This window comes from Nicotiana attenuata, chromosome 6 (genome assembly GCF_001879085.1).
Source record: "Nicotiana attenuata strain UT chromosome 6, NIATTr2, whole genome shotgun sequence".
NCBI lineage: Eukaryota > Viridiplantae > Streptophyta > Magnoliopsida > Solanales > Solanaceae > Nicotiana > Nicotiana attenuata.
Genome location: NC_031994.1, coordinates 69,081,818 through 69,153,906, shown reverse-complemented (window position 1 = coordinate 69,153,906; position 72,089 = coordinate 69,081,818). Strand labels below are relative to the sequence as shown.

General features: G+C 39.9%; 3 protein-coding genes across 6 annotated transcripts; 2 read left to right on the top strand and 1 right to left on the bottom strand.

Moving 5' to 3' along the window:
- LOC109227151 (protein cornichon homolog 4-like) lies at positions 20,851 to 25,283 on the top strand. Its single transcript, XM_019392198.1, has 4 exons — positions 20,851 to 21,140; positions 21,882 to 22,063; positions 24,642 to 24,764; positions 24,847 to 25,283. The coding sequence occupies exons 1-4, from the start codon at positions 21,069 to 21,071 to the stop codon at positions 24,887 to 24,889; spliced, it is 420 nt and encodes a 139-aa protein (XP_019247743.1). The 5' UTR covers positions 20,851 to 21,068; the 3' UTR covers positions 24,890 to 25,283.
- LOC109227150 (RNA polymerase II transcription factor B subunit 5-like) lies at positions 48,114 to 50,617 on the top strand. Of its 3 annotated transcripts, none has more exons than XM_019392196.1 (4): positions 48,114 to 48,281; positions 48,856 to 48,929; positions 49,755 to 49,808; positions 50,068 to 50,617. In XM_019392196.1, the coding sequence occupies exons 3-4, from the start codon at positions 49,774 to 49,776 to the stop codon at positions 50,243 to 50,245; spliced, it is 213 nt and encodes a 70-aa protein (XP_019247741.1). In that variant the 5' UTR covers positions 48,114 to 48,281; positions 48,856 to 48,929; positions 49,755 to 49,773; the 3' UTR covers positions 50,246 to 50,617. The 3 variants fall into 3 exon arrangements, with proteins under 3 accessions (XP_019247741.1, XP_019247740.1, XP_019247742.1); XM_019392195.1 differs by having other exon boundaries at positions 48,115 to 48,281; positions 48,856 to 48,936; XM_019392197.1 differs by lacking the exon at positions 48,114 to 48,281 and adding an exon at positions 48,288 to 48,379 and having other exon boundaries at positions 48,856 to 48,936.
- On the bottom strand, positions 51,405 to 56,591 carry LOC109227149 (AT-hook motif nuclear-localized protein 1-like). 2 transcript variants are annotated; one of them, XM_019392193.1, is made up of 6 exons: positions 56,180 to 56,591; positions 55,591 to 56,068; positions 53,949 to 54,016; positions 53,404 to 53,535; positions 52,202 to 52,363; positions 51,405 to 52,032 (listed from the first exon to the last, which is right to left on the bottom strand). In XM_019392193.1, exons 2-6 carry the CDS (start codon positions 56,015 to 56,017, stop codon positions 51,796 to 51,798), a joined length of 1,026 nt encoding a protein of 341 aa, XP_019247738.1. In that variant the 5' UTR covers positions 56,018 to 56,068; positions 56,180 to 56,591; the 3' UTR covers positions 51,405 to 51,795. The 2 variants fall into 2 exon arrangements, with proteins under 2 accessions (XP_019247738.1, XP_019247739.1); XM_019392194.1 differs by having other exon boundaries at positions 55,591 to 56,065.

The window sequence follows — 72,089 nt, the reverse complement described above, 5'->3', positions numbered from 1 at the left end:
ATTTTTGCTTCTCTTTCACTTGTATATCTTTTTTGTGTTTGACATTGTTATGCTATAGTAGTGAAATAAAATCTCATTAGTTCTTAGTAAGATATAACCAGTGCATACTATTTATTTGTTTCTTTCTAATTTTTAATTTCATTTTGAATGTGTAGGAAATTACAGGTGATGCAAGGCAATGGTGGCCACAAATCAATTTGATTCATTAAAGTGAATGGTGAAGACCTTTGAACAATTGTGACGTTTATTTTAATTTTATATTGATACTACAAATATGAATACATTTGATTTTGTAGAGGTCTTTGCTTGTGAACTTCTTGAACCAACAGTGCTTTATTACTATAGATAGTACGCAAAGTATGTTTCTTTGTTGAAGTTTATTTCAAATATAGGTATTTGAATTATTTTTATTCTGTTACTAATTATGTCACGACCCAAAATCCACTATGGGTCGTGGTGGCGCCGGACACCATTATCAGGCAAGCCAACCATAAATACTTAATTAAATTCTCATTTAAATAATTGTGAAAACTCTAATTTTTCTTCAATTTTACTAGTAAAAGATACTCATTTCAAATTAAATATGAAAGTCAAGAGATCAATACGAAATACCCCATAATCATCCCAGAACCCGGTGTCACAAGTGCATGAGCATTTACTAGGGAATAAAATAAAATGCAGTAACTGTCCGGAATACAAGATGAACAGAAATGAAAATATAGCACAATACTCTGAAGGAGACTCTACGGGCTGCGGGCCGTCTCGATAAATGCAGCTCACCTAGTTCTCCGTACCAACCATGCCGCTATGCCACTAAGCTGCTAGCCACACCTGAACCTGTGCAACAAAAATGCATAGCAAGTGTAGTATGAGTACGAAACAACGTGTACTCAGTAAGTATCCCGCCTAATCTCGAAGAAGTAGAGACGAGAGGTCGACTTCGACACTTACTAGTGGTCCAATAATGATACACAATTAATATAATAAAATCCAGGATTTTTATAAAGCATGGTCGTAACTCAACAGAATGAAACAAGTAATCAATTCCTTTATTCAAAGGGAAATTTCCAAATTTCGTTTTCATCAATTATACATCTATTCTGAAGTCAGGGAGTGACAATATCAACTTCAATGAATTTCAAGGCAAGCAATACAAGCATGCGCAACTCATGCTGAGGTCGTACGGCCCGATCAAACAATATTTAAAATGTGCACTGCCAGAGGGTCGAATGGCGCGAACCATAGATGCATCTATTACCCCGCTCGCAAATCATACATGTGACGCGGTCAAACACAAATAAACAATCACCCTGCTCGCGAATCATACATGCGACGCAGGTACACATAGAAACACATATTCAAACAGTCGATCAGGACTTCATCTAGGAAACAATTGTTCAAGGAGGTGTACATTTCTCTTTTACAAGTCAAGAAAATGAAGTTTAACTCTTTTAGAAAATCATTTGCCACTTCGATATGATTTAAGCAAATTAAACCATCAATGTAGTTACAATTATTACAAGTAAGCATGCTTTTGGGTCCTATACCACCCGAACATAGGCATAATAGTAGCTACGCACGGACTCTCGTCACCTCGTGCGTACGTAGCCCCCACAAATAGCAGCACATATGTTCAATTAATTCACCTATGGGGACAATTCCCTCTTACAAGGTTAGAAAGGAGACTCACCTCGCTCCGAAGTTCCATAACCGGCAATCCACGCCCTACCGAAGACTCAAATCGATGCAAAATGCTCCAACACTAGCCAATAATTACGTAAATCCATTAATATGAGATCAACAACTCATTATAATCCAATTTATAACAAATTCCTAACCCCGATCGAAAAGTTGACAAAATCGCCCTCGGGCCCACGTGCCCGGATTCCGAAATTTTTCGAAGAAAAAGTTTACCCATGACCTCACGAACTCAAATATATAATTTACTCTCAATTTCATGACCAAAATTGTGGTCAATCCCATGAATACAACTTTTTCTAGGTTTTCCCTCAGACCCCAAGTTTTTCACTAATTTACATGCTAAAATCCATATATAATCAATATATTCAACTCAGGATAGGTGGGGTTAGCTTACCTTGTCGTTGATGATGAAAAATCCCCACTTGAAGCTCTCCAAAGTTGCCTACACCAAATGAAAATGGAAGAAAAATGACCATCTCCCGATTTTAAAAGAACACACTGCCTCCAGTCTTTCCGCACCTGCGGTGCACAAGCCACACCTGCGGTAATCGCTTCTGCGGCTCACGTGCCGCTTCTGCGGTCTCAGGCTCAGGGCCTACAACTGCTTCTGCGGTCAGTCCCACGCTTCTGCGCTTGCGCAGATGCGACAAAAGCCCCACATCTGCGGTCCTTCCTTTGGCTGCCCATTCCGCACCTGCGACCCCCAGGTCGCTTCTGCGGCTCCGCACCTGCGGCCACACCCTCGCAGGTGCGGTTACACCAGATACCAGCTGTTGAGATCCTTCCTCAAGTTTCCAAATTTGATCCGTTAACCATCCGGAATCCACCCGAGGCCCCCGGAACCCCGTCCAATCACACCATCTAGTCCCAAAACACATTACGGACTTGCTCGAGGCCTCAAATCATATCAAACAACGCTAAAATTACGAATCACAACCCAAATCAGACTTGATGAACTTGCGAAATTCAAACTTCGACATTCGATGCCGAAACCTATCAAATCACATCCGATTGACCTCAAATTTTGCACACAAGTCATATTCGACATTACGGACCTACTCCAACTTCCGAAATTAGAATCCGACCCCGATATCAAAAAGTCCACTTCCAGTCAAACTTCTCAAAACCTTCAAACTTCTATCTTTAGCCAAATGACTCCAAAATGACCCACGGACCTCCGAATTCACTTCCGATCGTGCTCCCAACACCAGAATCACCATACGGAGCTATTCCCAGACTCGGAATCCCAAACGGACATTGATAACACTGAAATGCACCTCAACCCAAACTTATGAAATTCTTCCAAAAATGCTAACTTCCACAATAGGTGCCAAAACGTTCCCGGGTCTCCCAAAACCCGTTCCAGGCATACGCCCAAGTCCGAAATCATCATACGAACTTGATGGAACCTTCGAATCCCGATTCCGAGGTCGTTTACTTAAAAATCCAATCTTAGTCAATTCTTTCAACTTTAAGCTTCCGAAATGAGAATTCTTTTTCCACATCAACTTTGAACTTCCCGGAAATCAATTCCGACCATGCGTACAAGTCATAATACCTGAAATGAAGCTGCTCCTGGCCTCAATCTGCTGAACAACGCGCAAGAGCTCAAAACGACCGGTCGGGTCGTTACATTCTCTCCCACTTAAACATACGTTCGTCCTCGAACGTGCTAAGGACTGCGCTGGAGTTATTGAAATCACAGTTAAACACCTTGTGCACCTACCCATGCCACAACAATTCAATTGATCACATTAGCTTGAGCAATTCCGAAGATATTCTCTTTTATACAAACAAATGAGACTTAGAGCTTAGTTTCAACATCCGAAATTCTCAGCCATGCCTGCTTTCAACATATGAACACCGTATCAATCACCACATGATGCACCGATACAAGATTACATTCCTTTGCTGAATTCACACTATGCACTACGTCATTCACGGGACCATAATAACATTCCCTGGCCATAATAGCCGACTTTCCCCAAATCTGATGCTCACAATGCACCTCATGATACATTTAAGTCTTGTTCCAACTCTTTCAATACTGCCACGACGGAAGAGACACGTAGAGATTCATAACCAATTGACGGGTCAACAAATCATTAAGGCTTCACTCCTGACAAGGACATTACCTCATTTTGAGCCAAATAATGATCTTTGCTCTTTAATATACTTCATACAATCCGATTGAACTGATCCTAGATCCAATAACCTTGTCTCACCCAGTACGAACTGCTCAGGCAACAAGTCACCCCTGACATGACTAGAAGTCTCACATGATGCCGCAACGTGCCAATAGGCTACCAACTTAAACGTGATACATAAGAAAATGAACTCTGGAAGGGACTACTCAAATCACGCAACTAATATGAATTTTCCTCAGAAAATGGGGAAAAAACACACAGAATAGAATATAAGGGACCATAATTATCATTACACTGTTGCGGCGTGCAACCCGATCCAAACAACATACCCATGGCGGCGTGCCACCCGATCCACACATAAGATTCACATAAGGAGATACATATCGAGCTAAATTGCTCATTACAACAACATACCGAATATCGGTCACAAGCACACTAAGTGCATAATACCATCCCTGAGGGGACATATAGCGCCATAAGCTAACAAACTCAAGCACAACTGAGGTGCGATATATGTTCTGAAACTAAAGAGCCATACTGCTCACATAACACCATCGCTACGCGGAACCTCAACACATAAGAAATTACCAAGCCGTTTCGCAACTCACACGGCACAAAATAGCATTATATGAAATAGCCAACGATGAATTAACATCCAACGTCCGAATACTCCTCCATAAGGAGAGCTATGCTGAAATGAACATATTCGGTCTGATATAGAGCCCATATTCATATATAAATCCATCCACAGACCTCAAGCCGATTCTGATCGTACCGAACTAGGCCAATAATCCTTTCTGGGTCCATAATAACCCCTTCCTCCCATAACACACAAGAATAACCATCATAACTGAAGAAATCCTCCACGGTCCACAACCCAATAAACCGAGTGCCCTCCAGGCATAAATTCTCAAATCAACCATATCACCACAATCTTCATACTTGGTTTCATTCTCCAATCAATCAAGTGACTACATGCCACACTTATACAATCTTCCCGTGGGACACGCTCCCACGATCTTCCGTAACAGATAATAAGCCTGCACATCCATGCCACCGTCCGCACTAATGCTGAAAAGCGATCAAAATCCATAACCAGGATGCAAAGCCTCTCTCACAAAACACCGATCCCAGGTGACGCTGAAGACAATGCCATCTTACTCTAATCATTCAAAAAACCCTTTCATGCTCATCCCAGCTCGTGATGTCAACACCAAACCGCAACCTTGATCCTCACTTTCAAATTTCATGCCGCTCACTGCACCTAACAAGCCAGCATGCGATTGTACAAGAATTCCACCACCACTCCTGAACCACTAATCATGGTAAACACTCCCTCACATGGAAGCTTTTTACTTAACTCATTCCAAGAGAACCATAGCAACACACGAGCGAATTCTCACAATCGTAGAAGATGCAATTCTTCAAGTAGTGGCCTAAGCCACCGATATGCCAATTCAATCATGGCTAACCAATCCAACCTTTTCCAATTTTTCCTTAATTGCCTTATAATAATAATAACTTCATTCAACACGTAATGCACTCAACCCGAGTGGACTTGTAACATGAGACCATGCTGTCCCAAATCCCACGAACCATCTCATACCTTCCTTGTGCGCATACTCGCATCTCGACTGGTACATCCATTCTGATAATTCCTCTACGAATCCGAAGTCTTTTTCTCCTTTTCCTCCCAATGCTACACTGTAATTCAAAACATCATAGAACATTCTGAGCCTCTTATCATAAGCTGCTTCACAGGCCCGATTCTTAAACACATTGCGGGCTCAATCCTTAGGCACCGCATTTTTAACCTGAGTTCACTAGGACCGTTATTGAGAGTCACCCACTCCGTCATGGTCCGGAATATAATCGACTACAAGGCTCCGCTAGCCCATGACCACCCTCTCAAGGAGACACCCGACCAAATCACCTTCCTTGCAACTCACTTCTACGCGAAGCATAATTCCTGAGTCTTCCCAAAGCTAGAACATGAGTCGATGATGCCAATTATAGAACACATTCTTCAATTCCTTTGCTCAAATTACTAATGATGTTCCCTTCCCTTAGCCGAAACAACTTACCAATACGCCAATAACCCGAACTTCACAAGAAGATAATCATACAACCCAATTGTAGGCGGTGGGACTCTCCCACTTAGCTTGAAGCCATTATTACACAACTTTGGAACCCACCAAGATTCCTTACGCCTTATTGACGTGACCTTGCATAATTAAACCGCCGGATTCCTCGAAATCTTTCCTTTAGCATTTCATGAACACCCTGAATCTCTAGCAACATTGACATATTAGACCTCTTACCGGATAGCCAGTAGGATTCCTCGCAGAAGCTTCGCCAACCACGCGACCGCTGATCTGCTCACAGGAGATAACCCACCTGTGGAGATTACATGCCGACATCTTTCACCGTCGCTACACGAGCCACGATCACTACGTCATTCATAACCCATCAAGAGCCTGTTCCCATTTACCAATTGCACAAGCCCATTCACTCCTCGTGGACATTAACTAAATGTGCGGCAATAACTTCCAATTCAAAATTATGTTGTATCCTCCTTCATATCAAGAAGCTCCTTTCCGTCATATCAAAGCCCCCGCCGAATAATAGCCCGTATTTCAAATTAAGTCCGTAGACCCAGCCACTGAATCCACATACTACTCTCCCACTTTGAGCAGACTCAATTCTTTAAGAAACTACTCGACCTCCACTTCTTACACTTGGCCTTCTAGAAGTTTAACCACCGCATGACACTTCCCACACGTCCTTCCTCATCCTTTGCTACTCTGCTGATGCCTTAGATCAAAATCTATCTCGGTAGCACTTGAACCAACAAACCGCTACTAACTTTTAAACCTTTCCGAAGATCATCTTTCTCGAGCCGTCAGCATTAGAAATACACATTCAATCCTGATCCACCGCACTCCGCGATCTCTCACAGCCGCTTCTCTAATACTATCTTACAATATCCTGCCCCAAGGGCGAATTGTATAAGGTCTTAACACCGGCGAACTTAGTACATTCAACAAGGACAACGGAACCTCATCACAGATGAAAATTCCACCACGCTCGCAAATACCAAGCCTCGTTACTCCATCAACCCAAATCTGAACATTCTTAGCCCGTTTGCCTTTCCCCCGCCGAGAATTAAATACCGAAGCTCTAATCATGCACTGAGTAAACCCCCCTTCAAGTTATTCACTGCCCCGACACGTAGGCAAGCATCCTACCATCACATCAATACTACGCGACAACCGTTCATAAGCATCATGGAAACTTATGCCTAGCCTCAGAGCTCTCAGAAATACAGCTACTGAGCTGAAATGACAGAGTATCCTTCCACAAGGCGACAACAATAGTCAAATCAACTACACCGGGAGAAGTATCCTGTACCACCTCTGTAGTACCTTTAAAATTTCTCAATTCCTGATTTATAATAAGCTCCACGTCGCATAAGATTGAATAGGAAGGAAATAAAGGCATAAGCCTCAAAGGAATCAAACCGCACGATGAGGAATCAAGAAGGGAAGTACTCCTAACAGCCCTGTAGCCTCTCGAAGATAAGTATAGACGTCTCCGTACCGATCCGCGAGACTCTACTAGACTTGCTCATGACTCGTGAGACCTAATGGAACCTAGCGCTCTGATACCATGTTGTCACGACCCAAAATCCACTATGGGTCGTGGTGGCGTCGGACACCGTTGTCAGGCAAGCAACCATAAATACTTAATTAAATTCTCATTTAAATAATTGTGAAAACTCTGATTTTCCTTCAATTTTACTAGTAAAAGATACTCATTTCAAATTAAATATGAAAGTCAAGAGATAAATACGAAATACCCCATAATCATCCCAGAACCCGGTGTCACAAGTGCATGAGCATTTACTAGGGAATAAAATAAAATATAGTAACTGTTCGAAATACAAGGTGGACAAAAATGAAAATATAGCACAATACTCTGAAGAAGACTCTACGGGCTGCGGGCCGTCTCGATAAATGCAGCTCACCTAAGTCTCCGTACCAACCATGCCGCTATGCCACTAAGCCGCTAGCCACACCTGAACCTGTGCAACAAAAATGCACAGCAAGTGTAGTATGAGTACGAAACAACGTGTACTCAGTAAGTCTCCCGCCTAATCTCGAATAAGTAGAGACGAGAGGTCGACTTCGACACTTACTAATGGTCCAATAATGATACACAATTAAAATAACAAAATCCAGGATTTTTATAAAGCATGGTCGTAACTCAACAGAATGAAACAAGTAATCAATTCCTTTATTCAAAGGGAAATTTCCAAATTTCGTTTTCATCAAGTATACATTTATTCTCAAGTCAGGGAGTGACAATATCAACTTCAATGAATTTCAAGGCAAGAAATACAAGCATGCGCAACTCATGCCGAGGTCGTACGGCCCGATCCAATAATATTTAAAATGTGCACTACCAGAGGGTCCAATGGCGCGAACCATAGATGCATCTATTACCCCGCTCGCGAATCATACATGCAACGCAGTCAAACACAAATAAATAATCACCCTGCTCGCGAATCATACATGCGATGCAGGTACACATAGAAACACATATTTAAACAGTCGATCAGGACTTCATCTAGGAAATAATTGTTCAAGGAGGTGTACATTTCTCTTTTACAAGTCAAGAAAATAAAGTTTAACTCTCTTAGAAAATTATTTGCCACTTCGATATGATTTAAGCAAATTAAACCATCAATATAGTTACAATTATTACAAGTAAGCATGCTTTTGGGTCCTAGACTACCTGGACATAGGCATAATAGTAGCTACGCACGGACTCTCGTCACCTCGTGCGTACGTAGCCCCCACAAATAGCAGCACATATGTTCAATTAATTCACCTATGGGGACAATTCCATCTTACAAGGTTAGAAAGGAGACTCACCTCGATCCGAAGTTCCATAACCGGCAATCCACGCCCTATCTAAGACTCAAATCGATGCAAAATGCTCCAACACTAGACAATAATTACGTAAATCCATTAATATGAGATCAACTACTCATTATAATCCAATTTATAACAAATTCCTAACCCCGGTCAAAAAGTTGACAAAATCGCCCTCGGGCCCACGTGCCCGGATTCTGAAATTTTTCGAAGATAAAGTTTACCCATGACCTCACGAACTCAAATATATAATTTCCTCTCAATTTCATGACCAAAATCGTGGTCAATCCCATGAATACAAATTTTTCTAGGTTTTCCCTCAAAAACCCAAGTTTTCCACTAATTTACATGCTAAAATCCATATATAATCAATATATTCAACTCGGGATAGGTGGGGTTAGCTTACCTTGTCGTTGATGATGAAAAATCCCCACTTGAATCTCTCCAAAGTTGCCCACACCAAATGAAAATGGAAGAAAAATGACCATCTCCCGATTTTAAAACAACACACTGCCTCCAGTCTTTCCGCACCTGCGGTGCACAAGACGCACCTGCGGCAATCGTTTCTGCGGCTCACGTGCCGCTTCTGCGGTCTCAGGCTCAGGGACTACAACCGCTTCTGCGGTCAGTCCCACGCTTTTGCGCTTGCGCAGATGCGACAAAAGCCCCGCATCTGCTGTTCTTCCCTTGGCTGCCCATTCCGCACCTGCGACCCCCAAGCCGCTTCTGCGGCTCCGCACCTGCGGCCACACCCACGCAGGTGCGGTTACACCAGATACCAGCTATTGAGATCCTTCTTCAAGTTTCAAAATTTGATCCGTTAACCATCCGGAATCCACCCGAGGCCCCCGGGACCCCGTCCAATCACACCATCCAGTCCCAAAATACATTACGGACTTGCTCGAGGCCTCAAATCATATCAAACAACGCTAAAATCATGAATCACAACCCAAATCAAACTTGATGAACTTGCGAAATTCAAACTTCGACATTCGATGCCGAAACCTATCAAATCACATCCGATTGACCTCAAATTTTGCACACAAGTCATATTCGACATTACGGACCTACTCCACTTCCGGAATCGGAATCCGACCCCGATATCAAAAAGTCCACTTCCGGTCAAACTTCTATCTTTAGCCAAATGACTCCAAAATGACCCACGGACCTCCGAATTCACTTCCGATCGCGCTCCCAACACCAGAATCACCATACGGAGCTATTCCCAGACTCGAAATCCCAAACGGACACTGATAACACTGAAATGCATCTCAACCCAAACTTATGAAATTCTTCCAAAAATGTTAACTTCCACAATAGGAGCCAAAATGTTCCTAGGTCTCCCAAAACGCTTTCCGGGCATACGCCCAAGTCCGAAATCATCATACAAACCTGCTGGAACCTTCGAATCCCAATTCCGAGGTCGTTTACTGAAAAATCCAATCTTAGTCAATTCTTTCAACTTTAAGCTTCTGAAATGAGAATTCACTTTCCACATCAACTCCGAACTTCCCGGAATTCAATTTCGACCATGCGTACAAGTCATAATACCTGAAATGAAGCTGCTCCTGGCCTCAATCTGCTGAACAACACGCTAGAGCTCAAAACGCCCGGTCACGTCGTTACATATTATCTAATCTAATGCTTGAGATCAATATTATATATATATATATATATATATATATATATATATATATATATATTGATACATACTGGAAATAAATGTGGATAGAATTTAATGTAAACAAACATAATTTTTTAACCCCAAAATTTTAGCTAATATAAATATTTAAAAAACTACTTCATAGTGTAGACAAAATTGCCACGCTTAGAAAGTGTGGCCATAGGGATTGTCAATCTGGTGTTGTTAATGATAAATGTTGCTCTAGAAGTCACACTTTAAAAGCGTAGTCTATAATGTGACAAAGATCACGCTTCAAATGTGTAGCCCTATGTCATAAAAGCGTGGCTATATGTGATGACCCAAAAGGTCATCACTCGTTTTGAAAGTAAATTCTGTGTTCCGAGGCCTCAAAAACCTCTTTTTGTATCACCTCGATTTGCGTGCGCAGTCTGGGCGCATTTTTGGAATGTTCTTATGTGAAAACTAAGTAAAATATGGAAATTCGCTTTTAAAATTTAATAAAGTTTACTTTGGTCAACATTCTTGGTAAACAAACCCGGACCCGTGATCCGACGGTCTCGTAGGGTCCGTAGAAAAATATGGGACTTGGGCATATGCCCGGAATCGGATTCTGAGGTCCCAAGCCCGAGAAATGAATTTTTAAAGAAAATAGTTTTTCGGANCAGACCTATAGTTGAGAAATAGTAATTTTGATGTTCTTGAGTGATTTCATGAATTTGAGGTTTAATTCATAGATGTTGATGTTATTTTGATGATTTGATCGCACGAGCAAGTCCGTATGATGTTTTTGGACTTGCGCGATGTTGGTTTGGAGCCCCGAGGGCTCGGGTGAGGTTTTGGATAGGCCGCGGAGTGAAATTGGACTTAGGAAAACTGTTGTGTGTTGCAGGTCTGCAGGCTTCGCAATTGCGAGCTCGCATTTGCGACTAACCATCGCATTGGCGATGAATGGGCAGGGGGGTGACCTTCGCATTTGCGAAATTCCAGTCGCATTTGCAACTCCAACAGTGTTCGCATTTGCAAACGGTTGTTCGCATTTGCGAGGTTGACAGGGCAGGCCTTACTTCGCAATTGCGAAGCCTTGGCCGCAATTGCGAGTTCGCATTTGCGAACATATCATCGCAAATGTGATATCTGCGCCTGTGTAAATAATAACTTAGCCGAAAATTCTTCATTTTTCAAACCTTCTCAAAACCTAAACTCTCTTGGGCGATTTTTTGAAGAAAAGTTCTTCTCCAAATTAATTGTAAGTCATGTCTAACTAGTTTTCTTCAATCCATAGCATCTTTTCACATGATTTCAACTCAAAATCAAGGGTTTTCATGGGGGAAATTGGGTGTTTTGGGTAGAACCTAGGATTTTCATATTTTGGGGATTTGGACCTCGATTTCAGGTCCGTTTTCAAAACAAATTATATATTTGAGTTCATGGGTAATGGGTAATCGGGTTTTGGTTCGAACCTCGGGTTTTGACCATGTGGGCCCGGGGTCGATTTTTGACTTTTTGGGAAAAATCTTTAGAAAACCTATTTTCATGCATTAGAATTGATTCATTTAGCAATTATTGATATTGTTAAGTAAATTGTGGCTAGATACAAGCGAATTGGTGGTGGAAACAAGAGGTAAAGCGGTAGTTGAGGCTTGAATTGTGTTCGTGGCATTGAGGTAAGTGTTTGGTCTAACATTAGCTTGAGGGATTAGGAGTTGTGTCTTATTTGCTATGTGTTAATTGTTAAGTACGACGTATAGGCATGGTGACGAGTATCTATACATCGGTGTCAAGAATGCCCGTGAGTCTTATACTATGATAAATGTGACCCCGTTTCGTATTGTTCATGCTTTATATGATGATTTTTATTGTTGAACAAGGATTGGGGAAGTATTATTGGTAATTGAACATTGTAGAGCGTTGGCTAAAGTTGTGAATTGAGTTGTGGAAGTATTATTGGCAATTGAACATTTTAGAGCGTTGGCTCAAGTTGTGAATTGAGTTGTGAAGTAATTGTGGAAAAGAGAAGAGGTTTTGATATTGTCTCCCTTGCCGGGATGTTATTGCTTTTGATATTATCTCCCTTGCCGGGATGTTATTGCTTTTGATATTATCTCCCTTGCCGGGATGTTATTGCTTTTGATATTGTTTCCCTTGCCAGGATATTGTTGTTATGCTATTGTTCCCTTGCCGGGATTCTATTATGATTTTATTGATTCCCTTGCCCGTATTGCTTTGCGATTGTTGTTTGGGTAAGCAAGAGTGTAAAAGCACGAAGGGTGATGCCGTGCATAATATTTGTGAGAGAGTGTTAATGCACGAAGGGTGATGCCGTGCCGCACGATGTAAAATGCCGTGCCATGATATGAGTGATAATGCACGAAGGATAATTCCGTGCCACGATTATGTGAGGTAAAAGCACGAAGGGTGATACCGTGCCGATTATATTGATTCTTATGGTGAGGACGAGAGTAAAAGCACGAAGGGTGATGCCGTGCACTTGTCTTTGAATTTCCTGATTCTTGCTGATAATTGAGTTATGGTGTTCTTTACGTTTATTTATTGGTTTTCTGTTATTACTTGATTTTACTGCGATGTTATTGATTCCCTTGCGCAAATTGCTTGTGATTGTTGCTTGGGTGAGGAAGAGTGTAAAGCACGAAGGGTGATGTCGTGCATGATTTTGAGAGTGTAAAAGCACGAAGGGTGATGCCGTGCACTTGTCTTTGATTTCCTGATTCTTGCTGATAATTTAGTTATAGTGTTCTTTAGTTTATCTATTGGTTTTTTGTTGTTACTTGATATTTCCCCGCAGCATGTTTCCCCTTCCCATCTTTAACTACTAGTTTCTGTCAATATTACTTGATGTATGTGATATAACTGCACAGGTTTAATTGGTAGTCTTTTCCTAGCCTCGTCACTACTTCGCCGAGGTTAGGCTAGACACTTACCAGCACATGGGGTCGGTTGTGCTGATACTACACTCTGCACTGTGTGCAGATCCCGGTGCTGTAGCTTTTGGACCACAGTGAGGTTGCTACTTCTAGTCCATCAGGCGACCTGAGGTAGTCCTGCAGGCGTCCGCAAGCCTTGGCATCTCCTTCTATCTTTCCATACTGTTTCTTTTATGTACTTCAGAAATGGCGTTGTATTTATCTTTCGGACCCCTATTTGTAGTACTCTTAGACAGTCTGTGAGATTGAGACACCAATTCTGGGTAGCTTATGTTTATGGGTTGGTATCGGTATTATTATTAAATTGTTACATTTCATTCTTTCGCTTTATTATTTCCGTTGTTTATGTAATGTTTATTCATAATTGTTAAGGGATTAAAAATGAAAAGGGTTAAATAATTGGAATAATTGGCTTGCCTAGCTTTCACTAGTAGGCGCCATCACAACTCCCAAGGGTGGAAAATCTGGGTCGTGACACTATATGACAAAATATAAGCGTGGCCTTTGTACCGTATCGGCCACACTTTTAAAGCGTGGCTTCTTGTAACGACCCGGCCAGTCATTTCATGAGTTACAGCCCCGTTTTCCCTATTTCTACTTCCTTATGTGTTGTTTGGTTGTATTTCATCATATCGTGTTGGTTGTTCTGTGTTCGGAATGGTCTTGGAGTGAAATGAGATACATAGTCTCTAATTTAGGAGCTTAAGTGGGAAAAAGTCAACCGGATGTTGACTTATGTGTAGAAGTTCTCAGATGTGAATTCTGATGGTTCGGATAGCTTCATTAGGAGATTTTGGACTTAGAGCATGTTCGGAATGTAATTTGGAGGTCCGTGGTAGATTTAGGCTTGAATTGGCGAAATTGAAAATTTGGAGTTTTCCGGTCGGCAGTGGAAATCTTGATATCGGGGTCGGAATGGAATTCCAGAAATTGGAGTAGGTTCATTGTGTTATTTGTGACGTGTGTGCAAAATTTCAGGTCATTCGGATGAGGTTTGATAGGTGTTTGCGTCGTTCGCGGAATTCGGAAGTTTGGAATCCTTGGGCTTGAATCCGAGGGTGATTTGGTGTTTTGATGTTGTTTTGAGTGTTCTGAAGGTTGCAATAAGTTTGAATGGTGATATGCGGCTTGTGGGTATGTTTGGTTGAGGTCCCGAGGGCCTCGGGATGGATTCGGATGGTTAACGGAAAGGTTGGACTTGGTTTTGAGCAGCTGAAGCTGCTGCTTCTGTCATATCCGCACCTGCGGATTGGGGATCGCAGGTGCGAGGCCGCTGGTGCTTGAGAGAGGCCGCTAGTGCGGAGGATTGGAAGCTGAGGCAAATCCGCAGATGCGTATAAAGGATCGCACCTGGGAGACCGCAGATGCGGGTGTTGACCGCAAAAGCAGAATTTCAAGAGTTAAGTGAAATCAGCACCTGCGATGGCTTTTCCACAGGTGCGGCGTTGCAGAAGCGACTTGGAGACCGCAGATGCGGAAATTGCTGGGCAGAAACTATAAAAGCCTCACTTCGCGAATTTCTGCCATTTTCTTCACTATTTTTGGACGAGTTGGAGCTTGGGGACTGTGATTTCAAGGGGGAATTAAGTGTTTTCAGTGAGGTAAGCTACTTGGACCTTGTATCTTGTGTTTATGGCAATTATTCCATTGTTTAATCATGTTATTAGTGGGAAAATTAGGGAAGAAATTGGGAGATTAGGGCTTGAAATTGGAGAGTTTAATTGGGGATTTGAGGGTCCATTTGAGGTCCGATTTTGATGATTTTGGTATGTATAGACTCGTGAAAGGATAAGGATTCTATTGTTGTGATTTTTATCAGATTTCGAGACGTGGGCCCGGGGGTCGAGTTTGGCCAAATTCGGGAATTTTGATTTAATTTGGTAATTTTTGTGTGGGCTTTGTTCCTTTGGCATGTATTGATGATATGGTTCTGATTTTGGATAGATTCGTGGCGAATCGAGGCCGAGTCGAGAGGCAAGGGCATTGTAGAGTAGATTTTTGTCCGGTTCGAGGTAAGTAACGATTGTAAATCTAGACCTGAGGGTATGAAACCCCGGAATTTCGTACTATTTTGATAAATGAGGTGACGCACATGCTAGGTGATGGGCGTGTGGGCGTGCACCCGTAGGGATTGTGACTTGGTCCGTCCCGTGGCAACTGTAGAGTTGCATATTTTGATAAACTCTATATATGATATCCATGTGTTTTAGAAATAATTCTGTTAACTTGGGCTGAATGCCATGTTTGGGGCCTTGTGCCGTACTGTTTGGATCTTTAGGGGTATTTTACTATTATCCTCAAATTGTTTTGATAGAAAGATTTATCCTTAGTCATGGATTATACCTGTTTACTGTTTAATCTTGTTCATTACTCTATTTTAATACTTATGAAAGTGTTTTAGCCTGAGTTCCCTGAGTTTGCACTGAAATGCCCGAGTGGCTTGTGAGACTGTTGAGTGAGTGAGGCCGAGGGCCGGATTGTGAGGATAGTTATGGATCGGGCTGCACGCCGCAGCGTTATATATATATATATACATATATATATATANNNNTATATATATATATATATATATATATATATATATATATATATATATATATATATATATATATATATATATATGGATCGGGCTGCACGCCGCAGCGTATAGCGCTTGGGCTGCAGGAGCCCCTCCCGAGTCTGCACACCCCCAGTGAGCGCAGTAGACTATATATTTATGGATCGGGTTGCACGCCGCGGCGGTTATTATAAAATATCTATTGAACCTGAGTGCTGAGTGTGAGTGTTGATTGATGAGAGTTGAGTCACGGGTGACTGAGAGGCTTGCTCGAGGGGCTACATGTATGAGTGATACTTTGCCCGAGGGGCTTGTTTTATGAAAATATTGTTTTCACTCTTCTTTATACTGAGCCTCTATTGAAAATGTTGAACAAATATTTTGACGACACTCATTGAAACTGGAGTTTTTACTAGATGTTCAGAATTTAATTACTGATTTGATCTTGTTATTCCCACTGAGGTTATTATGTTATGATATGTATATGATTTCAAATGCTCGTCCCTGCACTCGGCCTTTATTTATAATTGTTACTTACTGAGTTGGCGTACTCACGTTACTCCCTGCACCTTATGTGCAGATCCAAGTGCCAGAGCATCCAAGTGAGAGTTGTCTCTTTCTTTCAGAGCATTTCCGGAGATTGCAAGGTAGCTGCATGGCATCCGCAGCCCTGCCTTTCTCTTTCCTATGTTTTAGTATTTGTTTTTATCAGACTCATCTTGTATTGAGTAGACAGTATCAGATTGTATTTTAGTGGCTCATGATTAGTGACATCGGGATCGGGCAGTGTTTGATGTTTTGCATATTTATTTCCGCTTGTTTTGAAATGTTCAAACGAAAGATTTGTGATAATATCTGATTAGTAAATGAATTAAGAAAAAGACCTTTTATGTTATAAATGTCGAATCGGCTGGCCTAGTACTGCGATATGCGCCATCAAGATCGGGGTGTTTTGGGGTCGTGACACTTCTATATGGCAACACCTACAAAGCGTGGCCAATAGTCAAAGGTTACGGCACTTTAGGGCCCTCCCTCCCCCCCCCCCCCAAAAAAAAAAGCATTGCCTAAAGCCGTAAAGTGTTTCCTTTGACCAAACGCTACACTTCTTGGCATCTTAGGCCACACTTCTCAGGGGTGGTTGTAGGCCTAAAATATTGTAGTGGTCTATGAACTGTAGTTGTGTGAAAAAACTTTGTATTTGCTTTACCCTCATTTAGCCATTATACTCTAGATTTTAGCTTCCAAAAATCTTCCTCTTGTCATAGTATATTGTTATAATCATAAATAAGCTTTGTTTCAAGATTGTGGTGGAACATGTGTTTGTGATTCGAGTCCATCTTTGGAAGACATTCAATTTTAGCAACGTGATTCTTTTTTTTTTTTTTATAGTAAAAATATTATCAAAGCAAGTAGAGTTCCATTATTGTGCGTGTTTTTTAAAAATAGTTGTTGCATTGTTGTAATCAAGATTTGAATGCCAACAGGAAGAAACTATTTTTTTTAAAATCCGGGTGACGCAACCACATACTTTCAAATCAAAAGGTACTTTCAGGTTTGGTAGTCTATCGAGGAGTAAGGGGCAATGATCCGAATACGTACAAGATAGGTGAATTACTTTGGAATCTGGATATAGGTCTAGCCATTATGAGTTGCTCATAAATCTATCCAATCTTTCCAAAATAAGCTTACTATTGTTTTGACAGGTTGGTTTGTTTGTCCAAGTGTATCATAGGCCTACAAAACCTAGGTCTATCATATTCATAGTATTGATATAGACGATGAAAGCATAAACCTTTTTATTTTTGATCGGGTTGCCTCCAAGATTTTCAGAGGCTTTAGTTACTTCATTAAAATCTCCATAAATTAACCAAGGAAGAATTATAATATTAGCCATTTCTTTTAAGTTATTAAACAAAATATTCTTAAATTTGGCATTATTTTTTGCATAATATAAAAAGTAATCCATGCAGGAGAGGAGGTACTTACTCGCACAATTGCATGTATTTCCTATTCTGTGAGAATTATTGGTTCAACTATGACTTCGTGGTTGTTCCACAGTAGTGCTATTCTGCTAGAGAAACCTGAAGCTGGCACTTGGATTAAATCAGTGAAGGGTAATTATTGCAATAAAATCTCATGATCAGTCATATGTGTTTCCGTTAGAGTTAAAACAGATGGCATGTTTCCTTGTAGGATGACGTCTAGATTACGCCTAAAGGTGGGATTGTTTCCACCTCTACCGATCCATAGAAGAATCTTCATGGGTAAGATTGGTGGCATTGTTGAGTTCCCTCCTGGACCTAGGGTCATATCCAAGTTCGTTGCAAGAACTGGACATAGATTCACCACATATTGTTGTATTGGTGACCATGCACAAGACCTTATGTTTAGTGATACCTTGCATATGCTTGGTGGTGTATGAATTAGAATTCGTTCTTCTGCATTTTCGAGAAAGGTTAGTGTGAGTCATTCCTCCGTCAAGATGATTGGCTCCATCACCTGATCTTGAATGTTTTGTGGGTTTTCCACCAGTTCCAAGACCTGTGGAGGTGGGAAATTTCCTGGCGTTGAATGGAACGATTGACTTGTTGCTCCCATTTCCGGCACTATCTGCTTTAGTGTCAAGTTTTTCATTTGAGCTGCTGCAATTGGTGTGTGTAGTGCATGTAGGACCTGATCGAGCGACAATTCTGCAAAGCTGCTTAGTGAAAATGAGTGCAATTTGAAGTTCTGTTGGGGTGTTTGGTTGCTCGATTCCTGCAGCATGTTGCCCAAGGATAGCAGTTCCTCCTCCTGAACTGTGTGATTGTAAACTAAGGACTGGCAAGCTTAAAGTATCTCCAATGCGTTCATGGTGTATGGCTAGACGTCTGGAGTTAGAGGTGGAATTATGTGTATTAAGTTTTGGTCGTTCCAGTTGTTCATGGGTGGTAGTATTGAGGATTCCATTAGTTGATTTCCCTGTAATGGGTAGTAGTTGAGGGAGTGGAGTGGAGCCTGGTAGGGGATGATCATGTTGTTCCCTAGCGGCAGGGGAGCTAGCTGGAACATGCATGAGAGCGAAGGTAGTGTGCATGGAACAAAAGTGGGTGGGTTTGTTCTTGGAGGGTGTGGTTGTGAGTTCGTGTGGCGGGGTGGCTGGTTCTGAGAGTAGCGACGGTTGCGAGGCATTTTTGTTTTGTATTTGCAGCTATTGTAGTATTTGCTGATGATGGGGAAGTAGAAGCTGAGATTGGTTTTATAGAAGTAGAGTTATTTATTTGCAGGTGAGTACTATTATTTTTGGTTTTCAAATATCTTTTCCGTAGTATAGTTCATTAGTTTTTCGCATGGGGTGCATGGAATGAAGGAGATATTGTAGAAGTAGGGGTAGTGTTTTTAGCATCAACATTTTGAGTAATAGGATTTCCTTTGTTTTATCATTTAGATCACTCAATTTCGTTAGATACAAACTGAGTATTAGGCCTTATTTTTTTTTTTTTTTTTAAGATTAAGACATATGAATCTGAATACACATCTGAATATCAAGATGTGTATTAAGATTAATACATTTGAATCTAAATACACATCTGAATATTAAGGTGTGTATTAAAATCTGAATACTAAATGATTAAGACTGTTTGATTCTTAACATCTGAATGTATAAATTTTATTTTTATTTGAAAATTAATAAACATAAAATTTAAATGAAATACTAATTAATCTAATATTCTATCAATAAAATATATAATTTTATTAAAATATGGTAGTTGCTGGTGGTGATGGCTAACAGTGATGCTTGTGAATGCCGACTAGAGGCGGTGATTGGTGGTAGGTTTGGTTGATGATTGTGGTTCAGGGTAGTAGCTAGTGGTGATTAGTAATGGTGGCGATTATGATTGATGATTGATGATTGTGATGGTGAGTGGTGATAGTTAATAATGGCGGGTGGTGATGGTAGTTGTGATTGAGGAAGGTGGTGGTAGTTAATAATAATGTGTAGTGTCGGTTATGGTTGTTGATGGTGATGGAGTGGTTAGTTGTGTTAGTTGAGGTGGATGAGTGTTGTTTCTGTTTGAGAATGATGGTGGAGAGAGTGATACAGATGGTGGGTGGTGGTAGTCGATTGTGGTGGCGGCTATGATTGAGAATGATGGTGGTGGTGGTGGTGGTTGATTATGGTGGTGGTGGTGGCGGCGGCGGCATGGTGGTAGTTGATAATGGTAGGCGGTGGTGACAATTAATAATGGACATGGATAATTGCATCTTAATGAAATTAAGTCTCTGTTATGGATCATACAGACACATTCAGACCCATTAAATGGTTGTGAAGTAAAAATAAATACACTTAATGATTAGAATTTTAATATTTAAGATTCAGACTTTAAAGACAAACACTTAATGTCTGAGATTTGAATGAATATGATTCAAAACCCCATTAAGTGCAAACAAACGAGGCCTTACTATTATTTACCATTAAGAACCAAAGGTAGAAATAACTTCGGTCTTTTTAATGATTTCTTTTTTCATATTTTTGAAAGAATTTTCATCACTTTTCTCGCTAAAAAACCAAGAAATAATTGAAAGTAAACTAAAGAGAATTTCTCTTTAAAAGAAAGAGTACAGAGATTCAATTGATGTCAAATAAAAAGGGTATTTGTTAGTGAAACTCTCCATTTCGTTTAGAATCAAATCAAAATCAAAATAGTTACAATTTCTATCTGTTCTTTAGGAGCAACTTTTTTGTTTAAAAGAAACTACCTAATATTTCTTAAGTATTAGTTTCAAAAATAAATAATTTTTTCCCAATGAAACGCATTAAAGAAAAGTTTTTAAAATTTTTTTAAAAAATCAAAAGAAAAACAATGTGTTTGGTTAAAAAATCAATAGAGTAGTTTGTAATCTAATAGGAGTAGTTGAAAAAATAAAGAAGTAGTGTAATGATTTTTTTTCTTTTCCAACACCGGCTCCATCTGCTCCGGTTCCAAAGTGGATCGGTTTCCTCGGGTTGAAAACTGGAATCTTTGCCTTTTGCTCCGATTCGTTGCTTCCTCTATAGTACTTACAATCAAATCTCCAATAGAAAGCACTGGGGGCGCATCACGCACCTGGCCCAAATTAATTACCAAATCCTCCTTTTGATTTTGCAGAGCTACTAGTATGGCAGATGTTTGGGCATGGCTCCTCTTCTTCTTCATTCTTATTTCTCTCCTTGTCATGGTTGTTTTTCAGGTCTATCTCCTAATTCCTACTCTTTTACTTTCTTTTTAACCTCCGAATTCTATGGCTTTTAGGAGAACTACTCACTTAGGGTTTCTTTTTAGCTTATGCTAGATTTAAATGTAAGTTTTAGCTACGTTTAATGTTTGATTAATTGATAATGCAAATGTCTGATTCGTATTGTAGTAGCTTTTTGTTAGTTGATGTGATTTCTCAATCTACTGTAGATGATACTTTTTGAAAATGTTGATTACAATTCTTTTAGGCTTTCGAATTTGCTGAGGTAAGTGATGTGTAGAACCATTGGCTTCAAATCAGTTGTAAGCTGTTATTAAGCTGGATACAACTTCTTGTAGAATTCAGACAATGAGGATTCTGGTCTTGTTCAATAAAATCTCCTTGGTAAAGTACATTGGCCGTGATGGTGTTGCATATAGGGGCTTGTCAAATGCATAAGGTGTTGCCTACTTGGATACTTCAAATTATACCAAATCAGATATTGGGGTTTTAAGAGAAAAGTGTTTTGTCCTTTTATACATATGTGTGTGCGTCTGTATAAGTATACTAATTTGGATGTGAACTGTGAACTGTAAAAACTTTTAGCAACACCACATTCTTGTTAGGTAGCTATTATAGAGTATGGCACGACAAACTGTACCTTCTATTGAGTATATCATGGTGATAACTTCAGTGAACTTATATGTTTTTTTTTCTGTTTCTAAGATGAAGTCTGACATTTGAAATGTGTTACAGCTGATGTGCTTATCAGATCTAGAGTTTGATTATATCAACCCATACGACTCAGCAACTCGTATAAATGGGGTTGTTTTACCTGAGTTCATCACACAAGGAGTTCTCTGCTTGCTCTATCTGATAACAGGGCATTGGTTTATGTCACTTCTATGTGTTCCATATATGTACTACAATTACAGATTGTAAGTTTCCGCTCATTTGTTGGTTCATGGCTAATCTGCAAGTGAAATTAAGTTTTTACAAATTCGGATTAGCTTATCTGCAGATTACTGCATTCATGTAGACAGTGCTGAGACAGCATAGTTGTTATAGCATATTGTTTTAAGTCTTCTTAAGATCTGAAATATGTGTAGAGAGGGAATTAGGTTTTGTTCCTCCATTATGCTCCTCTGTTGTGATTCTCTGCAGCATTTATTTCTGATTCCCTTTATAAAGTACTTTTACATAGACTAAGCGCCCAGCATTTCTTTCCGTAAACTGATGGTTTTCTTAGGATTTTTATTTGTAAAATAAACTGTTAAATAGAAATCTGACGATATGTTTCTTTGCTAGAGCATAACTTGGTTTATAGACCACATGAGGAGTATTGGATTTTGTCCAGAAGAGACTTCTTTTTTTCTATTCTTATGGCGATTTACTTGTCTTAATTGTTTAGGAATTGTCACAAACCTAAATATATAAACAAAATTGTCTTCTCTCCAGCAACTTAAGCTTTTAGATGCCGCATCACACAATTCAATATGGTATCGAAGCTGGCAGAGTTCCTGAACTCGAGAGTCTCATTATCAACCACCAATAGACATATTTTACGTGCATGTTGCTAACCTAAATAAATAAATAAAACTGTTCCTGCTCTAGTTATTTATGCTTTATGGATGAGGCGGTACGTACAATTCTACAACAATATTTCTGTATAGGTGCCATATGTGGATTTTTTGTTGTGTGGAGTTATTTTCTGGTCTCAAGGTTATCAGCAGATCTAGGGTGTTTCTCAAATTTGTTACTTTTCAAGTTTTATCAGAATTGCATTTGCATGATTTGAGCAGGCTCATATTAGCATGGGTTGTTTCTTTTCGTCCAGTTTCACATTGCTGAATTTGTAAAGCGAAAGTTTATGAAATTTAAGATGATATTGTGTTAATTTATGAAACGAACTAGGGAATCAACCCAAGTTTGAATCTGAAAAGTGTTAAGATAAGTGAAAGTAAGATAGAATATACTTGCACTGCAAGTTTAGCCTCCATAAGAAAAAAGGTTAAGGTGAGACTAGAGGAATTACTGATTAAAAATTGTGATATTAGAGGGGATTATGGTGCCTAAATGTCAAATTTCAGACATCTAGACTCGGTCTTCCAAGAAAATGGGCATGACTGATAACGATGTAACACATAAAATTAAAATAAGATGATTGAAATAGAGGATGGGATGCTAGGTGATAGAAAAAAACTATTAACGTAAAAGGCAAGTATATGAACAGTTGTGAAAACTCGCAATTGTACATGAGAGTGAATGATTTGTCTACAATGCCCAACATATTCACAAGACGAGTGTCACAAAAGTGTGAATTTTAAGATGGATGTACTGCCATACAAGATTGACTAGATTAGAACTTATCACATTCGATAGAGGCGCAAGCAGCATGCGTAGAGGTGAAAATATGAGGTCACTTGAAATGGTTTGACCATATTCTACATAGACCACTAAATTCATCATTCCATTGGAGTGGCATTATGATGATTGAAAGTGGTAAAAAGGATGAGGTTGTTCTAAAATCATATTGAGGGAGGGTGACTCGAAAGACCTACAATGGCTCGAAATTCATACGAATTTAGCTAGGAACAAAATATGATGGAAACGAAGGATCTATATAGGTGATATCAACTCTTTTAGGTTAAGGCTTAGTCGTTGTTGATACACTTGCATTAGGTCTGGTATTAGCAGAAGTCTTATTAGTTTGGTTAATTGTTGTCAATGCTGGAACAGGTTTGTGGTTTGGAAAACCTTGTTCGAAAATTACTGTGTATTGAAATGATATGGACCCAAATAGGGGAAATGGATATAGAGAAGTCATATAGCCAACCCAAGTTTGTTTGCCATTGAGGTGTGTTTGTTTGTTGTCTACTGAAAATGGAGGGTTTTTACTGATGCCACCTACTTAATAGATTAATTCAGAGATAATACCAGTAAGTTTTCCAGTGCATGGCTGGTTTTTTTAATAATTCTTTTCCTTATTTATCCCTCTGGAAAAAAAGGTTTCCATTGAGCCTTTTACAAATTGACCAAAGAAATGGTAAATTCACTGAAAATATTGCCAGTATATCTTTTGTTATTGTTTTCAACTTAATGATGAAAGGAAGTCCATGGGGCATCTAGCCATATGAAAGTTGAAACTAGAGGAAAGACTATGCTGAAGTTTTATTAGGGTGGATCAGAAAGATAGTCTTAGCTGGCTTGAATCGTTGTTTGGTAAAACAATGATAGTTCACTGGAAAGCTGGTACTTGTTTGCTAAATAATATTTGTATTACCAGTACTAAGTGGTTAAAGGATCTGCATTGTGTCCTAGTTGAAACTGAAGCAGTCCTTTTTCATCCTTCCGTTACCTTCTTTTCAAATGCATTCAAAATGCCGCATATCCTTGTATTTATTGAACTTGTTAGTGCTTGATTCAGTGATTGAGATTTAATTAGATATCAAACCTCTCCAATTTTGCTGATGTGTTTCCTCAAACAAAATTTCTCATAGTTGCTTCATGCTCTAGGTACACGAGAAGGCAGCATCTTGTTGATGTGACTGAGATTTTTAATCAGCTTGATTGGGAAAAGAAACAGAGGCTTTTCAAACTAGGTTATATCGTCCTTCTCCTCTTCATATCATTATTTTGGTAAGTAATTAAGTAGCTCTTTGTTACTGAGGTTCTTATAAATAATACACTTTTTGACTGAGTCCATGTGTTCTTTCTGCAGGCTGATCTACAGTGCCTTGGAAGATGATGAAGAGTCTCTATAGGTTCTCTAGTTTGAGCAAAGTATATGCACCCTACTGAACAGCTGCAGTTGCTCGTTTATCTTGGCTTGCTTGTCTAGTTTGTTATTCTTGCAAGTTTAGGGTTTAGAGGGAGCAGATTTGTTGCAGATTGTAGTCTCATACAAAATCAGAAGCTCTCCCCGTCCCCCTCCCTATTCAATTCTCAAGCAACTACAGGTTTTTAGGTTCTAATGTTCTACTGCAGGGTGTAAGTTATTTTGAGTTGCATAGCACCTTTTGTTCAACAAACAAAAATTTGGCTTCAAGAGTTCCACTATGCTGCAATGGACTTATGATGTTCTTTTGTTTTTGCGCTCCATTAATATGAAACTGCTAATTGAGGGTGCTATTATTAGGGTGCAATATTTTTATCCTATCTGTGACAATGAAATCCTTTATCCCTGTTATATTTTTTCTTGTGATGGTGAACAGATTATACGAACTACTGACTTCTAGGCAACATTTCTTGCTTATTGATTCCGTAGTTTCCGTTCATTGTAATCTGGAAACCCGATTACCATTATAGCTTCTTTTATTTTGTTCTCTCTCAATATCAACCAGACATAAATATGGTTACTCACTCTAGTTGTGACCAATTTGAAACCAAGATGGCCTATCTGTTTGTTTTCCAAAATTGGCAAAAACTGTAGGAAATGGTGTATTCTCTGATAGAAGCAGCAAAAAAGAAGCAACATGGAAGTGTAATCTTTTCAGGACTAGCACAAAACGTTCTTCCTTTATCTTTTCTCTACAAGAATTTGCGTGTTAAAACTTGTAATAAGTAAGGCTTGTGGATGCTTCTTATCCCAAAAAAATAAAAGAGAAAATCTCACTTTATACCCATTAAATTCAAATTATTTACCCTTTAATGCCCATGCCCAAATTATTTATTATTCCTACCCATGGGACCCAAATTAATTACCCGCTAATTTTCCAGCCGCAACCTGCAAACAAAAGCTGAGCTAGAAAATCATCAAACTTTTCTTTGGATTTTCTTCTTTTCTCTATTATCTTGTCCAGCAACCTCATAATTTTTTTCTGGCATGCAATTAAATTAAGGGCTTTAGTTGTTGAGTACGAACATTAATGAAATAGTTCCCGCAAACAAGGAATCTTGAAAGAGAACCTCAAGTGGTGAAATAGAGATTCAAACTCCAAAAGAATATCCTTAGTTTTGTGTGGCAGTAATAATATTTGTGGGCATGACATTTACAGAAGTCTCTGGTCATTTACGTCTCTGGTCCCATGCTAATATCATCCTTTGAGAATCTTTCCATTATCCACCATCGTTGGGCTTGAAGCTCAATTTTATTTTTGAAGATTTCTTGTTTGATTCAAAGTGGGTGCTGTTAAATATTGCTTATAGTACCTTCTGGAAGTTCATACTGAAATTTGATAGCATTTGGAGCTGATTTGAGGTGATTGAGATCGAAATTTTCAGTTGAAAATCGAAGAAGAACACAGCTACAGTATACCGCTACGGTATACAATATGCTGTAGGAGTATATAGCTATACTACAACAGTACACTATTATAGTTTACAAAATAGTATACCGCTACAGTATACTAATATACTATAGAAATATATAGTTATACTGCAACAATATACTATTATAGTATGCAATATATTATTATGGTATACTGTAATAATATGCAAGATACTGTAACAATATGCTGTAATAGTATACAATATACTATAATAGTATACTTATTACCCGTAAATTCACTTGCCTTTTCCCTTTTAATTTGATTTAAGCTTTTACCCAGCGTGGGGGGCAAATTGAAAATGCAATATAAAATATATATAAAAAAAGATATATATATAATAATTATAGTATGCTATATAACGTAACAGTATACTCTTAAATTAGATCCTTTTAGAATTTTTTAAATATTTTATTAACAACTGATATTATTTTAGTTTAATAATTGAATTGAAATTTTTTTAACTCTTTGCGTACAATTGTATACCCTGTTGGTATAGTTATATTCTATATTGGTATCATATGTTAGTTAATATTTATTTGGTTGTATTAGCTACATTTAATTGGTACACAATTTAATTTTTCTTTAGTAATAGGATAAAAAAAAATAATAAAAAATAGTGAAAACAGTAAATGAAATTAGATTATGAAGAGAAAAAGAATATAAAAAAAAGAAGTTAAATGAAATTAGAAAAGGAAAAAAGAAAAAAATAAGAAGAAAACGAGAAAAAAGAAAAGGAGAAAAGAAAAAAAAATAAAAAATAAAAGAAAAGAAGCATAGAAATAAAAAAGAATTGGAGAATAAAGAAAAAATTCCCCACAAAAACCTACTATGGGTAGAAAATATAATTAGTTTATGGGTAGGAAAATAAATGGGTAGACAAGGGTAAATAGTTTTGTTTTTGTGGGTAACTGTGTCAAAACTCCAAAATAAAAAGGAAAAGAAACCGCCTGTGTCAAAACTCCAAAATAAAAAGGAAAAGAAACCATATATATATATATATATATATATATATATATATATATATATATGCCTACTACATGATTGTAGTAGGTTAGCATTGTGTACATCTTCAGATTCTATAAAATACCCTTACTATTTCCTACTACCTCATTAAATGTGGGGACTCTTTTGTCTTTTCACCAAAATTCCACCATTTTTTCTACAACTATCACTCGATTCATATCAAAGGCCTCTCAATCCACATATTCTCATCAATTTCTATTGCCACTAAAGAACATTGTATGAAACAGAATTGGATATTAAGCAATCTAAAGCTTTTCTCCTAGTACAGTTGCACCATAGCCTTATCCTCATCCTCATCATCTCACAATATATTCCCTAATCCATCTTATTTTTATTTCTAAACAAATAATAACAAATACCCAAATGCTAAAGATTGCAACTTTCACTCCCAGTACGAGGTGAAACAAACAAAAAAAGGATCGAATGTAAAATTCTTTTCTATCCACAACTTGAAATTAGTACACTTGGAATGGAAATACACGAATCCAAACACTACATACACAAAGTTCTATAGATCCAAATTTAGATCTCAAAAATCTTGGAATCCAAATTATTAGTAACTGTAAGAAAATAACAGGAAAGAATGTGCACTTAGATATAGTATTTAAAATACGGATTTAAAAATTTATGTCTAGCGAGTTTTTAAAGTAGTCTTATATCCTTGTTGTTCGCCGACGATTGAACCTACATGGATCTGAAGAGTTCGTATCAAAGGAATAGTAGAGAAGAAGGGGAATTGGGATATCTTTTGGTAGAAAGACAAAAGGTCCTTACATTTAATGAGGTGACATGAAATAATAAGGGCATTTTAGAGAATCAAAAGATGTATACAGTGCTAACATACTACAACTATGTAGTAGGTTAACAAAAAAAAAAAAAAAAAAAAAAAAAAAATATATAATATAATAATATATATATATATATATATATATATATATATATATATATAGGCTAAAGAATAAATTTAAAAGAATTGATGGGCCGAAGCCACCAGGATAACTTACGGGGGTTAGGGGTTTGGAAGAGTTATCTTTGTATACGGTCAAAATCAAGTATGCTCGATTTAGTGGGCTCGAGCAACCACTTCAAGAGTAAGTCCGAAGTACACTAGGTTCGAGGCCGATGGCAGAATTCGAAGTTTGAAGATCAAAGTGACCGATGAATGTCGAGGCAGAACGTGACCGGCCTCGAGATAGTGCCGTTGTGGTTTTGTAACAGGAAGAGCAAGATTCCCGCCACGACCCCAAGATCTTAGCGTAAATTCAGGAATAGATTTGTACCAGTTAGTACGAATCCGTACTAGGCGGTTAGACAGCTGTCCTAATAAGATTCCTTACTGTAAATAGAAATGTACCTTATTTAGGGTTCCCTATTATATAAAGGAGATCCCAATCATTTGTAATGATCATCAATCATTGGCAAAAGAATACATTCTCTTACTTTCTCGTTCATTGTTCATCAGAATTGTCCTTTAACTTTATTGTTCTTACTTTACTGTTCTTGACCTACCTCGAGGCCACCTTAGCTCGAGATCGAGACTGGCTTGTTCACTGGTTTGATTTTACTTATTCTCTTCATTTATACGTTAGTTTTCTTGGTTATTAATTAGCATTGAACTAAATCACATATCTGTAAAATCATAAATCAAGTTTAATTATTACTCATATTTTTGAGGTAAACAGTTTAGCGCCCACCGTGGGGCTAAAGATAATAGTGATTATTTCAGGACTGATTCTGATAACACACGTTATTTTCACACTTGTTCTTGTCAAGAACTTTTGTTCTCAGGTTAAAACTTGTCAAACTCGCAAAACGCACCCGTACACGGTGATGAGGGTCTTGGATTTCATGGGGAAAGCAATAATGTAGGGGTCGGTGTACCACCGATTAACCCTGGGGAAGTGCCAAATGGGGAACCGGTCGATGTTAGTTCGCACATTGCTTTGGATGCAGATTTAGGCATAGACCCCGGAGGGAGTGTACGCAGGGAAGCCCGATTTGGTGGCCAAGGAACACAGGGTATATGAGACGGGGGAGTCAGCCTCCAAGTAATATTCGAGATGCTACAAGCTCAACAGGTTGCTATCGCTCAGCTTCAAAATCTGCACAAAACTCCAAGTGTAGTCGAACCAGAAAACACTCGACGTACTGAGACGATACCGGAAAGATCAAACGGTAATGGCCCAGGAACTGATCCCACAATTATAAGGATTCTCGAGGAACTCACCAAGAGAATCGAGTCTAGGGAGAAGAAGATTGAGGATAATGACAAAAAAGTTGAGACTTATAACTCCCGTGTTGATCAAATATCGGGGGCACCTCCGGTCTTGAAAGGTTTGGATGCCAAAAAGTTCATACAAAAGCCATTCCCTCCGAGTGAGGCTCCGAAGCCCATTCCTAAAAAGTTTCGCATGCCCAATATACCTAAACACAACGGGATAACCGACCCTAATGAACATATTACCTCATACACTTGCGGGATTAAAGGAAACGACTTGAATGACGATGAGATCGAATCAGTATTGTTGAAAAAATTTGGGAAAACTTTGTCAAAGGGAGTCATGATTTGGTATCACAACTTGCCCCCGAACTCTATCGATTCGTTTGCTATGTTAGCAGACGCCTTCGTGAAAACACATGCTGGGGCCATAAAGGCGACAAGGAAATCAGACATTTTTAAGATAAGACAGAGGAACGATGAGATGCTAAGGGAGTTCGTATCCCGGTTTCAAATGGAGCGAATGGAATTACCAGACAGAGGAACGATGAGATGCTAAGGGAGTTCGTATCCCGGTTTCAAATGGAGCGAATGGAATTACCACCGGTCTCGGATGATTGGGCAGTACAAGCTTTTATGCAGGGTTTGAAAGAGCGGATTTCGATCGCATCACGAAAATTGAAGCAAAATCTGATCGAGTACCCGGTTGTAACTTGGTCAGACGTACATAATCGTTACTAATCGAAGATCAAGATCGAGGGAGACCAGTTGGGAGCCCCCTCGGGTTCAGTTCATCCTAATAGATTGGCAATTAAGGCCCTGAGGGATACGGATAGGGAACCAAGATCAAACAAGGAACGGTATCAGCCATATGTCGATCAAAGAAACAACGGTTCAGGGCGTAACGCTCCTCGGAACGATTGAAGAAATGATCGAGGTCAAACCTCTCGGGGAGTTATGAGTAAGAATGGTTTTGATAAACATACCGACCCCGCGAAAGCACCTCGATTGTCGGAGTATAATTTCAGTGTAGATGCATCGGGGATCGTGTCAGCTATTGGAAGAATCAAAGACACCAGGTGGCCCAGGCCTATAAAAATCGATCCTTCTCAAAGGAATACAAACCTGATGTGTAAGTATCATGGCACACATGGCCATAGGACCGAAGACTGCAGGCAGCTGAGGGAGGAGGTAGCTCGGTTGTTCAATGAGGGTCATCTTCGAGAATTTCTCAGTGATGGAGCTAAGAACCACTTCAGGGAAAGAGATGCAAACAAAAAAAATGAGCAGGAAGAACAACACGTAATTCATATGATCATTGGCGGTGTCGATGTTCTACAAGGGCCTATATTCAAACGCACCAAGGTGTCGATCACCAGAGAAAAATGAACTCGGAGCTATGTGCCCGAGGGCGTCCTATCATTCAATAACCAGGAAGCGGAAGGCATATCTCAGCCGCACAATGACGCCCTGGTAATTTCTATTTTGTTAAATAAAATTCAAGTTAAACGTGTTCTAGTGGATCCAGGTAGCTCATCAAACATAATCAGATTGAGGGTCGTAGAGCAGCTCGACCTACAAGACCAAATTGTACCTGCATCTCGAGTCCTAAATGGCTTCAACATGGCAAGCGAAACAACGAAGGGGGAGATAATCCTACCAGTGAATGTGGCCGGGACCATCCAAGATACAAAATTCCATGTCATCGAAGGCGACATCAGATATAATGCACTTATCGGGAGGCCATGTATCCACAACATGAGGGCAGTACCTTCAACCCTTCATCAGATGATGAAATTCCCAACAGTGGATGGCGTGAAAACGGTCTACAGAGAACAACATGCTGCAAAGCAAATGTTTGCAGTCGAGGAGGTGATATCGGTACCAACACCTTCGACCTCGAAAAAGTCAAGCACCAAAAATAAGTAGACGGCCAAATAGCAATCACCGCCCCAAGCCTTGACCGAGTCGGAGCAACAGGTAACCGAAGAAGAAGAAGAGGATCTCCTTACTCCTCGAACTTTCGTTGTTCCCGAAGAGTCCGATGCAACCAAGTCAACGGTCAAGGAACTGGAATAGGTCATACTGATCGAATACATGCCCGAGAGAAAAGTATACCTGGGAACGGGGTTAACCCCCAAACTCAGGAAAAAACTCATTCAATTTCTTATTGATAATATGGATTGTTTTGCTTGGTCCCATTTAGACATGACAGAGATCCCACCGGAAATAACAACACACCGGCTAAGCCTCGACCCTAGGTTCAAACCGATAAAGCAGAAAAGGACGCCCCAGCCCGAGGTGAAGCATGCATTCATAAAGGATGAGGTAACTAAACTTCTTAAAATAGGGTCTATTCGGGAGGTAATATACCCCGAATGGTTAGCCAACATGGTTTAGTCTCTAAAAAGGGAAACAAACTTAGAATGTGCGTAGAGTATAAGGATTTGAACAAGGCATTCCCTAAAGACTCTTTTCCCCTACCTAACATCGATCGCATGATCGATGCCACGGCTGGCCATGAGATCCTAACCTTTCTCGACGCCTACTCCGGGTACAATCAAATTCAGATGAACTCGGAGGACCAGGAAAAAACCTCATTTATGTTGGAGGACAGATAGGTAAATCAATGGAAGTTTACATTGACGATATGTTGGTTAAGTCCCTGCGCGCAGATGACAATTTAACTCATTTGCAGGAAACATTCAAAATCTTGAAGAAGTACAACATGAAGCTTAACAAGAAAAATGTATCTTCAGGGTCGGTACGGGCAAGTTCCTCGGATTCATGGTATCAAATCAAGGGATCGAAATCAACCCCGACAAGATCAAGACCATCGAAGATATCACTATCGTAGATAGTGTGAAAGCTGTACAAAGGTTAACCAGACGGATAGCCGCCTTGGGTCGATTTATTTCGAGGTCATTGGATCGAAGCCACAGGTTCTTTTCCTTGCTCAAAAAGAAAAAGGATTTCGCATGGACCCCGGAATACCAGCAAGCATATTAAAGCGATATTTATCGAGCCCACCTCTGCTTCACACTTCGAAGGTAGATGAAAAGCTTTACTTGTATTTGGCAGTGTCTGAGATAGCGGTAAGTGGGGTACTGGTCCGAGAAGGGCAAGGTACGCAATTCCCTGTTTATTATGTAAGTCGAACTCTAGGTGATGCTGAAACTAGATCTCCACACTTAGAAAAATTGGCACTTGCATTAATAAGCGCATCTAGAAAGTTAAAGCCATATTTTTAATGTTATCCCATATGTGCGTTGACCACTTATCCCCTTCAAAATGTTTTGCATAAGCCCGAACTATCAGTCCGGTTGGCCAAATGGGCCGTCGAACTTGGCGGGTACGATATCGAGTATCAACCCCAACGGCCATCAAGTCTCTAATCCTAGCTGACTTCATGGCTGATTTTATACTGACCCTCATACTCGAAGTGGAGAAAGAACTTCTGCTAAAATCGGGTACATCGTCGGGGGTATGGACCCTTTTCACGGACGGTGCCTCGAATGTGAAAGGGTCCGGGCTTGGCATTGTTTTGAAGCCACCAACAGGTAGTATTATTAGACAATCTATCAAAACTTCTAGGTTGACTAATAACGAGGCCGAGTATGAGGCCATGATTGCAGGTCTCGAGCTAGCTAAAAGCTTGGGGGCAGAAGTCAGTAAAGCCAAGTGCGATTCTCTGTTGGTAGTGAACCAAGTAAACAAAAGTTTTGAAGTTCGAGAGGATAGGATGCAAAGATATTTGGATAAGCTACAGGTAACCTTGCATCGCTTCAAGGAGTGGACCCTAGATCATGTGCCTCGAGAACAAAACAATGAGGCCGATGCACCTGCTAACTTGGGGTCATCAGTAGAAGAAGATGATATTGTTCCGGGGACTGTCGTGTAATTATCGAGATCTATGGTCGAAGAGGGTCATGCTGAGATAAATTCTACAAGTTTGACTTGGGATTGGAGGAATAAATATATCGACTATTGAAAAATGGAAAGCTCCCATCGGATCATAAAGAGTCAAGGGATCTACGAACCAAGGCTGCTAGGTTCACATTGGATGAAGATGGAACATTGTACAGGAGGACTTTCGATGGACCATTGGCAGTATGTTTAGTGCCGGGGGATACCGATTATGTTCTACGAGAAATCCACGAAGGCACTTGTGGGAATCACTCCGGCGCCGAGTCTTTGATTCGCAATATTATTAGAGCAGGGTATTACTGGGATAGCATGGAAAAAGACACTAAGGAGTTTGTTAAAAAGTGTGATAAATGTCAAAGGTTTGCACCAGTGATTCACCAGCCCGGAGAGCAACTTCACTCAGTCCTGTCCCCGTGGCCTTTCATGAAATGGGGAATGGACATAGTCGGCCCTCTGCCAACGGCCCCAGGTAAAGCTAAATTCATATTGTCTATAACTGACTACTTTTCTAAATGGGTGGAAGCACAGTCCTTCGAGAAGGTCAGAGAAAAAGAAGTTATCGACTTCATCTGGGACCACATCATATGTCGATTCGGGATACCTGTCGAGATTGTGTGCGACAATGGAAAGCAATTCGTTGGCAACAAGGTAACGGAGTTCCTCGAAGCACACAAAATAAAGAGGATCTTATCAACACCATATCACCCAACCGAGAACGGACAGGCCGAGTCAACAAACAAAACTATCATTCAAAACCTAAAGAAGATGTTGGACGATGCAAAAGGAAAATGGAGAGAAGTTCTACCCGAGGTTCTTTGGGCATATTGAACAACATCGAAGTCCAACACGGGGCCTACTCGTTCTCTTTAGTATATGGCTCTGAGGCCTTAATCTCGGTCGAGGTCGGAGAACCCAGCGCCAGGTTTCGACATGCATCGGAGGAGTCAAATCACGAGGCTATGAATACTAGCCTCGAGCTATTAGATGAAAAATGAGAAGCTGCACTTGTTCGGATGGCGGCGCAGAAACAAAGAATCGAGATATATTATAATGGAAGGACTAACCTTCGAGACTTCGGAATCGGGGACATAGTTCTACGGAAGGTCACCCTCAATACTCGAGACCCAAATGAAGGGAAACTAGGCCCGAATTGGGAGCGACCGTACCGAGTCATCGGAGTTGTCGGTAAAGGATTTTACAAACTTGGCACGATGGGAGGCGAACAACTGCCGAGCAATTGGAATGTATCACTACTCAAACGATACTACTGCTAAGGTATGACTTTCTCCTTAGATTGGATTTTGTCCCAAATGGGTTCAACCGGCGAGGTTTTTAACGAGGCAACAACTATGTGCTACCTAAGGAAAATTCAACAGTATCCAAGGCTTCTTTTCAATCAACCTCGAATACTGGGGGGCATCACCCTCAGAGATTATATTTTCAAGAAAAATACTTCACGCCAAGTAGGGCCTCGATAGGAAAACTTTGTAATGGGCCAAACGGTCAGATGAACCGTGTCCATATAGAATAGTCGAGCCCCGACGACAAAACATGTACGCATGTATCAATTATTCAAAGAAGCATTCTTTCTATATCAAAATACTTTGTGTCACAAACAAATTTGCTACCATACGAACATCATACTTGTGATTTTGCGAGAGACGGCTCAAAGGCCAAAGCACGAATACACCTCGAATACTCGGGGACTGTCATCGACAGTCAACACATCCGAGTCATCTAAACTCGACTTTATAAGACCTCAAAGAGGCATCCCCTCCACATAAAGGCCAAGGCCATCATACTCGGGGACTAACCTTTCGAACAAGTTCGGAAGGTTATCGGAAAACTAGTCCAAGAGACATACCTGAAGGCTACGGCCATATTAAAGGATACAACCACATTAAAGACTATGATCATATAAAAAAGTCTATGGCCAAAATAATGCGTCTCGGGGACGTCCGACTTCCGCCATAAGTTAAAGGCCTTCAAACACTTTAAAAAACCGGTTAAATAAGGCTACCCTCGGCAAAAGCAAATAAAAAAGGGCTTCGATAAATCAGCCCTCGAATAATTTAAAGGCTTCGATAACGTCATCCTTCAAAAAAACCTCAAGAGGTATTAACACGAACGGGTTCTGATCGGTTGAACCCTCGAAAAACCCAACGGGTACAAAAAACACATGCTAAGGCATAAAGAAATTTTCACTAAGTCTTTTAGCCGAAAAAAGGGAAAAGTTATAGTCGTTTTAGAGCCCGAATTGGCCCAACTTAAAGAGCCTAAGGGCCGACCTAAAAGAACCTAAGGGCTAATACAAGAGAGCCTAAGGGCCGAAGCATGTAGAGTTCGAGACCTTGCTCTCACTCGACTCGGACTCAAGAGTCCCATCATCCCGAACTCCCATCAAATCGACTTAAGCATAGCTCGAGGATTAACAAAAACCTTAAGAGGTATTCTATTATAAGTTCAAAGATCACCCATTGATTACTAAAAACCCTAAGGGTTTGTTCTATTCAGAGTCCGAGCCAGTGTTCACTTAATCATTGAAGTTATAACATCAAAAATTTTCACAAAATGAAAACAAAGCAGAATTCAATACAATTTGGAGATGAAGAAAAGGGAATTCCTTATATTTATAAAGGGTATTTACAATACCCACGAGGGGCCTTACACAAAACCAGAGAAACAAAAACAAAATCCTAAGAGCCAAATCTACTTTGGGAGTCGCATCCTCGGGAACCTCCTCCTCGGGGACTCCATCCTCATCTCTCTCGCCCTCAGAGCCACTAATAGAGTCTTCATCATCGGAAGAAACGAGAAACCTAGCATCGGTTTCCAGCGCCCTTGCTTGGGCTATCTCCTTAGTGAGGTCGAAACCTCGGGCATGGATCTCTTCGAGGGTCTCCCTCCGGGATTGGCACTTGGCCAAATGATTACTCCATTTTTCCCAGTAGGAGGCCTCCCTTAGCTCCGCTTGAACATCCTCGTCATCCCTTAAGTATATGGCGATGGTTTTATCAGTCGTGGCCTTCATTTTCTCAACTTCAGCCTTGGCCTTAGCAACCTCAGCCCCGGCTTCAGCAAGTTTTGCCTCAGGCTCCTCGATCTTCTTGGCCTGGGCCAGATTTTTCACTTTAGCACCTCAGAGCTAGGTATCAGCCGAGGCCAGTTGGGCTAGATCAACCTCTTTATCAGCAGCAAGTCGATCCATATTTTCCTTCCATTGGTTGCAGTCGGCTTTAACCTGATCGACCTCGCCCCGAAGCTGCCCGATCATCTCCAATTTTCGCTGCAGCTGAGACATTAAAGTGTTGTCCTCCACAGTAAGGTCAAGTAGACCATACTCTTTCAAAATCACGGTTACCTGCTTGTCTAGCTCGGCCTCATTTTTATGAGCTTTGGCCAAATCTGCCCGAAGGTCCTTGAGCTCCTCCTCCTTTTGGCTAAAAAGGAGACGTACGATCTTCTCCTCATCCGAAGACTTCTAGAGCTCGGCCTCACATTGGCTCAGCTCGGCTCTAAACTTAGTAATGGCCTACAAAAAAAGAGAATAAAGAGATATCAGTTAACGCAGTAAGAGAAGAAAACCAGAAATTTTTGCAACAATAAAAGTTAGTGCTTACCCGAGAGAAGAGACGATGAGCCTATTCAAAGAGGGTAGATGCGTCGTTGAGGTCGGCAGTATCCTCGACCCCAGTAAAACAATCCTGAAAGGTATCTTCTCCGAGGACCTTTCCCGGGTCGGGCGTTCGCAGAGCTCGAGCGTCCTTTATTGCCTCCTAGGAATAAGATGGTAGAGAAGGGGAGCGACCTATTGTCATGTCCACGAGCTCCTCACTCGGGGCGCTCTGATTAGCGTTGATATTCTCAGCACTTGCCTCCTCCGGTGTACTTGTTGAAGGCGGGGGAATAACCTCGATTTCAGGGGACTCGGGGGCTTTACCCGAGTCTTTCTTCGGAGTTTTTTCACCACGAGGCAAGGTCTCCGGTTCGGAGGGCTTGGCGACCTCAACCGGTTTCCTAGTCCGGGTCACCAACGCTGATTCTTCGCCCTCATTTTCATCATCATCCAGAAACTGGTGGGCTGAATCTACGTCCACGTGAATAAGTTTCTTCCTTAGCCTTCGAGCAGGGGCTTTCTTGTCTTGGGGGTCTTCAGGCTTCGAAGCCCTTTTCCTTTTGCTATCTTTCCCCGATTTGGGAACCGGGGACTCGATCTCTTCCCCAGGAGGGGCCGGCCTCATCTTGGGAAAATCTCCGAGGCCTGCATAAATCAAAAATTGAGTATGAGGAAACAAATTGTCACGACCCAAATCTACCATGTCGTAATGGCGCCTATCGTGGTACCAGGCAAGCCGACACATTACCAATACCAATCATTCTTTCCATTTTTAAGATAAAATCAAGCTATTTAACAATAAACCTTCATAAGGAGTTTAAATCAAAATAACAGTGCAGAAAGAAAGCCCGACATCGGGGTGTCACTAGTCATGAGCATCTACTAAGAACTGTCCGATAATACTAGACCAATACAGTCTGGAAAACAACTAATAACATTTATAGGAAGATAGGAGGGAGAAGAGCAGGGCTACGATCGCCATGCAGCTACCTTGCTAACTCCGACAGATCCGCAATAGATGATATCAACACTCGCTAGCACGTCCAGCAACCTCTGGATCTGCACACAAGGTGCAGGGAGTAATATGAGTACGCCAACTCAGTAAGTAATAAAAGTAAATAAATACCGCGCAGTAGGAAACACATAAAGTCCACATTATGAAATCTCAGTAAGTACAACATGCTTTCAAATCAGTATGTGAGTCAAATCATCTCGTTTAAAAATCCCGTTTCACTAAAACCATTTTAAAACATCTTTCAACAATTTTTCCAACAAAGTGATGAAATAGTGAGTAAACATGATGAAACATAAACAGCCCCTCAGGCAAAACATCACTCATGAACAGCCCCTCGGGCAAACATGAAACACAAACAGCCCCTCCGGCAACCTCACAATCGCTCGTAAATAGCCCCTCGGGCACAACATGAATCAAGAACAGCCCCTCGGCCAAAGCATCATATCACTCACTCAGGGTACCCGTGCTCACTAGGGTGTGCATACTCCGGAGGGGCTCCTACATCCCAAGCGCTATAATCCGCACGGATAACTCACGTGTTGCGCGGACAACTCACGTGCTATAACATCAATATCAGAATCAGCATGGACAACTCACGTGCTGCACGGACAACTCACATGCCATAGTCTCAATATCTCACAATCAGGCACTCGGCCTTACTCAGTCACGAATCAATAACTACATGCTGCGGCGTGCAGCCCGATCCCATAAATATCCTCACAAATCAGGCCCTCGGCCTCACTCAGTCATAAACCTCTCAAGCCACTCGGGCTATCGGTAAAAATAGGCCGCTCAGCCCAAAATAACATTTTATATGCATCAAAACGGGGTAATAAAGACTGAGTTACAAAATCTGAAAACATAGCATAACTGAGTACAGATTTTCAATCAAAACAGTGAGAGGATAATAAGAAAAGGCCCCTAAGGGTCCAAACAGCTCTGGCACAAGGCCCAAATATGTCATTCAGCCCAATTTATAAAATTCTTTCTAAAACAAACAAGTATCATATAATTTCAGTCAAATACGCAACTTTATAGTTGCTACGGGACGGACCAACTCACAATCCCCAACGGTGCGCGCCCACACACCCGTCACCTAGCATGTGCGTCACCTCAAAGTAGTAAAACAATGTGAAGTCCGGGGTTTCATACAATCAGGACTAGATTTACAATCATTACTTACCTTAAACCAGTCAAATCCATACTCTACGATGCTCTTGCCCCTCGACTCGGCCTCCAATCACTCAGAATCTATTCACAACCACAACAATACTATCAATATACGCTAATGGAATGAATTCCACAAGAAAAACTATCAAATTAGGCACAAATCCTCTCAACCCGGCCCCCGGGCCCATGTCTCGGAATCCGACAAAAATCACAAAACTAGAAAGCCCTTTCACTCACGAGTCTATACATACCAAATTCATCAAAATCCGACCTCAAATGGTCCCTCAATTCCTCAAATCAAACTCTCCAATTTCCAAGCCCTAACCCCTCAATTTCATCCCTAATTTCTTTTAATTACATGCTTAAACAATTGAAAATCACCACAATCACGAGTATTGAGTTCAAGTAGCTTACCTCCACGAAAACCCCCTTGATTCACTCTTCAAAACCCTCCAAAAAGCTCCAAGTCCGAACAAGAATGGTGGAAAATATCCCAAATTTTGCGAAGTCTCCAATTTATAGGTTCTGCCCAGCAAAACCGCATCTGCGGTCCCATTCCCGCATCTGCGGGACCGCTCCTGCGAAAATCTTTCCGCTTCTGCGAAGTTTCATTAAAAGCCCACTTTTGCGATATACCGACCACATCTGCGATCACCGCAGATGCAGGGACCAAGCCGCACCTGCGACCCCATCTGCGCATCTGCGGCTCAGACCCGCTTCTGGGGACCTCGCACCTGCAGTTCCCACTCCACAGGTGCGGTTAAGACAGAATCAACAGCTTCAGCTGCATTACCAAATTTCCAAACTCTTCGATAACCATCCGAAATCATCCCGAGCCCTCGGGACCTCAACCAAAAATACCAGCAAGTCTCATATCAACATTCAAACTTAGTCGAACCTTCGGAATACTCAAAACAATATCAAAACACCGAATCACCCTCGGATTCAAGCCTAAGAACTCCTAAACTTCCAAATTTCGCAAACGATGCCGAAACCTACCAAACCTCGTCTGAATGACCTGAATTTTGCACACACTTACAAATGACACTACGGACCTATTCCAACTTCCGGAATTCCATTCCGACCCCGATATCAAAATTTCCACTACCGATGGAGAAATGCCAAATTTCTAATTTTGCCAATTCAAGCTTAATTCCACCACGGACCTCCAAATCACATTCCAGATGCTCTACCAAGTCCAATATCACCTAACGGAGCTAACCAAATCTTTAAAAAAAATCCAAATCCGAGATCGAATACTAAAAAGTCAAAACTTTCAAATTTGCAGCTTCTTGCCGAGAATCCTTCTTCTAAATCAATTCCGAATAACCTGAAAACCAAAACCGACGATTCACATAAGTCATAATACATCATACGGGGCTAGTCATTCCCGAGAACTGGCAAGCGAAGTGCAAATGCTCAAAACGACCGGTCGGGTCATTACAAACTCCCCCACTTAAATATACGTTCGTCCTCGAACGTGTCCAGAGTTATTCCAAAAGCCATCAAATCGCCATGTATCCTCACTATGCACATACCCGGCGGTGATCCCAGCGTCACCCTATCCCATATAGGTCCGATAGCACAACACAACTGAAATTTCGCAATCCAACCAAGCCCATAAACCTTAGAACCAAATTTCCACTTTCGAAATTATCTATAAGATCAGAATCTCACATTTATACACTGTATAAGTCCGAACAAGCTGTATCAAACCATATCCGTAACCCAAGATGTAATCACATGATATACCACATAACTCAAACACTCGTAGCGATAACTTCTACTCACAGTAGTTGCTCAAACAACCCAATACCGGTAATAAACCTCTTATCAAACAAAGCCTCATCCCAACACTTTCGTATACTGCCAATGATGGAAGAAACACGCAGAAATCATAACCATTCCTCAGATCAACCAGTCATGGAGTTCCCTCTCCTTATGCAAAGGCTATAGTAAATTTCTAAGCCGAATTTTGATATTATCCTTCCAACATGCTGAAATCGAATCCGATAGTATTCATTCTAGGTCCAATGACCTCATCTCATCCAACACGACTTCTCTGGTGACATGACGCATCAATACAATCTAAAGCCACAACATGTGCAATCCACGCACCAATAAGCAACAATTCAAATGTACTCAAATCATGGAAAATGACTCAAATGAGAGAGCTGTACCGCAAGCTCACCAGTACCACCACAACACGATGCTAAGAACCCATAACTCACCGTGAAACCAGAACACACGAATCTAACCCGAAGGATCATACCTCCACATAACTTTGCTGCAATGCGCGACCCTATCCAAACACAGGTCCATATGAAACACCTCAAGTCACCATGCTCAAAATCAACAACCACATGCAACTTGATGTCTAGTACCAAAAGTGAATCACCATAACCACGGAGAAGCAATTGATGCAATGCCATACCAGCCCGAAAGAACATATCCAATGCACAATCAATCATGCAACACCCAAATACCCATCTCACTCAAATTCCGCTATAAAGCCCAAATAGAACCGCACCATATGTGTATATAACCAACAATCACAACTCCTCGTAACACAGAAGGGTAACTCATAGATCACTCCAGAACACGAATAAGCTCAATGACAATCGAATGGCACATCCCTCAACAATAGCGGTTCGGAGTCAATAAATCTGACCTGGTGCAGAACACACATCCATACTGGGCCTACCAATGAACCCTAAATTAACTCTGGTCACCCACAATAGATAAATAACTCTCAGAAAGTTCACAATGACTGAATCATGGCACATACTAACATCTGACTAGCTTTGCCCACATCTTCACCGTCCATAACCACGAAATAACCTGTTTATGAGAACTCCCAGTCTCCAAATCCATAAAGCACACGAATCACCATATCCGATCCCAACTCCACCGCCCGAATATCTAACATACCTCTAATACTCGATCATCCCACAAGGGATACTCCCAAAATTCTTCTGTGCCTCCAAGCAAACTTGAATATCAGCAGTCTATCAAATAGGAGAGTGCTGTAATACCAATGAAGTATCCTTAACTCAAACACATTGCCCTTTCTGAAATGTATACCTTCATCAAGCCACACCAATTAGTAGTATCATTTACCTAGTCATCTGAAACTGTCCATGTTGCCTAAGAATTTATGACCTTCCTTTCAGAACTGAACCGTTACCTTACACATGCAAATCTCAATCCCACACAACATACCGCATATACCATGCCATCTTATGACAAATGTGAGAACTTCATAATCCACTCCGAGCCACAAGCAACTACGTACTCGTCTAGCCAAAACCTTTCCATTTGATCCCATCTAGGAGAAAATCTCTATACATCACATGCTCCTCATGCCAGTAGAAAATATACATCTCTAACCGTGGTAGAAACCATCAAGAACTCTCCGAATCCCATTTACACAAAACCAAACCGTCAGGACTGAATCCATCTAACTCAACCAAGCTACGCAGGTCACCAAAACATCCAAGAGCATTGCCACAAAACACATGTAGAAACTCATTACCTCATAGACACCCAAAGAACTAATCTTACCCATTGCCATGCCGATCCAACCTACTACCAAGCTGTCCTATCTATCCAGTTCCTTCTGAATTACATTCAAATTGATATTTCTCCTCGCCATAACACCACAATCTTCAACCCAGACTCACCACACGAGACCCAAGCATAAAACCACACCACCGTAAGGCTCATAAGCTGCTGAACACTCTCTTAAATATCCCCAAAAGTACCATATTCAAAATACTTACCTTGAAAAGACTTCCTGCGAATCTAAAGCCATTACCTTCACCTTCCTGATACTGATATGTTGAACCCATCATGATATAGAAATGCCAAAAATCTTGACATCATCCAATGTAAACCTCGGTTTCTAGCAAATTACACATCTTGAAGATCCCCAATTTTTACATATAAATGTTGAATCCATTAGAACTATTCTCGAGAGTCATCCAATCTACTTAGGTCTCAATTAAACTGATCAAACGAACCGAACGACTTGTGCCCCATTAGTACAGCAACACCTAAGGAAGTAACCCATTCTTCTAAGCTGCCGAGTGATTTCCTACTCCATACCCGTTACATCCCTTACAACAACAACTAATTCATCCAACGTTTCTCATATACCCATAAAGCATAACACAACCCTTATCCAAAATTTTCTTTACTCAAATCATCCTTGATCTCAACCTCTGCAAGCCACAACTGATTCACAGTATGCCTCAAACTGAAACCAATACAACACATAACCGTGCAATCAACTGATCAATAGCAGACTCCCCCACTTGGCTCAAAGCCATAGATCAAAACACATAAAAACTCACAATGCCCATACTCTATTATTGCCATAATACCATAGTGAGATTCAACTAAATCCTTCATAAGCTCATGCAACACAAACCATCTAGTATTTCAAATCATCTGCAACTCTCGCATTCACCCTCGTAACAGTCAAGCCCACTCTCATAAGCGATCCAAACTCAAATTGCAACACGTATGTTTCTCTGGTAAAAGAGGACTCCCAAGAAACAACATAGGGATCACACAAACCTCAGAATACTCCGCAGGAGATAACCCACATGCTTAGCCTCACACTGGTATCTCTCTATACTCCACCATAATCATAACTATTACGCAATCACTTAATCCCCCTGAGTCTGAACTCATAACACAACATGAAGATCTACCTCACCCCACAACTGAACTATATTAGAGGTCCTTTAACACACCCATAGCTCGAGGAGATACGCCAACTCAAGACAGAAGTCAACACCCAATAGTCCTTGCTACATCTCCAGCAAACTCTTCTTGCCACATTCGAACAATCTGAACACATCTCGTAATCAAATCATACTCACCCCATAGTCATCCAGTCATAAATCCCACCATTAAGGACACAAACAGACATATAAGTCCCAAGTGCACGTGCTCACACAATCAAAATCTCAGTACTCAAGCCACAGACAAAACCCGACCTCAAGTCCTCCAAACTGGCCCATCATCAACATGCCAAAACCACATCTCGCACCTCAACCATGGAACTCACAAGCCGTCGATGCACAGCTGATACCGAGCGCTTTTGTACGCATACGACTGCTTGGAAGGAATTCAAAGAGTTACACTTCAAGCTGAATTAATACCGCACGATAAGAATTCAAGAATGTGAAGTTTTCTAAGGGTTCTGCAGCCTCTCGAAGATAAGTACAGACGTCTCCGTACCGATCCGCAAGACTCTACTGAGCCTGCTCATGACTCGTGAGACCTATTTAACCTAGGCTCTAATACCAACTTGTCACGACCCAAATCTACCATGTCGTGATGACGCCTATCGTGGTACTAGGCAAGCTGACACATTACCAAAACCAATCAATATTTCTATTTTTAAGATAAATCAAGTTATTTAACAATAAACCTTCATAAGGAGTTTAAATCAAAGCAACAATGCGAAAAGAAAGCCCGACATCGGGGTGTCACTAGTCATGAGCATCTACTAAGAACTGTTCGATAATACTAGACCAATAGAATCTGGAAAACAACTAACAACATTTATAGGAAGATAGGAGGGAGAAGAGCAGGGCTACGATCGCCATGCAGCTACCTTGCTAACTCCGACAGATCTGCCATAGATGATATCAACACTCGCTAGCACGTCCAGCAACCTCTGGATCTGCACACAAGGTGCAGGGAGTAATGTGAGTACGCCAACTCAGTAAGTAATAAAAGTAAATAAAGACTGCGCAGTAGGAAACACATAAAGTCCAAATTATGAAATCTCAGTAAGTACAACATGCTTTCAAATCAGTATGTGAGTCAAATCATCTCGTTTAAAAATCTTGTTTCACTAAAACCGTTTTAACATCTTTCAACAATTTTTCCAACAAAGTGATGAAATAGTGAGTAAAAATGATGAAACATAAACAGCCCTTCGGGAAAACATCACTCGTGAACAGCCCCTCGGGCAACCTCCAATCGCTCGTAAACAGCCCCTCGAGCACAACATGAATCAATAACAGCCCCTCGGGCAAAACATCATATCACTCACTCAAGGTACCCGCGCTCACTGGGGGTGTGCGGACTCTGGAGGGGCTCCTACAGCCCAAGCGCTATAATCTGCACGGACAACTCACATGCTGCACGGACAACTCACGTGCTATAACATCACTATCAGAATCTGCACGGACAACTCACGTGTTGCACGGACAATTCACGTGCCATAGTCTCAATATCTCACAATCAGGCACTCGGCCTCACTCAGTCATGAATCAGTAACAACATGTTGTGGCATGCAACCCGATCCCATAAATATCCTCACAAATCAGGCCCTCGGCCTCACTCAGTCATAAACCTCTCAAGCCACTCGGGCTATCGATAAAAATAGGGTGCTCAACCCAAAATAATATTTTTATATGTATCAAAACGAGGTAATAAAGACTGAGTTATGAAATCAGTAAACATAGCATGACTGAGTACAGATTTTCAATCAAAACAGTGAGAGGATAATAAGAAAAGGCCCCTAATCCAAACAGCTCTGGCGCAAGGCCCAAATATGGCATTCAGCCCAATTTATAAAAATTCTTTCTAAAACACATAAGTATCGTATAATTTCAGTCAAATACGCAACTTTATAGTTGCTACAGGATGAACCAAGTCACAATTCCCAATGGTGCACGCCTACATGCCCGTCACCTAGCATGTGCGTCACCTCAAAGTAGTAAAACAATGTGAAATCCGGGGTTTTATACCCTAAAGACTAGGTTTACAATCATTACTTACCTCAAACCGATCAAATCCCTACTCCGCGATGCTCTTGCCCCTCGACTCGGCCTCCAATCGCTCCGAATCTATTCACAACCATAACAATACCATCAATATACGCTAATGGAATGAATTTCACAAGAAAAACTATCAAATTAGGCCCAAATCCTCTCAACCCGACCCCGGGCCCACGTCTCGGAATCCGACAAAAATCACAAAACTAGAAAGCCCTTTCACTCACGAGTCTATACATACAAAATTCATCAAAATCCGACCTCAAATGGTCCCTCAATTCTTCAAATCAAACTCTTCAATTTCCAAGCCCTAACCCCTCAATTTTATCCCTAATTTCTTTTAATTACATGCTTAAACAACTGAAAATCACCATAATCATGAGTATTGAGTTCAAGTAGCTTACCTCCACGAAAATCCCCTTGATTCACTTTTCAAAACCCTCCAATAAGCTCCAAGCCCGACAATAATGGTGGGAAATACCCCAAATTTCGCGAAGTCTCCAATTTATAGGTTCTGCCCAGTAAAACCGCATCTGCGGTCCCATTCCCGCATCTACCGGACCGCTCCTGCGAAAATCTTTCCGCTTCTGCGGAATTTCATTACTTGAGATATGATTGTCGTTACCGAAATGAAATTTCATGCTTTGATAAGAATCGATATGCCCTAAACTGTTTTAAAAATATTTTCATACGAGTATTTACTGATTACAAGGACAAGTATAAATGGGAGGAGACTTTGAAGGATCCCATAGCTAACGACAGGTTCGTTAGACCTGATGCACCTTGTAAATTCTGGATTACCGATTACCGTTACAACTCTCGCTAGTGGGAAAATAGAACTAGCATACCGTTACTGAGTTCCTCGAGTAGGGACTACCGTTGTATTTGACTTCTTGCGAAGAGGTCCACAGTTATACCGATTACATGATCCATTCCTGGAGACCTCCCAAACATACTAATTGATATGATACAATATTTACCGTGTTGATTACCCAATTGTTGATTAATTGCTGTCTACACGAAATACATGATGAGACTGATTATTATTTACTGGTTCTGGAAGGGCATTTTATGATATTTTTTGATTATTAATATACATGCATACTTTTTGACTTGTCCCATTAAAAACGGTTGTGGTTAAGTGTTTAGCGACTTACTTTCCGTTTTTTTTTACAGCGATAGTAGTTGCACATGCGAGAATTTTGTTAGCTAGAGATACGAGTTGATAATTCTAGTGAGCCCCGCATTGCTTCGCGTAGGCAAAAAGTATATTTAACGGTTATTGTTCTTTTTTTTTAAAACTCGTAGAGTCGTTCCGTAGTTATTAATTTATTGTTTTAGACTTGTTGACTAGATCACACTTTCTTATCGTATTTTGGAGATAGATTTAGCATCAGTCTCTTGCAAGTGGTTGATTAATAGTGGTGGAGAACTGACTGGATAGTCGATGAAGATTATGAATTATTTTTGTTGGATATTGGTTGGTTTATTGTTGCTTATGGGACAAGCAATTTGTGGATAGTCAAAATAAAGAAAACTCTGTTCGATTTTCTGTAAATTACCGATGAGGCTTACTTGGGGGCACTTGCTTCTATGCGATCCTAATTTGGGTCGTGACACAACGATCTTGTGATAAATGTGAAACAATCTAAGTAGAACAAGATATCGTGATTGGAAAAAGCTTATCCGCCTAGTGTATTTATAAAACCAAAAGAGGCGAGACATATGTTGAATAAAACCCGTAATGTTTGATCACTTACTATACTTTATGTAAATATATTGAACACATCATTCCTAAAAATGTGAAACTAAGAAAATAAATTCCTTCGAAAACTAAGCGAATAAGTTGTAATATGATAAAAGAAAAAGAAATTATTTTGACATTTATGTCAATTATGTCATCGTTAAAAAGACATGATATAAGAAAGAAATATATAGTATAAATGTATTTTGGTAATAATTTTATACAAAATAAGCAATATTGGAGTCGTCTAGTCCTTCACGAATTTCAAACGTACAGCCCAGATTCCTTGTAGCGGGTTCATGGGCACTAATTCCCATTGATTTCCAGTCCAATCTCCCTCGGCTGCAAAATCTTGCTCTTCTCCCCTTGACTGGTAAGTTCTCCTTTTGTTTCTGAGATAAACCCCAATCCCTTTTTCAAATTACTGTATAATCAAATTCAGTCGTCCCAAACTGGCCTTTGTGTGGAGAGGTTAGTATGTTCCTCCTCTATGTAGTTTTTTATTTGGTCTACCAAAATTAAAAGTTTGTACAGAGGGGTTTGTTCATAGTGCATTTCACTTTGATTGAAGGTATTTACTTAAGCTTACAGATTTCTTTATGCTTGATTTGGCATTAAATTTCATATAACTGTACATGAGCTGTTATGTCCTTTTGTTTAATTTTCTCATTTTAATTTGATCTTCCAGCACCAATTTATGTCATCTTAGTATTATTCTCTATGGATTGTTGTTATTCCTACTTGTTGCCATTACTTTTTTTCATCCGTTCTCCAGCCGAAAGTCTATTGGAAACAACCTCTCTGCCCTTCTAGGGTACATCTTACCCTCCCCAGACCCTACTTGTAGGAAATTACTGGGCTTCTTGTTGTTGTTGTTGTTAGTATTATTCTCTATGGATTGTTTAGAAGCAACCAGATCAAACAGATTTATTTATTTATTTTGATAGTTGTGGTGTCCGGGCCAGCTTGCACACACCTGAACTAATTCCACGGGATATCTGCTACCTCCCACCAGCAACAGGTACAAGGTAACTCTAAATGAGATCAAATAGATTTAAGTATTTGTATTCTACTAGTTTAATATATACCCTTTAGTTTCTTACTTGTTTTACCCCTAAATAAATTTTCGATAGTATCCTTGTTCAAGAATTTCTTGCTCAGCATGTCCGATCTGTTATAAATGATTTTAGGCACTTTATGTAATGGCATTGCCCACCCCAACTTATTTGGGACTGAGCGTAGTTGTTGTATATAGTAGCATTATGTAATTTGGATGTGTAAGAACCATCTTTTTGTGAGGATTGTCTACTAGGTTGTGACAAAATGATCCTTCTCATCCATATTGTTTACCATGGAATTTCTCAGGCTGGGGAAGCAAACTATTAGTTATTTCTTCATCCAAGGAATTGGACTCGAGTATAGGTTGGATATTCTAGGTTAACTTTTTCAGCCTGACTGGTTAGAGAAAGAAATGTTAGCACCGTCTTAAAACTGGTGTTTCTGCAGTAGCATTTTGGAGAGAAAGCCAAACTTGAAGTAAAGTATCCTATTTTTTGCACTATCCAAAGTTTTGACATGTGATTATCAAGTTATTTAAGTGTCCCAACAAAGAAAAAAGAATTGTCAAGGGCTGCTTTTATGAATTCCCTTCTACTTGTGTCATTAGCCTTCCTGTATTTCTAATTTTAGGGTGAAGGATCCATCCTTTCCTCTATTTTACCTAATATGTTAGAAGAAACTGAGTCAATTGTGATTTATGAAATATTCTGCAAAAATGCATTTTAATAGGGGGAAGCATTATATGGGTGAGCTGTCATTTTTTCACTAATTGCTGTTTGTTTTGCAGCTGAAGCCTTAGGTAAATCATGGTGAACGCCATCAAAGGATTGTACATATCATGGTAAATTACTATTTAGAGCAAGCAAATATAACCAAATATATTAGAAACTAAATGGGTCAGAACGCCCAAGATCTTGATTTGGGCTAAACTCATGATTTCTACATCTACTGTAATTAAATTGGTTTAACTACGCGTATTTATAAAGACTACTGTATTCATTTTATCTCTATTCGAGTCTTCACATAGAATTACTACTCCAGCTTAATTTCAAATATCTTTGCTTCTTTTAGAATGCTGAGATCTGTTTTTTCCTTTGCAGTGATGTACCCATGGCGCAGTTCATTATAAATATGAATGCTGCATTGCCCCAATCACAAAAGTTTATAATACAGGTCTTGGACAATACACATCTCTTTGTACGATCTGATGTTGCTGGAATGATTCGTAGTGCTATTGCAGAATTTAGAGAGGCAAATACCTATGAGAAGCCAGCTTAGGCTGTTTGATAAAGTCAAGCCTTTCTGGAATAAACCTTGGACCATGCAAGTGTCCAAGATTTTTTTTTAAAAACAAAACCCCAAATAGTCATCTCTGTGACATCTACGAAGTAATTGATGGACGATATTTGCAGTTCCAGCTTTCATTGGTTCTGCTTCTGATTTTGTCTAAGGTGCGAGTTAAATTAAATTCTGTGTCTGAACATTTTTTGTACTGTTTTCTGAACATGTTACTATATATTTCTCACATGTTCCCCCGTGATAAGATCTTTGTATTGAAGAGATACTTGGATTTTCTGTTGTGTTCTATCAGTTGTAAAGCAAAATGGACCAAGGTGTAGTGTTCTATCAGTATATTTTCCCTTTTTTCAATTCTAAAAATTGGTGATTTCTTTTGGAGTCCTACAAATTATGAAGTATATGCTCTCGAACAAGGATTCGGAAGTTGTCACCTCAAACTATTAGTTGCAGTCACTTAACAAGCTTTTATTGTTCAGATTGTTTTGGAGTTATCTTATCATTGACCCTTATTTAGAAGAAAAAGAAAGGGAAAAGGAGAACACAAGAAATAAACAAAGCCATAGCTTTGGATTTGCTCTCATCTCTTTAACAATACTTGCGATGTGAATGTGAAGAAATATTGGTCCATTCATCCATGTTAAGATATATTCGATCATGTTATAATCACTTATTGTAACATGCATATTCGCCGAGGGTCTACCGAAAGTAGCCTCTCTACCTAATCAGATAGGGGTCTCTCTACCTGATCAGATAGGGGTTAGGTCTGTGTATGGTTTGTTGTTGTTGTAACATGCATATTCAAATGACTTAAGCCGGCTCAAGTGTTTCAATGTTCAAGAAGCTCTTGAATATCCCCGTATTAAGGCAGATGCTTCCCAAAGGATTCCACAGAAGGTCTTGGTTAGCTGCATGTATTGGGCGCAGCCAAAATGGCTGATGGCTGTGGTATGGCTTTACATTGTAGTTAAGGTTGCTTGTTTACCCCCAAAAGAACTTGTAGTCCAAAAGAAAAGTTAAACTATGACCATAGTCGAAGATAGTTTTGCTGCGAGGTGTAAAAATTCATGAGTAAATCCCCCATAGGAAATAAACAGCTGGAAAAACAAAGAAAGTGAAATTTACTGAAAGCAAAGAGAAAAACCCACAAAGGAAATGCTACAATACTTCTGACGCACATGTGCTTTGACAAAATTTAAAGTGCTAGACTTGCCATAAAGGCAGCCACACAGTTCGGAAAAGCCAACAACCAAATATTTGACACTAGAAAGAAAACCTCATCTATGCTGAAATTATTTGTTGGGATCATTATACATCTACAATTCTACAATGAGACACCAGACGGGAAGGGGAAAAAACAAACTTTCTAGAAAACTAGCTAATTAGTAACAGACCTCACTGGAAATGGACATGCCAGCACAAGGTTTAAAGAAAAACAACAAAGAGCTAGGAGTGAGGTGGATCAATAGGAAGTGAAAGAAATGCAACTATCGTAGTTCACGTTAACTGATAAACTCCATTTTGACTAAACCCTATGCAGGCTGAGATACATTGATGTCAGCAGGCTTATTCCTCGAGTCAGGGGCCAATGATGACCAGTCATCTTCATGGAAGGAAGAATATGATACTACAGTTGGTTTTGCTGATGAGTGATAGGCGTTTTCCGTATCTGTACTAGATAGAGGAACAGCTGCAGTTATGGGCTCGGATTTGTTTTTCTTGGTCGTCTGCTCATGCTGAATTCCAGCAAGGAAGCTGCCCACAACAATCTGATCCATACAAACCAAGAGAGAAATGCTAACTGTCATAACTGAAAAACCACTATGTATTGGAAGTACTTTGCTAATTTGTTCATGAGAATAAATACATCTATTTGTCGTATAAGCACAACGTCATTCCTATGCATAAACAGCACACTAAATATGGGAGAATCAATACCTGCACAGGACTGGCAGCTACCAATAGACCTGCAACTCCGCCACCAATAACACGTCCATCAGGGCTTGCCAGAGACACACTCATCCCTCCAGATCTGTTTCTCATTCCTCCGGTCTCGGATTGGATAAATGATCCCGTCAAAGACAGTATCTCAAACCGGCCCTATAGGACGAATGGTAGTGGGAGTTTATACATAAATGTCAACCATAGACGATAAACAGAAAGAGAAATGACATTTCATCTATAATGCCAATCACAAACTGATTTCAGGGACTTGGATGATACCATAGTCTACGCGTACAATACAAGCCACATAGTCCATACTAGACACTGAAGAATGAAGGCACAAGTTTTAAGGTAACAAAAGCATTTTGCATAAAGGATTGCACCAATAAGATCAATTTCCTAAATGTGACTGTTCTTTCAACAAGTTACATCCCTGCCCTCAAAGTGATCATTCTTTCACTAAATAGGATCAATGCCCTCAATCTAATTAGTCTTACACCAGTCTTCTTCAACCAATACAAGCCAGTCATTCCAAAGTCAAATACAAAGCAGGCCATGCATAGCCATTGTCAACAAATTTGTGCTCCCCCTCAACAATAACAATTATTTTAAGGAAACGGATTACAGCTGATGGAAGTATGCTCATAAATATGGCATGAAGCCACAGTCTTTTAATTACACCGTTTCTTTTTCATTGGTACGGTCTTTTAATTACACTTACCAACTGCAGCTAGATCTAATCCCAGAACTTGTTATTTTCCGTTATTTTTATAACATATGTGATTTTAATGAGTTATATTGAGCTATCAGGGTTTAGTTCAACAACTTTTACCAACACTTGATTACTTTTTTTTAACTAAAGGAATATATTCACTAATAAAGGGATAAAAACTCCCGTAAGCAAGAGGTATGCATAAAAAAAGAGAACCTACAAAAATAAATGGTTCTCTACATCAGATACTCGAAGAGGGATGAAAGACACCTAGATGCAATGCTAAAATGTCTACGGCTCTTCATTTGATTGATTGCTAAAAGTGAAGAGTCCTACATCATTTGATTGGCCAAGAGGAATAACAAAATAATGGAGTATCACGCCGTAGAAGCCAAGCTCAAATGTCTATGGCTCTTCAACAATGATACGAAACAAAAAACGAGAAGATTAACCATAGCAAGAGCAAAGTAACTAGTTGCAACACCTCATATGTTAATGTACCACCAGATGAGTCCGGTTGGCGAAGTGTGACACTGGAGATTACACCATTTGCTGAGAGAATGCATATTGCTCGAGGCCCTTGTTGAGAAAATGATATAACCTTCATGGTGACATCCTAAGGAATTTATCATAAAACGAAATATAAGCAATTTGTTATTCATATGAATTCACAAATAGCAAAGTCGCCTCTTTCTTCAGTTACAGATGGGGGTTTGGGGGGGGGGGGGGTTAAATTGCATTATCATTGGTCAGGTGAAACCATGAACTGCCATTTCCAGGTATTTCAACTTTTTCTGAATCAATCATCAAGTTTGTTTCTTACTGAATGAAATCATTAGATGCAACAATTTCGAAAAACTAAGAAATCTAGTGTAACCAACAATGTAAAATGGATTGGGAAAGAGATGCATCATATCTCAACTGAAAGAAAGATCAAAAGGAGATTGTACATGGAACTCATTATCATGCAGACTTTAGTCCTGCCATAAGGAGAACTTCCATAGGCACTAGTTATGGCTAACATTTTACCTCTCCAGTGTTAACAGTGATAATATGGGGCGTAAAACTAGCACCGACCGAGCATGAAACCCATTCACCTACAGAAAAGACTTAATATTAGTAACGTGACATGAACCTTCAGATATACCAACATTCAACTACAGAACCATATTTCATGTTTGGATGGGGAAAAGAAAACCGAATTCACATCTCTTTTCTGTAAAATTAGAAACTTCTCGTTTATGACCTGAATATTATTACATGATGCAATCATGAATTACCTAGAGTAAATGGTGCCTGAACAAAACACAGCCACACCAACCAAAAAAAAAAAAAAAGAAAAAGAAAAAGAAAAAGACAGAAATCATTCAAGTAATTTCAACTACTTGCAAATATTTTTGAACATACAACTTATGCTTATGATAGAAGTTTAGAACATTATCTGCAACCTCTGCCAAAGAGAAAAAGGGAATAGGAAACAAAGTCTTAGTTTGTTACAGAATTCACAAAGAGACACATTTCAATCATAATGTTTTATAGTTATAAATATTTGAAAAAATTGTATTCAAAGAAAAAATGTTTTGGCTCTCTAAACAGAAATTGTCATTATTCTTGGGATAGACAGAGCCCGACAAAGGAGTATGAAATAAGAAGAAGTAATCCAAATGTACAAATTCTTAACTATACACAATTAGTAAGAATATGTTGTAAAAATAAACCTACACTTACATAACAAAGCAGATGCATTCTCACCCTTAATGGTGGAGAAAGTAAAAAATCTACAGACAGACTTCCAAAGATAATAAAGTAGAGGATAAATGGCAGCATAGGTAAATCAAATAAGGCACCAATTGCTTAAGTAACTGAAAAAGGCATAGAGAAACACAAGAAAATAACTTGAGTTAATTTCCAAGAACATATGAACATGCTAGTATAAAATGAAAATCTGTTTATTCACAAAAAATTATTAGAAGCATCTGTATCACATGAAGCCCAAGGTAAGGAACTTCTGGAAACTTTAGTTACTTAAAAGTCACAGCAGGAAGTAAAAGTAGCTGAAATATCAGGTATGTCCAGGGGAGGATGCAGCAAGCGAGTGCCGGGTTCAACTGAACCCAGTACTTTTGATGCGGAGCATAAATTTATATGTAAAAATCTATTAAAATTATGAAAAATAGTGAATATGAACCCATAACTTTAAATATACTATGGGTTCAATGTTAAAAGATAAATGTTGAACCCATAGAGTTTAAATCCTAGATCCGCCTCTGGGTATATCGTTTAACATAACTCCTTTCCTTTATAAGGAGTAAATTATGGAGGTTAAGACTAACCCCTGCCACTTATCTTTAAGCAGTAGATCAGTGAGTGTACTTGTTTAGTCTTATTCTATTACTAGCAGCAACTCTATACCAAATCTAGAAAAATCAACTTCAACATTTACACTCATGTCCAAAATGACACCTATAAGTTTAAGATTCCCTACTTCTCAGACCAGCACAAATATCTCACAGGTCCCACGTCTACACACACACACACTCTTAAATCCAAACACCAAACACTAATTCCACTAATAAAAACAGATCAAAACATATACTCCTACTACAAAACTTAGAATATCTCAATATAACTAAACAAAAAAAAAATCATTAATCTAACAGACTTTTTTTACCTGAGTTCTGAACATCAGCTTTAGGCTGATAGACCTTAAGAGCTGACCCAACAGGCCGGACTTTCGCCCGTTTCTCCGACGAAAAATCAATGACCGGAGATGGTGCAGCGGATGAAATGGGCTTAGGAGAAATGACAGACGTGGGTACTGACCCATCTGGCCCATATTTTCTGGGTCTACCTCGCTTTTTCTTCACTGTGGTCAGTGCTAAAGCAGCAGAATCTGTGGTCAGTGCTGGTGTTGGTGAAACTGATACACTCACCTGGGCCCGGGCTGCTCCTGCTACTGGTTGAGCTGCTGATCCAGTCATCACCTGGGCAGAAGGATTCTCAGTGGTGGTCCTAGGTGCCATATGGTAGTGTGACGGAGCATCTGATCCCACCACTCTTACTCCACTACTGCTACTCATATTTTCCCTTCCTTCCATACTTAACCCAAATATTCCACCAAAAAAAAAAGAATCTCCTTTCTACTTCTTCTATTCCAAACACCAAAAAAAAAAAAAAAAAAAAAAAAAAGAGCTCTCATTAGAAAAAGAAAAAAAATCCAAATAAATGAAGCTTAAATTTTGCTGAGTTTGAAGTCTTACCAGGTTCAACAGTAATACTGTTCGTTTTTCTTTTTCTTTTTCAAAAATTTGAGATAAAAACACCAAAGCAACTGATGGCTACGATCAGAAAATTTTACAAAATTTTGCAGCTATTTTTCTGAAATGAAGAATGAAATTAAAGGGAAAAGATTGAATTTTTAACTGATGAGAAAATGTGAAATTTTGGAGTTTTGAGGAGTTAAAAAAGCTAATTTAGGTTCCTAACTTTCCTCAGATTGTCCGAGTAAGTAATTTAACGAAATATAATAATAAAGATGGAAAAAGAAATGATTGAATATTAGGTTATTGTAATAATTAATTATTGAAAATAGGGGGAGATTATGTATTTTGTTTAAGAAAATGGTTGGAGTCCGGTAGAAAAAAAATTCTGAAAATGAGTAATTGTAGTTGGGAAAGGTGAAATTAGGTTGCCAATGCATAAAGACAACCATCATTTTTTTCTTCTTTTTCTTTTTAAAGAAAGGAGGAAAGGAAAGAGAAATAAATTAATAAAGTATAGTAAACAATAGGCATGTAGTTTTATGACTATCTTCATCTATATCATTAATTACAATTAATAAACCTTTTTTTTACGCAAGTACAGACAAAAAGGTACGAACATGAATCTGAAAACTATGAAAATTTTGTAGTAAGAGAAAAATTTTATTCGACTTTTCTTTTTCTTTTCTAAATATTCTCTGCTTTTTCTTTTCTACTCTTTTTCTGCAAAACTTGTTAGTGTACTACTTCAGATTAAGAGCAGTAAAACGCCATATTAGAGAAAATGACTAGAATAATTCATTATGTTTTAGGGTAGATTCAAAGTAGGCCTTCAAATATGTTTTGAATAATTTTGGTCCTTTAAGTATACCAAAACTTAATGCTTTTGGTCCATGCAAAATATTTAAGGTACTCTATCTGTTAGGGACTGTTATTGTCGAAGAATCCCTTTTCTTTTTCTTTTAATTCCTATTATATTTTCATTTTCTTGTTTGGTTTGGTTTGGGTTTTTTCCTCTTGAAAGTTCTATTTAGTGTAGGCATATCTTTGGCGTGCAAAATCGATCGCCTTGTTTGGATTTGAAGTATTTCTCCCAATGCAAAACAAGTTTGTAAGTATATTTGTGTTTACCCGTAAAACGGTACAGTTAAATTTATACGTAATTTCTAAACACGCAAACTAATTTGATCCTGGAAATAATAAAATAATTGAAGAATTATGCAATATACCTTAAAATGTGGATGAAACAACAGAGATGACAATTCCGGGAACAAGGTCTCCGGGCACAGCAATGATGAAATCAAAAAACGAGAAAGTAAGATTGTATTAAGCTTTGTATGGAATATAGGGATGGGCATATATTGGGTAAAACCGATAACCCGAACCGTTAATTCTTTATTGGGTTATCGGTATTGGGTTATTGGGTTAACGGTTCGGTAATGGATTAAAAAATTTTTTTTATTGGGTTATCGGTTCGGTCTCGGTTTGCATTTTTGTTATTGGGTAAAAACCGATAACCCAATAAGAATGAAGTAATTTACTAATTTACCCTTAAGTATATACTAGGGTTTTATTTTCCTAATTCCCTCTTCAGTCTTCACTCAATCTTCAGTCGTCTCTCGAGTCTCGTCTGTCTCATTTTGTTTCCGCCGCAGCCCCAAGAGTCAAGAGTCACCACCAGTTCTCCGCCATACATCAGCTTGTCAGTTCTCCGCCAGTCACGACGGCTCACTCCCTCACTCGTCGATCGCATCATGTAAGTTTTGGCTCAAGATTTTTCTGTTTGCTTCTTGTTAATTGTTCTGTTTGCTCAAGATTTTTGCTTCTGTTTGCTTCTGTCAATCGCACCAGTTCTGTCTTCTGTTTGCTCAAGATTTTTTCTTCTGTTTGCTTCTGTCAATCGCACCAGTTCTGTCTTCTGTTTGCTCAAGATTTTTGCTTCTAATTGTTCTGTTTGGTGTCTTCTTAGTTCTCTACTCGTGTGAAATTTCTGGTTAGATGAGTAGCAAGAGTCAGTAGATACTGCACAGAAACATGGCTGAAAATATCAAATTTCTGTAGATTAATCAGCAGATACTGTTTCATTTCTGTAGAAACATGGCTGAAAATTTCAAATTTCTGTAGATTAATTAGCAAGAGTCAGTAGATACTGTTTCATTTTAAGATTTTAAGCTAAATCTGTAGTTATATTCTCATAGATTTTGCCAATCTTGGAAACGAACCCTGCGATGATGATGTGTAGAATCTTAGATAGTTGTAAGTTAAAACTTTGGTAAGTTAATTATTCAACTTATATAACACATTGTATGATTACAAATATTACTTGACTTAATATATTTTCTTTTTATGTTTAATAGGTGTATCCATGCCTCGACTTTGTGGTCTCAAAGCTATCTCACATGTTTGGAGTCACTATGAAAGGATTGAAGACGGTGATGATGGATGGTGGAAAGTAAGATGTAGTCATTGTCATCTTGTTTTATGTTACAATGCACAACAAACTGGTACTAAGTCCTTAATGAGGCATGTTGAGCGTTGTTTGGAGCGCAATTTGGTGAAGCCTATAAGGATTGAGTAGTTGTTGTGTTGTTTACTTGAATTTGAAATATTAGTATTATGTTTGGACTTTGGACTTGTTAATCTTAAGGTTGCTACTACTTCGTATTGTTATTAATGTTGTCAGCTGTAGTTGTACTCAATTGTGTCATATATAGCAGCTTTAAAATTGTTATGGGTGTTGCTCTTTCTTTTTTGGATTATGGGTGTTGTAGTTGTTATAGCAGCTGTGTCGTTATAGCAGTGTCTGTGTCGTTATAACAGGCTAGCAGCTGGATTTGGTCTGAAGTTTCTCTCTTCAGTTGAAAGCAGTAGCTGCGCTATTGATTTAGTGCCTATTATTTCCATTGATTTTGCATTGCAGAACTTAAGGAACTTTCTACAATATATTATCTCAGTATTTGTGCTTTCTGCAGCAGCATTTCCAGTCTACAATATTGGGAAGCCTAATGGCCTCTCTAGAATAAACGTCCTCTGTTGTTTAGCGAATTAAGTTCATCAGTATGATATGGAAAAGTTCTGTAAATTGATTTTCTGTCTCTAATTTATAATGACAGTAAGAAACACATTAGCATCATAGTTCTGTCTCTAATTTACTCACGTGAAGGTGCTTTTAATTTTCAAAGCACTTTTAATTTTCAGCGTTCAGCACTTTTAATATTCAGCGTTCAGCACTTTTAATTTTAGTTTTACCTTATCGGGTAAACCGATAACCGAACCGATAATGATCAATAACCGATAAACCGATAACCGATAACCAATATCTTATCGGTTTGGTTATCGGGTTATGATATTTGTAAACCGATAACCGATAGGCAAAACCGATAATTTTCAAAACCGAACTGAACCGACCGATGCCCACTCCTAATAGAATGTAGTGTAAGTTTGCCAGAAAATTCGTGTCATTTACAATGATAACTAAGCTCACTATTTATAGCTGTGTCTAGGGAAGGAGGTCCTAGGATCGTGTCCACCTTTAATGTCAATTATGAGGGTCATTGATGAAGATGTAACAGTGGACATAAATGTCAAATTCCTTGTAACGGGCCGTCGCTCTTAATGCCCAATGATAGGCTATAATTACGTATTTTAGGCGCTTATTACACTCTAATTTACTGCACTCTAATTGAGTTTGAGCTTTAATCGCTAGTGTATTGCACTAATTGTGTGTTTTATGCCTTGTAGGAGTGATTCCGAGCCATGTAGATATTATGGAATGAATTCAAGTGATTTGGAGTTTTGAAGTCTGAGTAAAAACCCAAGGAATTAAGCCGGGATCGTGTTCGGGGATCAATGGATGATAGTTAAGAACGAAACGGAGAATCGAGCGGGCATAAAGCATATTGTCTAATAAAATGCACATAACTTTTCGCTCAGAATTCCGTTTGGGCTCTACAATATATCGTTGGAAAGCTATTTGAAAGGGATACAACTTTCATGTTTTTCATTTTCGCTAATTCCCACTACTGCGCCGCATCTGTGCGCCACAGCGTGCGCCGCATCTGTGCAATTTTCCAACAATCCGTCAGAAAACAGCTCTCTGAACTTCCTCACAAGTGTACCGCACTGTGCGTCGCGGGGTGCGGCGCGCCAGTGCAAATTTTACAGAGCCAGAGTCCTATTTCGCACAGGAAAAGGTGTTTCATCTGGGCCCGACCCTACTTGGTATAAATACATATAAAAACGCTATTTTGAGGAATGGGGACATACTTTGGACAAACTTTAGACCTAGGGAGAGAAGGGAGCCGCCGTGGAGGTCGGGGATTCGACCTAAGGAGGAAAGAACGCACTAGGAGCAAGGCGAAGAATTCTTCTACGAGTTTTTCACTTCCTTCTTCCTATTTTCATTATTGGTTATGAATTCTAGTATTGTAGTTTTGCGTACTATTATGAATAGCTAATTTATTATCTAGGGTTTTGATGGAACCTATTGGATGATGATTTTCCTGTTACGTTAGTATAGATTTGTTGTAGTATTTTCTCTATTTGTTCAACTACGTTATTATTTTGGTTGGTTGAAGAGCTCTCAATTGACTGTGCCTATTTAGTATGTATTACTCGGGAGAGAGTGCATATTTAGGTAGTTGTTGAACAACATCACTCCTAACGTATATGAGGGAACAATACGGAGGGTTTAAAGGTGGGATTAGGGATAATGAAACCTTGGGTGCGATCCGAGTGAGCCGTACTTAATGCCAGCCAGCGTAATTCGGGAGAATATGTCTAGTAAATTGTGGTAATTACTCGGGAGAGATTTACGACAGTTAGAGTACTCATGACCGGTAGAGAATACTTAGGCGAATTTATAGAAAACGTAGCGGGAAGGATTCCGACAATAGGAGAATTCATAACTCTATACCTCCTTAATCTTGTCTCTAACCCTTAGTATCATTTGTTGTTAATTTGCTATTTTAATTTGTTAGTTAAACACAAGAATCTTGATATCTATAAGTTAGGAATTGTTCAAGCTTGTCTTCTTGGTGATATTGAACAGCTGTAGCTAAGCCTTAGTTCTCTGTGGGATTGGACTCCGGACTTGTAAACCGGATTATATTTACAATGGCCGCTTAGTCCTTTTTATAAGGCATAGTTGGGCGTGATCAAATTTCGGCGCCGTTGATGGAGAACTAACGGTATAGCTGTAGGTGTACATAATTTTAGGTTGCAAGTTTGAACTTTTATTTTTGTTTTCTTGTATTTGATTATTTTTTATTTTTTTGAATTGAGAGACATGACATCTTGGAATTATGAGAGTTTTGATGTTGGTAACTCTACTTTTGATCCTCCTTATGCATGTGAAGGAAACCACCCATTGCAAAATTGTGAAAATTTTCCCGAGAGCGAGTTATGTGCACCAACTCAATCTTATGTGTGGAATGTGTGTGATATGTGTGGTGGTCAAGGTGGTCACTTTAATGGTTGTGATTATTTGTCTTATCCTACCCCAACCCCTTACTATGATGGTTCTACTTTTTTTGGTGAAGTTAATAGGATCAAAGAACCCTGGGAAGCTGACCTGAAGAAAATTGAAGATATGTTAAAGCTGACCATGGATATGTTAAAGTGCCACGTGGAACAATATGATGAGAAAACACGGCAGATACAAAGACAAGAGGCAATTATTCACAACTTGGAGGCTCAAGCAAATAAATTAATTGAACCTTGTAAAGCGCAACAAGTTGACATTGTGGATAGTAGCCAATATGAGCATGAATTGGCTGCAGAGATTGCCATTATACTAGAGGATTTAAGAAAATACGGGGATGAGATAGAGGAGAAGGCCAGAGTAGAACACCAACAATCAATCGAACCAGATTTTGAGGATGGCGATGTCGTAGAAGAGATGCTAGAGTCAACCAAGGATATTGAGGATACATATTTAGTTGACTCTAGTGTCATTGATACTGAGGATGTTGACAATCCTAATGTTTATGTAGTTGAGCGCATTGGTCCACACTCCAAGCATTTTTTCACATTGTGTTTGGATGATGATATGAAAATAGAGTCGTCCGGGCCACTTGAGGAGTCAAGGAGTAAGGAACAATATGCCTACATTCTGGAATTCTTCATGCCAGAAAGTCGGGAATACACATCTCATCCAAAGGCCAAGAAGTGCAGAATACTACATTGTTTCATTGGGCTAGTCAGATTCGTTCTACCACCCCAGGAGCATGATCATAGAGCAGAATCAAAATTGGGGGTTCAATTCATAAGCTCGAGGTGGAGGCAGAAAGTGATTCGCGTCGTTCCGCGATGTTAAATCAAGCGCTTGTTGGGAGGCAACCTAGCTTTCTGCTTTTTTTATTTTTTTAAATTGTATTATTTTTGTAGTATCGATTTTTGATTTTCTAGGAGCATGGAAAGCAAAGTTATTGGAAGGATGCAACAGCAAACCAGATGGTTGGAACTAAGTGTGAGGTACCCGCACGAAGGACCAAGCCTGGGAGAAGTCTGAGTACCCCATGAGCTGCTAGTGCTTCAGCCTTTGGACTATCAGGGAGTTTCTTTTACCCTCTTATATTATGGTGTGCATTGGGGACAATGCACAATTTTAAATGTGGGGTGAGGAGATTGTCTGGGTGACTTTCTATGCTATTTTAGCTGTGTTAGTTTAATTGAATAATGCTTTTGTTTTAAAAAAAAGATTGGACTGTTCCTGACGATGGATATCCTAGACAATTTTCTTGAGGTATTTAAGTCTAAAAAAAAAGAAAAAAAGATATTTTCTTTATAGGTAGCGTAGTAATTCCCCCTTGGTTTTTCTTTGTGCCGCGGTTCTTTTCCAAGGGTTTTGTTTGAACCAGGTGTAGTTAATTTTTTTTTTAGGGAGTAGGAGCTAGTGTGAGATGAATTGAATCGCAACAATATCTCTTGACTTTGTTATGCCTTGAGAATAGCGAGTACTTTGGTTGTGACGATTAGGCTCAGTTTTTGACTCTAGTATAAGCACCTTAAATCGTAGATTCTTATATTTGCTTAACTACTTTGACTAGAGTGTCGTGATAAAACCAATCCTGAGTGAGTTATGTGTCATGTGTGTGTAAAGTTTTGTGTTATTCTATGCATTGCATTTGATGTCTAGAACTTGCCCCGTATGTTTTCAAAGCGAAATAGTAGTTTTATTCAGTCTTGGAAGTGATATACGCGTTTCTTTGTTGAGCCATATATATATTTTACCCGCCTAATTGTTATGTATCGTAGTTAACCCCTTTGAGCCTGTAATCCTGTTTCTTTGGAAACCACATTACAAGCCTTACTCATTTGTTTGAATTAACCATCTATTTGAACCTTCTAACCTCTCATGAGCACTTGAATTGTTATGAACGTTGTAAAAGTTAAAGTGTGGGGTAGTTGTTTTGGGCTTTTCAGTGGAACTAATAAAATAAGGAGAAAGGTGCACTGTTTTGAAAAAATAGAAGCCACTTGAATTGAAAAGGAAAAAAAAATTAGTTGTATTATTGTGAAAAATAATTCTTGCTAAGTGTGGTGACTCTTGATGTAATTGTGCTTAAAGAATTATGGGGTAATATACATTGATGTGAAGGTGGAGTTTGGTTTGACAGAAGTATGGGGTTTGAATGTTAAAGTATGTGTATTAAAGTGCTTAGGGAGGTGTAGTCACTCTTAAATCGACATGTATCCTACCCATCCCGCAGCCTACATGACAACCAAATAAAGTCCTACTTGATCCTAGACTGAATGAGCTCGATTAGTAGAGTAGTATACTACGGGTAAGCCTATGGTGCATCTTTTGTGGCATATGAATGTTATTTTCGAGAGTGAGTGGATTCTTTCTATCTTGAGTTCCTAAGTGCACTTAAATTTTATTGTGTGGAACTACTCTCTTTTGTTGTGTGAGGGCACTTGATTCATGAAGGAAAGGTAATTTCAGTGATCTCTATGTTAGAGTAAGTGAGTAAGTTGTGAATAATGCGTGGTACTTGTGAGTCAAATCTTGAGGTGAAGATATTACGCTTTTGTGCTTAGTCTATTTTAAATATTCTTGGTGTGATGAGTTAGGAGAACTGTTTAAAAAGATCGTGTCTATATAAAGTGTAGATTGATTGCTCGAGGGAGAGCAATGGTTTAAGTGTGGGGTGTTGATGATAGGCTATAATTACGTATTTTAGTCGCTTATTACACTCTAATTTACTGCACTCTAATTGAGTTTGAGCTTTAATCGCTAGTGTGTGTGTTTTATGCCTTGTAGGAGTGATTTCGAGCTATGTAGATATTATGGAATGAATTCAAGTAATTTGGAGCTTTGAAGTCTGAGTAAAAGCCCAAGGAATTAAGCTGGGATCGTGTTCGGGGATCAATGGATGATAGTTAAGAACGAAACGGAGAATCGAGCGGGCATACGACGTATTTTCTAGTAAAATGCACATAACTTTTCGCTCAGAACTCCGTTTGGCTCCACAATATATCATTGGAAAGCTATGTAAAAGGGCTACAACATTCATGTTTTGCATTTTTGCTAATTCACTACTGCGCCGCACAGTGCGCCACAGCGTGCGCCGCATCTATGCAATTTTCCAACAGTCCATCAGAAAACAGCTCTCTGAACTTCCCCACAAGCGTACCGCACTGTGCGTCGCGGGGTGCGGTGCGCCTTTGCAAATTTTACAGAGTTAGAGTCCTATTTCGCGCAGGAAAAAGTGTTTCGTCTGGGCCCAACCCTACTTGGTATAAATACATGTAAAATCGCTATTTTGAGGAACGGGGACATACTTTGGACAGACTTTAGACCTAGGGAGGAGGAAAGAACACACTAGGAGCAAGGCGGAGAATTCTTCTACGAGTTTTTCACTTCCTTCTTCCTATTTTCATTATTGGTTATGTATTCTAGTATTGTAGTTTCGCATACTATTATGAATAGCTAATTTGTTATCTAGGGTTTTGATGGAACCTATTGGAGGATGATTTTTCTGTTACATTAATATAGATTTGTTGTAGTATTTTCTCTATTTGTTCAACTACGTTATTATTGTGGTTGGTTGAAGAGCTCTCAATCAACTGTGCCTATTTAGTATGTATTACTCGGGAGAGAGTGCATATTTAGGTAGTTGTTGAACAACATCACTCCTAACGTATATGAGGGATCAATACGGAGGGTTTAAAGGTGAGATTAGGGATAATGAAACCTTGGGTGCGATCCGAGTGAGCCGTACTTAATGCCAGCTAGCGTAATTCGGGAGAATATGTCTAGTAAATTGTGGTAATTACTCGGGAGAGATTTACGACAGTCAGAGTACTCATGATCGGTAGAGAATACTTAGACGAATTTATAGAAAACGTAGCGGGAAAGATTCCGACAATAGGGTAAATCATAACTCTATACCTCCTTAATCTTGTCTCTAACCCTTAGTATCTTTAGTTGTTAATATGCTATTTTAATTTGTTTGTTAATTAGTTAAACACAAGAATCTTGATATCTGTAAGTTAGGAATTGTTCAAGCTTGTCTTCTTGGTGATATTGAACAGCTGTAGCTAAGCCTTAGTTCTCTGTGGGATTCAACTCCGGACTTGTAAATCGGATTTTATTTGCAACGACCGCTTAGTGCTTTTTATAATGCATAGTTGGGCGTGATCAATGCCGCAGAATATTCCTTATTAAATTCTACCGGAAGCAGGGCATTATCACACCTTTATGAATATTATCCCTTCCGGTGACAAGCGAAATAGCTGCGTTTAGACTTTGGCCATCCCGTCTTGAGCTCAACGTGTCCTTCCTTTAGATGACCACGTGTCATATTATATTTTACCCTATACAATAGTCCCCTGCTTTTCGGTGACATAACTTTGTGTTACTGAGAAGTTGGTAGAAATATTCTTTTGGCGGGAACTACTATAACTCCCTCTTAAAGCTTCTGACGGTTGATTAGACGCACATCACTTCGCATTTAATGCCCCGAAAATGCGTCATCCCATGATCCATCATAGCTTTTGTCGATTACTGAGGTAATCATGGCCATGAATTTACCAAACTTTTAACTTACACGCATCAACCTTCTCCTTTACACTTCATAATTTTCCAAGCTTCTGACTTGCACCTTTGTTCTTCATCTTTTCTCTAACTCTCTTCAAACAAAAAACCTTCTCCTCCTTCCATATAATGACTTCTTCCTCAAAGTACGCCAGTTCTTGAAAGAACAAGAAAAAGGCCGAGGATTCTGTTCCTCCAATAGTGGGCTCCATCATCCTAGAAGTCTTATTATCACAAAAGACTTTGAAGAAAAATTCCCTACTGCTAACTCTCGTACATGGGCCGTCAGTAGGTACCCTTCTTCCATCCGTCCTTCCAGCATTCCTGTTGTGAAGAAAGACTGCCGCTGCCATGATTTGGATATTATTGCTCCTGATATATCGAAGCGAGTGACCCTACCCAAAGAGGATTTTACATATTTTTACATGTATCCCTTTACTTTGGGTGCGTTTTCTTAGAGAGAAGAGCATGATTCCGTGATTACGAAATTTTTCCTCCGTTACCAAATGTGTTTGGCAAAGGTAAGTCTTTCGGTGTGGAAGACGGTTGCCTACCTTCGGCATTCATGTCAGGAGACTAGAGAAGAGCTAACCTTAGCTCGTATGATGAATCTATACTCTCCCAAAATTTTCCGCGGGAGAATGATAAACCTCTACAAACGTGGCCACCATACTCTGTTGACTAGCATGGATGATGATAACGATCGTGGGTGGATGGAACGGTTCGTAGCAGTTGCCACCAATAATATCATTCCAACAACGGCTTCATGCTTTCCGGCCGCTTGGAACTGCACTCGTAAGATCTTCATTTAATGTTTCCTTTTACTAAACATTCCTCTATGGCTGTATTGACTCTTCACCCTTCGCATGTTTCAGCAACTCGATGGATCCCACCGGTGGTAGAAGGTTTGGACCGATGGATTCAGAAGATTTTGGACGTTACCATGCCCGAAACTCGTTTGTGGAAAGAACGGGCCCCTAAATATGAGTGGAAGGCCAAAAATCGTGGTAATTCAAACTTACCTTGTTTTAATTTTTTATGTGAAGAACTTGGTTGAACCCTCCTGACTTGCTTACGAAATTAGGTCTACCTGTAGGCTCTGTTGCTCTCCCCAAGGAGGACGTCTTGGCTGATCATGCTGATGCGGCGAGGCTGCTTTAGGAAACGCTTACTCAAACATGTGTCTCCGGGCCTACTTCGGGCATAGGTGTTTTACCACGGAGTCTCTCGGCCGGAGAACAAGCAACCAAAGAGAAGGCGTTCCTCTGCGGCCAGGGAAAATAATAAGAGGGCAAAAACTGATGCCCCCGAGTTGTCTCCGGAAGTTGTGATCACTAGCCCTCCTCCCTGGCTGGTCATAGACATCGTGATGACCGACGATGATGGAGAAGCTAGTGATGATGGGGCTTCTTTACATAGAAGGCAACGTTCATCATCAATTCAACAAATGCTCAATCTGTTGAGTTAGTTACACCAACCGAGGATGACACCTCAACACTTTGGGGGGAGTTTGATATAGTGGAAAATGCTAATTCCTGTTTGCGGGCCCCAATTGTTGTTCTCGGTATTGTGGGGCTGAGTACCGAGTCCCAACCATCTTTGGTTAGCGAGCATTCAACAACCATCGCTGCACTCGACGTAGCTGCTTCACACCCTTCAACTCCATCAGCTTCATATCCATCTTCACCAACACTAGCAACTGCTACATCATTTCCATCTTCTTCCACTCTTCCACCAGCAATTGCTACATCATCTCCACCGGCTGCATCCAACCATGAAGAAGGTGTTCCTCTTCCCCAGTCCCCAGTTCATGGGATCTTAGGGTGAAATTATGCTACCCCTCCCAAAGATCCACAAAGGAGGAGGAACGTTACTCTTTCGATCTCTGCTGGATGCAATTTACTATTTCGGCCAGTGGAGCTTGCTAATTATCTTAAGCATTCTTCAGAGAAAGATTGGGAAAATATCCAAGAACTCTCGGGAGGGTGTTTGTTGAACAACGCCATGCACAATGCCACAGCGATATACTCCTTTCTTCCTTTATGATTTCTTCTATTTTGGTATGAGCGTATTCTGAGTTCCAACTTTCTTGCTTTGCAGGCCAACTTTCTTACTTTCGGGGGACTTCAGAGGTTGATTCGTGATAAGGAAGAAATTACTTCTGCACGGGATCAGCTTTTGCAAGAGCTGGAGCAAAGCGCCGCTCGCCTATTAGAACTGGAAGCCAAGGCCACTGAGGCCGTTGTATTGGAAGCTCGTTTGCAGCAAAGCGAGCAAGAGGTGGAAAACCTTAGCCAAGAGATTGCCCTGTTGAGGGTTCATTTTGAAGAAGCTAAAGCTAAATGGGTTGAAGTCCATAATGCCGTTCTTGTTGCATCTGATCGTGAGGCTACCTCCACTGAAAGATTGTATAATTTGGAGGCAACCTTGAATTCCAAAACTGAAGAGCTTGCTGCTACGGGGAAAAAACATGCCCAGTTGGAGGAGAAGTACTGGAAAACTATCGAGCATAATATGCTCTATAGTTCAACTGTCCATGACCTTGATGTTAGCCTCAGATCTTTTAGGTCCACTCGGGAAAGCCTTTGTGCCGTGGTATCTCAACTCAAAGAAGAACTTAAGCGATGAGCCTCTTCCCTCATTGTTGAAAAAACTTACGCTATGTACAGCATGAGGAGAAAATCCTTGGAAGAGGCCAAAGCTGGTATAATTGATTTTTATGTCAAAATTGCTAAGGCCCGTGAGCTTGAGTTAGCTGCAAAAAATGGGCTCCCAGCACAGTCTGATACTCCCAGTCCTTCTGGTTCCGATTCTGAGTTCTCGGGAACTAAAGAGGAATCGGAGGACGATGATGCTGAAGATCAAACTAGGGAAAATGTCGAGCCATCGGTGGATCCATCTACTTCTTCTGGGGGCGCGGACACTTCTCTTCCTCCTGGTTCTGGAGATACTGCAGTTTAGCTTTACTTTTCTTTTTCCTATTCTTGTACCTTTGCCATTTTGGCACGTTTTTGTAAATAAAAACATATTTTTTGCTTAAGTACTATTTGAGTCTCGCTTTTATTTGAATATCCATGCTAGTCTTTATCCTTTGCATTTGATTAAGAATTCTGCGCATGTTTTTCTGTTCGCATTTTATTATGTGCAGCCTTGGATGCATTTTCCTCGAAGCATTTTGGTTCCAGGCATTAACCCTTTTACGTGAGGTTTCAATAAGTATTTGCGCAAGTTTACTTTTTGCGTCCTTTCGTGTACGTCTTCGAGTGCATTTTTCCCTGAAGGCATTTTGATTCTAGGCATAAATTCTTCCTAAACCAACCCTTTAACGTGAGGGTTTTCATAAGAGAGGTCCCTTTTATGCTTACGGTATTCTTAAAGAGGACGTCTCCTGTTCATTACGGCACTAGTATTTGAAGTACTTGTTTAACTTTCAAATGAAAAAGTTAGTTCATCGTTCAGACAAGAAACAAGATAAAAACAAAAGGATTTCATTTCATTCAATTCCTTCTATTTTCAAAAGTACAGAAACATTTGCTATGCTAAAAAGAAATTGCCATTACTTGTGGCTATCTTGTATAACTTGTTTCTACGGAGCTGGCAGCGCAGTCCCTGGTCCCGATGATGCAATTATGTTTCTGATTTTTCGTTCCCAGTTGACGTGGGAGTCATTGTTGTCGTATCCTCATATTATTCCCCCCGGTGTTCGAATGCGAAGAATGCGAATTGTAACACTGGAAGTCTTGTACCTTCAAAGATCCCACCAATGAATTGCTAGATAATCATTAACTCGGTAACACACCTTACTTCCCCTTAGGAATCTATGCTATCGAGCAAAAGACTATCTAACAACCCTCTAGTGGTATGTGCTCGTGAACGGTCGGGTAACCTTTGCTCGTTAGCAAGCTTAAGTGGAAATTTTCTATCGAGCCAAAGATTATCTAACTGTCCCCGAGTGGAAACCTGTTTGCCTTGCTATTAAAGGTCTTATTGCTGCTATTTTCATAGTATGCTTTCTGTCGCTGCCTCGTTAAAAACCTTGCTAAAAAAACCCAATTGGGACAAAAACTGAACGAAAGGAAAAAGAGTGCAGCACATACTTTCTGATTGGATAATGTTCATCAGCAATAATATCTTTTGAGGTGTGCCACGCCCCAATTGCTGGGCAACTTCTCTCCATTCTGGTTCTCCAACTCGTATGAACCTTTCTCGGTGATAGCTAAAATCCATGTGCCAAGTCTCTGCGTTCCTCGAGTAGCTACAAGTTGATAAACATTGCTTCGTTGTTCTATTCTTCATCTGCTTGGAAATAACTCAAGGTGGGTTCACCTACTTCCACCAGGATTTGGGCCAATTGCCTTTTACCGCTTCCAACCTTTTCTTAAGGTTTTGAATAATCACCTTGTTTGTTGATTCCGCTTGACCTTTTGCACTCGGATGATAGGGTGAAGATGTGATCCTCTTTATTTTCAAATCTTTGAGGAACTTTGTAACTTCGAGGAAGATGTGATCCTCCTGGTTCAAGGAACTTTGTAACTTTTCCAGGAGCCGGTGGCAGCGTTCCGATGATGCTCATCCCCCATTTCATGAACGGCCACGGAGACAGAATCGAATGTAAAGGTTCTGCAGGTTGATGCCCCAGTGGTGCATAACATTGGCACTTATCATATTTTCGTACGAAATCTTTGGTGTCCTGTTCCATGCGGGGCCAATAATATCCTACCCCCACCAACTTCAGCACCAAGGAATCTGCGCCCAAGTGGTTGCTGCTTATCCCTTCGTGGACCTCTCTCATGACATAGTTAGCTTCGGATGCCCCAAAGCATCGGGCCAACGGGCCTTGGAAAGATTTTCCATATAATTGTCCTCTTTTGAAGCTATATCGCGCTGCTTTGGCGCGCAATGCTCAGGATGCTTTGGGGTCTTCTGGCAACTTCCTGTGCTCGAGATAATCAATGATTTCAATCCTCCAGTCCTAGACCAAATTAGTCAAATTTACCTCATAATAACCATCTGTATCCAAGATTGAGTTCATTAGTTGTACTACCGTCCCGGACTCCGATCCCTTTATTTCCGTCGATGATCCTAAATTCGCCAATGCATCTGCTTCTGTGTTATCCTGCCCTTGGGATATGAGCAATTTACCACTCCCGGAATCGCGCCAACAGAGTTTGGACCTTTATCACATATTGTTGTATGTGTTCTTCTTTGGTTACAAAGATCTCGTAGACCTAATTTACCACCAGTTGTGAGTCACATTTGATTTCAATGACCTCGGAGTCTAGTCCCCGGGCTAATTCAGGCCATGTAATCGAATCCTCATACTTCGCTTCATTGTTAGTTAAAGGAATCGTTCTGATGGCATGCCTTAGGGTTTCCCCCGAAGGTGTGATGAAGACTATTCCGAGAACGGACCCTTTTACGTTGGAAGCTCCGTCCGTAAATAAGGTCCAAATCCCCGATTTCAATTCTGGCACCATTACTGCCTCTTTGGTTGCCAAAGGCAATAATCCCGGACTGAAATGAGCCACGAAGTCGGCCAAGACTTGTGACTTAATTACAGTCCTTAGTTCATATTCAATGTCGAAGTCACTCATTTCGATAGCCCATTTGGCCAATCTTCTCAAGAGCTTGGGTTTATGGAGAATGTTCCGCAAAGGAAAAGTAGTCACCATGGCTATCGGGTGGCATTGGAAGTAGGGCCTCAGCTTTTCGAGCGACAACTACGAGAGCTAAGGCCAGTTTCTCCAAATGTGGGTAGCGAGTTTTTGCTCCCGTTAAAATTTTTCTAACATAGTAAATAGGAGATTACGTACCTTCGTCCTCTCGGACCAAAATCACACTTACCGCAAGTTCAGAGACCGCGAGGTA

Coding starts and splice junctions, on each gene's coding strand:
- LOC109227149 (XM_019392193.1), bottom strand. CDS start 56,017: ATGGAAGGAAGGGAAAATATGAGTAGCAGTAGTGGAGTAAGAGTGGTG. Junction 53,536..53,948: donor TCACTGTTAACACTGGAGAG/GTAAAATGTTAG, acceptor TAAATTCCTTAG/GATGTCACCATGAAGGTTAT. Junction 52,364..53,403: donor GTGGTACATTAACATATGAG/GTGTTGCAACTA, acceptor TTCGTCCTATAG/GGCCGGTTTGAGATACTGTC.
- LOC109227150 (XM_019392196.1), top strand. CDS start 49,774: ATGGTGAACGCCATCAAAGGATTGTACATATCATG. Junction 49,809..50,067: donor AAAGGATTGTACATATCATG/GTAAATTACTAT, acceptor TTTCCTTTGCAG/TGATGTACCCATGGCGCAGT.
- LOC109227151 (XM_019392198.1), top strand. CDS start 21,069: ATGGCAGATGTTTGGGCATGGCTCCTCTTCTTCTTCATTCTTATTTCT. Junction 21,141..21,881: donor TTGTCATGGTTGTTTTTCAG/GTCTATCTCCTA, acceptor AATGTGTTACAG/CTGATGTGCTTATCAGATCT. Junction 24,765..24,846: donor CTCTTCATATCATTATTTTG/GTAAGTAATTAA, acceptor TTCTTTCTGCAG/GCTGATCTACAGTGCCTTGG.